The sequence below is a fragment of the Staurois parvus genome, unplaced genomic scaffold, assembly GCF_062004578.1.
Source record: "Staurois parvus isolate SC_StPar_1 unplaced genomic scaffold, SC_StPar_1.0 ptg000086l, whole genome shotgun sequence".
Taxonomy (NCBI): domain Eukaryota; kingdom Metazoa; phylum Chordata; class Amphibia; order Anura; family Ranidae; genus Staurois; species Staurois parvus.
In genome coordinates, this window is record NW_028317882.1 from 12,594,106 (window position 1) to 12,666,194 (window position 72,089).

At 42.8% G+C, this 72,089-nt stretch overlaps 1 protein-coding gene across 1 annotated transcript; it reads left to right on the top strand.

Moving 5' to 3' along the window:
- The first annotated feature begins 14,944 nt into the window (after window positions 1–14,944).
- ATP5F1D (ATP synthase F1 subunit delta) lies at window positions 14,945–45,239 on the top strand. The gene is made up of 5 exons (XM_089670081.1): window positions 14,945–15,136; window positions 26,940–27,093; window positions 33,351–33,439; window positions 38,935–39,063; window positions 45,095–45,239. Exons 1-4 carry the CDS (start codon window positions 15,014–15,016, stop codon window positions 39,055–39,057), a joined length of 489 nt encoding a protein of 162 aa, XP_089526207.1. The 5' UTR covers window positions 14,945–15,013; the 3' UTR covers window positions 39,058–39,063; window positions 45,095–45,239.
- Window positions 45,240–72,089: the final 26,850 nt, after the last annotated feature.

Below are 72,089 nucleotides of genomic sequence, written 5' to 3' on the forward strand. Positions count from 1 at the left end.
TGCAGATGCAAAGCCCTGAACGCACTTTCACAGATGTCATATTGCGTCACAGAGGCTGTGTCCATGCAACCGCTATTAACCATCCATATTCCCATCGCACACAATCCTGGAATGGGCTCTCATACATACTGGGTGCTGCAGCGACCACAAGCTGGATACTGGAGCATACATGACATAACAAGCTGGTCTTCCTGTATCTTACCCCCACACTAGGCACCCTCCTTCCTCCGGGAATAGTCACAATCCACTCAACTTAATCTCAATCCCTTTTTCATGTGCACTCTGGAATGCCCTCTCTGTCTGTAATAAGCTCACCTCTGTCTATGACCTTTTTGTCTCCCACTCCCTTAACCTACCAGCAATTACAGAAACCTGGCTGCAGGCATCAGATTCTGCTTCTCCTGTAGCACTTTCCTATGGAGGCCTGCTCTAGACCCACTCACCGAGACCCAGTGGTCGGAAAGGAGGTGGAGTTGGTTTGCTTCTCTCCCCACTGAGCGCCTTTCAAGTCTTCCCTAACCCTCCCTCTCTACCCTTCTCTTCTTTCGAGACTCACTGCATTCGGCTGTTTTCTCCCATTTCTCTGAGGATTGCAGTGATCTACCGGCCTTCTGGACCGGTGTAGCACTTTCTTGATGACTTCTCTGCTTGGCTACCCTACTTTCTCTCCTTTGAAATACCCACTATCATTCTTGGTGATTTTAACATCCCCATTAATGTGAACAACCGAGCTACATCCCAACTCTTCAACCTAGCCTTATCTTTTTCCTTAACACAATGGATACAGTCCTCCACTCACTCTGATGGGAATACATTAGACCTTGTTTTCTCCCATCTTTGCACTCCCTACAACCTCACAAACACCCCCTTTCCTCTCTGTGATCACAATCTCATCATCTTTACAGTGTCCTCGTCTTCAAACACTTATTCCTCCAAGCAGCAAACAATTACCTGCAGAAACCTTCACAACTCAAACTTTTCTCTTTTCCACAGCTGCAACTGACCGTCTCTATGATAGAATTTCTCCCCTATCCTGCCCTGACCTAGCCACTGCTGTCTACAACAGTTCACTTTCATCCACACTAGACTAACTTGCTCATCTAACTACACGAAGTATCAGGCCCCGACCATTACAACTGTGGCAGACTGACGACACCAGAGATCTTAAGCGGTATAGTCGTGCACTAGAGTGATTGTGGCGTAAAACCAAATCTCAGCAAGCTTTCACCCTATATAAATCTGCTTTCTTAACATACAATTCCTCCCCTCTTTGTTGCCAAACAAGCCTACTTTGTCACTCTTATTAATACCTTGTCATCCAGTCCTCGTCCTCTCTTCTCTACTTTTAACTCTCTACTTTCTCCACCTCCATCCAGTAACTCACTCACTGCTTATGAGATTGCAAATCATTTCAAAAACAAGATTGATGCAATTCGTAGGGGCATCTCCGCTACACAGACATCTATCCCACTTAGCATACCTTATTCTAAACGTCTCTCAACACTTTCCTCTTTTGACCTTGCTACTACTGAAGAGGTCACTAAAGTTTTTTCAGAAGCCCGTCTCACCACGTGCCCCCTGGATCATGTCACCCTCTTCTTCTGTCCTATGCTCCCTCACTCATATCTTCAATCACTCCCTCTCTAATGGTGCCTTCCCCACCCCTCTAAAGCATGCACAGATCACTCCCATACTTAAAAAGCCCTCCCTGGACCCCACCAACCTGAACAACTTAAGATCCATCTCCCTGCTCCTGTTTACCTCTAAACTCTTAGAATGCTTAGTCTACAATTGCCTGAGCCCCTACCTCACTGACAACAGCCTTCATGACCCTTTACAGTCTGGCTTTTGCTCACTCCACTGAAACTGCCCTACTAAAACTCACTAACGATTTACTAACTGCTAAAACCAATGGCCACTACTCCATACTCTTACTACTTGACCTCTCTGCAGCGTTTGATACTGTTGACCATCCCCTCCTCAAATAAAAACTCCACTCTCTTGGCCTCCGAGATTCTGGTCTCTCCTGGTTCTCCGCCTACCTATCGCAGCGCTCCTTCAGCGTTACCTATAACTCTGTCTCCTCCTCTCCACTTCCTCTTTCTGTAGGGGTCCCTCAAGGTTCTGTCCTTGGACCCCTTCTCTTCTCCATCTACACCTCCTCCCTTGGTCACTTGATAAACTCCCATGGCTTTAAGTACCATCTCTATGCTGATGACACATCTATCTATCTTTCTACTTCTCACCTCACCCCTTCAGTCTCCTCTCGCATTACTAACCTATGAAGTGACATATCAGCATGGATGTCACTCCACTTCCTCAAACTAAATCTATTCCCTCCAGCCCGTGCCCCCTCCCCTGACTTCCTAATGATCAGCCTTTGTTTCCTGTGTATTCATCATTATCCATTATCTAATTCCTAGGATTTCATCCATTTTCACTGTGATATCCATAAGGGGACAGCCAAAGGAGAAAACAAATATACAATATGGAACTCTACACCAGATGAATACAGAAGGAAAACCTTACTGCCTCACATTGATCATTTCTGCCTATACAGCCATTGTTTAAGACGCCAAACAATTTTTTTTATTTTAATTCTTTGATTTTAATATGATTGCAATATGTTCACCCTGTCAATGTCAACCTTTTTCATGATCTAAGCAATCAAATAAATACACAATCGCATTCACCATTGTAGTGATATATTACTCTGCATAGGATTTAATTAACCACTTTCCAGGCGGCTCTGCACTAGTCAACTGCCAATTTTTGTCTTCTAGTATTACTAGGTTTATAATCCACACTTATATAAGTGAGTCGGAGATATTACTGAGATACGGTTTTCGTATCAACTTGGATGGCTTTTTTCTTTTTTCATTGTAATCCTGGACTCCCATCTGTCCTTTCAGCCCCAAATCAAATCACTATCCAAATCTTGTAGACTTCACTTCTGCAACATCTCCAAAATATGCCGTTCTTAACCTCTGAAACCACCAAGCAACTTATTCACTCCCTTGTTATCTCTCACCTTGAGTATTGTAACTCCCTCCTCATTGGCCTACCTCATCGCAGGCTACCCCCTCTTCAGTCTATCATGAATGCTGCTGCCAGACTCATCCACCTTACTAACCGTTCCATATCTGCCATCCCTCTCTGCCAGTCCCTCCACTGGCTTCCCATTGCCCAATGAATAAAATTCAAAACATTAACAATAACATATAAAGCCATTTATAACTCTGCCCCAATTACATCACCAATCTTGTCTTCAAATATCACCCAGACTGTCCTCTCCACTCCTCCCACAACCTCCTGCTCTCTAGCCCCCTTGTCTCCTCCTCCCATGTTCATCTCCAGGACTTCTCCAGAGCCTTCCCCATCCTCTGGAACTCTTTACCCCAATCTATCCGTCTATTGCCTACTCTGCCCACTTTTAGGCGATCTCTGAAAACCTATCTCTTCAGGAAAGCCTATCCTGCCTCCAGCTGATAACCAAATCTTCTGTTCCTCCTATCAGTTCATCCCCCACAGTTATTACCTTTTGTACCACCAGCCCCTCCCTCTTAGATTGTAAGCTCCAAGGAGCAGGACCCTCCTAACCCTCTTGTATTGAACTGAATTGTTGCTGTATTGTCTCCCTTTATATTGTAAAGCACTGAACAAACTGTTGGCACTATATAAATCCTGTAAAATAATAATAATAACATAAATATTCGCCAGCACACCACGGATCTTCAGTTATGTCCAAACGGTTTTTATTGAAGAAATATCACAAACGGTGTAGTGCAATGTTTGAAGCCACGCAGCACACCTTCGTCAGGCCTGTGATCACATGCCTGACAAAGGGACCCTGCGTGGCTCCCAAATGTTGCACTACACTAATTGTGATGTGGTCTGTCTTCAATAAAAACTATTTGGACGTAATTGAAGATTTGAAATTATTGTGCGCTGCCAAAATTATATTCATAAAAAAGTACTAAATGAAATAAGGCTGCTGCAAACACTGAAATGTGTGCTCATCGCATGAAAAAAAAAATAAAAACGATGCATGTGTTGCGCTGCAATAAACCTTGTGTGACCAAAATCCAAATCTGTGATTTCTTTCCGTGTAATAAAACAAATAAATAGTCTATCATAAATACAAATAGTCTCTTCAACATAAACAATTCCAAGAAAAAAATCCCTCTTCTACTCAAAATTAAACATGAATTTTCCTCCTGTGGGTAAGTGATCCCACAATCCAGGTGCTGTCAGCCTTTGTATCAGTAGATATGCACCACCATACATGTGATAATAGGTGGATTCTCACCGTAAAGCATTGACCTACAAATTATAATAGGTCAATGAATACATCTCCCCTCTTCTGGGGGTGATTGTATATAGGTATGCCACTGATCTCTGGTTTCCTCTCTGTTTTATGGAGTATAGGTATCCTCTGACATCCACAGTGCCGCTATGTTAAAGCGTTACTAAATCTACAACAATAAAAACAGTCTGTATATGCAGTAAAGTATGCTTGTTATACTCTGGAACCTAAGGGGTTAATCCCCTGCATTGTGTAAAAAGGCTGTTTGATCCTGTCTTCTCTGATCTTCCCCTTCTTCCAGTGTCCTCCTCGTATCTCCTGATAAAACATATCGTGTGGAGAAACTCTGCACATGCTCAGTTTGATGTGTATTGCTAGAGAGGTTTTTGGTTTTTTTTCTTGGAAGAGTGCACATGATCAGCACAGGGCCATTCAGCACTATCCAGACAGAGGGTCAGGGGTTTTGAATCCTTCTTGAACAGAAAGAAAACTCCTCCTACAAGCTTTAACATGTGCTCTGCTGGACACTGCTAGAAGTCACAAGACTGCTCTAACTGCTGATGAGAAAAGGTATTTAGCAGTTTATATTTACTAAAATAATTGCACTTCCATGTTGCATGTACTGTGGGAGACCAGATATAGTGGATGCAGGGTCATGGGTTTAGTAACACTTTAAATTTGTTGGATCAACTCAGAACCACAGAGAGAGCCACCATAGTGTAGTATTTTAAAACCACAATAATTTTTATTAACACTGCACTCACAAAATGGTAACTTGCATGTAGGCAGACATAAACTCCAGATCGCATAACATCAGCGTCCTCCATCACCTTCGGTAACCCGGCTCTGACATCACCTGGCTCCTCTGGAGTTGATCCAACAGAATTACCAGATTAGCACAGCGGATGTCAGAGGATACCTATACCCCATATAAACAGTGGAAACGAGGGAAATGGAGAGCATTGAGATACCTGTATACAATCACCCCCGGAGGAGGGGAGACGTATTCATTCATAGGTCAATGCTTTAAGGTGAGAGTCTACCTATTATCACCTGTGTGGTAGTGAACATCTACTGATACAAAGGCTGACAGCCCCGGGATTGTTGGACCACTTACCTACAGGAGGATTCATATTTAATTTTGAGTAGAAAAAGGATTTTTTCTTGAAATTGCATATGTTGAAGAGACTATTTGTATTTATGATGGACTATTTACGATTTATTTGTTTTATTACATGGAAGAAATCACAGATTTGGATTTTTGTCACACAAGGTTTATTATCAGTGCCACGCATGCATCTTTTGTAACTGAAGACCTGCTGTGTGCTGGGGAATATTTATGTTATATCATGCAACTACATGGTCCTCATAGATATAAATGGGACTGCCAACACGGCATGCACGGAACACCTGTGCGTCCCCGTGTCGATAAAATGCAACCCTGTACAAGGCACAAATGTAAATGTCTGTGTGAGGCTAGGTTCACACCTATAGCAAAAAAAATGTGAATAGAGATTCACAAAGAAAAGTTGTTACATGAAGGACAAATGCGATACTCAATAATCAGAGATGCTTTATTGGCAAAGTTGCACATAGAAGACAACTGAGTCAAGACTGCAAATAGCTATCACCTCAATAATGGACAATACATAAGACAACCTTAAAATAAAAAATAAAAAAGAGAGATATCATGGCAGGCCATGAGTGGTGCTATGCTATAGGGGCAACGACTCACAGGTCTTTTGCATCGATAGCAAAGGCACATCGGGGTACACCACCACAGTGGGGAAATATATATGAGATGAAAACATGTGCAACAGCCTTTACATCAATCATATAGACATGTAAAACTCCAAGATTGCTGGAAATAGGAGCCAATTAGACAATGCTAAGGAGCTGGAATAGAACTATGATATACATCATACATGCAGAGTAATATCAAAAATGACCATAAGGACATGGATATACAGTTGCAAGAAAAAGTATGTGAACCCCTTGGGATTATGTGGAGTTTTGCATGAATTGGGCATAAAATGTGCTCTGAACGTCATCTAAGTCACAACAATAGAAGAACACAGTCTGCTGAACATAATACTACACAAACATTAGATGTTGCCATGGTTTAATTGCACATAACATGTAAACATTCACAGTGCAGGGAGGAAAAAGTATGTGAGGCCCTAGCTTAATGACTTCTCCCAGAGCTAATTGGAGCCAGGAGTGAGCCAACCTTGACTCCAATCAGTGTGATGATATTGGATGTGTTGCTGACAGCTGTCCTGCCCTTAAAAAACACACACCTGTTTTGGGTTTACTGGTTTCAAGAAGCACTGTCTGATGTGAAATATGCCTCGCAGAAAAGAGCTCTCAGAAGACCTATGATCAAGAATTGTTGACTTGCATGAAGCTGGAAAGGGTTACAAAAGTATCTCCAAAAGCCTTGATGTTCATGTGTCCACGGTAAGACAGACTGTCTACAAATGGAGAAAGTTTAGCACTGTTGCTACTCTCCCTAGGCGCGGTCGTCCTGTAAAAATGACTGCAAGAGCACAGCGCAGAATGCTGCATGAGGTAAAGAAGAATCCCAGAGTGTCAGCTAAAGACCTACAGAAATCTCTGGCACATGCTAACATTTTTGTTGACACATCTACAATAAGGAAAACATTAAACAAGAATGGAGTACATGGGAGGACACCACGGAGGAAGCCATTGCTGTCCAAAAAGAATATTGCAGCACGTTTGAAGTTTGCAAAAGAGCACCTGGATGTTCCACAGCACTACTGGCAAAATATACTGTGGACAGATGAAACCAAGATTAAGTTGTTTGGGAAGAACACACAACACTATGTGTGGAGAAAAAAAGGCACAGCACACCAACATCAAAACCTCATCCCCACTGTAAAACATGGCGGACAGAGCATCATGGTTTGGGGCTGCTTTGCTGCCTCAGGGCCTGGACGGATTGTTGTCATTGATGGGAAAATGAATTCCAGAGTTTATCAAGACATTTTGCAGGAAAACTTACGACCACCTGTCCGCCAACTGAAGCTCCGCAGAGGATGGGTGATGCAACAGGACAATGACCCAAAGCATACAAGTAACTCAACAAAACAATGGCTGCAACAGCACAGAATACGCCTTCTGGAGTGGCCCAGTCAGAGTCTTGACCTCAACCCGATTGAAATGCTGTGGCATGACCTTAAGAGAGAGATTCACACCAGACATCCCAAGAATATTGCTACACTGAAACAGTTTTGTGAAGAGGAGTGGTCCAAAATTACTCCAGATCATTGTGCAGGTTTGATCTGCAACTACAGGAAACATTTGGTTGAGGTTATTGCTGCCAAAGGAGGGTCAACCAGTTATTAAGTCCAAAGGTTCACATACTTTTTCCTCCCTGCACTGTGAATATTTACATGTTATGTGCAATTAAACCTTGGCAACATCTAATGTTTGTGTAGTATTATGTTCAGCAGACTGTGTTCTTCTATTGTGACTTAGATGACGTTCAGAGCACATTTTATGCCCAATTCATGCAAAACTCCACGTAATCCCAAGGGGTTCACATACTTTTTCTTGCAACTGTACATCTCTGTAAACCATAAATCAAATATCATTGCTGGAAGACGCAGTCCTCATAGAGAGCCAAGGTAGATGGTAGGCCATAAGTAATGATTTTAAGATGGAGGCATGTGATCTCTATAAGAGATTTAGGGAACGTGGATACTCACATTCTCAAATTAGAAAAGCAAGAAAAAGAGCATATGGCATTGATAGGAAAACTTTGTTGTCTCCAAAGGAGGACTGTAATGTTAATGATCAGGGTCATTATTCCCAACCTGTTAGGATGATAACTCAATATGGAGCACAATGGAAAGAAGTTAAACAGGTGTTGGAAAAACATTGGAAGATACTAATGCAGTGCCCCAAATTAGGTAGACTTGTGGGAAACCACCCGCAAATGGTAGCCAAACGAGCGCCAAGCCATGGAACGCATCAAGGAGGTGGATCCTATGGCATACCTGCGGTTCCTTGAAAGCCAGGCTGACAGAGAAGCTGCGGAACGCCAGGCTGACAGAGAGGAACGCCAAGCAGTGGCTGACCGAGAGGCTGCAGAACACCAAGCTTACAGAACGGCTGAACAGAGGGAAGCTGATTGTCGGCACGAGCTGGAGATAACGAGGCTCCAGCAGCAGCGACAGGTTCAGAACCTTGGTTCCCTAAAGCGTAGGGATGCCTCTCTGACTGTGGGCACAGCAGCCAAGTTTCCAGTGATTGAAAAAGATAGTGACATTGACATGTATTTACTGTCATTTGAAAAAACTTGCCGTCAGTGCCATCTGCCCCAAGCACAATGGGCTCGGTACCTGACACCAGGGCTATGAGGCAAGGCCCTGGATGCGTTTGTCGAATTGCCAGAGGGGCAGGACGACGATTATGAAGCTCTAAAAGATGCCATCGCTCAGAAGTACCAGATGACCCCGGAAGTGTACCGCAAGCGGTTTAGTTCCTTGCAAAAGGGACCTGGGTACTCTTACACGGATGTGGCGAGTCACGCACCACATTCCGGCAGTGGACTAAAGGACTGAAAGCTGACTCCTACGAGTCTTTGGAGGATCTCATGATACGAGATCAGCTCCTGCATATCTGCCCGGCAGACGTCAGACAGTTTGTCTTGGAGAGAGAGCCAGCATCTGCTAAAGCTGCAGCCAATCTGGCAGATACCTATGTCCACACGCGGGTGTCTGATCATCACAAGCTCCTCCAAATGTCTGGAAAGGAGGGAAATCACCCATAGCAACCCCTTCTATGTCAGTGAGTCAAGCTCCCCCTCACCCTACACCTGCAGCACTTGGGGCCAAGCCACCCCTGCCTGACAACCGCAGATGTTTCACCTGTGGGAAATCCGGACATCTCAGGACGCAGTGTCCTGAGCAGAAGTAGATGACATCACCTGGCCAGCCGGCCAGCAACTCTTCTTCAGTGCTGTTTGTCCGCAGGAAAATGCGGGTAACCCCTGCCAACTTGCAGCCAGTCACTGTAGGCAACTGGTCTGTAACTGGTTTCTGTGACAACGGGGCAGAAGTCACCTTGATCCGGCCAGAGGTGATTGAGCAAAGGAACCTCATCCCAGGAAATTTCCTTACCCTCACTGGAGTTGGGGGAACCCGTTCACGCATACCCTGTGCAAAGGTATTCATTGATTGGGGTGCAGGAAGGGGGATGAGGGAGGTGGGGTCTCAGATGAAATTCCCACACCTGTTTTGCTGGATGCCAGTTTGGGTACTTTTGTGTCCTATTATGCCCCTGCCGAGAATACCCGGAAGGCCCCCCTGGGACTCTCTGGACATGCCAAGGTACTGTGTGCAGATGTTGGGGTAATGTCTGGGCAACCTGTGGATGGACAGAGGGAGGGGGCTGGGAACAGAGTGGGGCTACAGAATTCTCCATTAGCTGGAGGAGGAGAAGAAATCCTCTTGCATGGGGAGGTAATGAACTCATGTGTCATTGATGTTACAAACGTAACTGTTGATAATGACGATGATAATGATGACGATGATGCTGATATTGATAATGTTGATGATAATGTTGATACTGTCAATGATAGTGATGATAATGATGATGATGGTCATGATGATAATAATGATGCATTTTCATTGTTGGGGGTCATCCACAGTGCTGTGAAGTGGGCAGAGGTACAATCTCTGGGAGCTGAGCAAAGGGATGGTCTGGATAGGCCTTTTCCTTGCTCAGGCACAGAGTATTCTACCTTGATAATTACCCAGCCGTTGTCTTTGCATTGTACTGGATAGCCGGTTGGTACTTGTAGTCCCACGGCCGAGGCAGCAAAGAGGAGTGACCAACATGTTGCATTCAGCAGAAAGCAAGCTGTGAGCTTCCCTGCTGAGAAAGGTACACAACAGTCTGCTGAGAAGGTAAACAATGGTTTGACAGGGACAGTGAAATGAATGGTCTACCAGCAGGGGGCTTGGGGACTGAAAGAGTGTCACCTGATCTTGCCAGTCAAAGTGTGTGGGGAAGATCTGAAGCCAGGGAGGACACCCCCTCCAACTATTTCTGGCTTAGATTCCCTCCCCAAACACCAGGCAGACAGACATATGTCATAGGCAGTAACAGCACACCTAGGTTGGAAGTGCAATGGGACTCATTGGAGTTGATAGCCGGCCCTCAGAGAGGGAGCTTTGGCCTTCAGCTCCAATCACCTTTCCTTTCTATTCAGGTGCAGAAGCTGCTGGCAAGGCCTATGGTAGATGGTGTCTGGGTTCAGGGAAACCCAGGGAGAGCTCACCGTGCTGTTCATGAGTTGGACGGCAGGGTGTATCCTTCCCTCATGCCTTCGGCCCACCTCATCTCACAGGAGGTGCAGACTGAATGGGCCAAAGAGACAGAGGGATTAGCGCAGTCAGGGATCCAGGGGTCCCGCAGAGTCTGTGCATGACCGGTAGTCTTGGTCCCCAAACAGGATCAGATGACCTGGCCTTGTGAGGACCTTGGAAAACTGAGCACCAGCCCTGTGGTTGTGGCCTGCCCCATGCCCAGGAGCCAGGAGGTAATAAAGCATCTGGCCGGTTCCCGCTGTCTAACCATCATGGACCTGAGCAGAGGGTATGGGCCCCCATCTCTAACCCAGGAGGCTCAGGACGAGTCAGCCATCACCACCCCATGTGGCTTGCCTGAATTCACGGGAAAGCTAGCTGGGGTTGAGAACGCACCAACCACCTCCCCAGGGGTCAGGAATGACCTACAATGTGGAATGGAACTGTGTGCAGTTGCCCACTTTAGGGGCCTTGCAGTGTTCGGCCCGGTCCGGGAAGAGCAACTTGGGCCCCTGTCACTAGTCAGGAACCAACTGCCCGGGCCTATTCTGACAGCTGAGAAGGGTAACTGTCAGAGGGGCATGTCAGTGGTTCAGCTTTGGGAACCACCGGTAGAAAGAGACCCCCAGAGGTCTGGGCATGGGGAGACTGAGGCAGTGGTGGCCTGGTCTGCTCCCCAGGCCAAAAAGCAGGTTACGTCAGTCTTGGGTGCAGCTAGCTACAGTAAGACGCCTGGGTGCAACTATCATGGCTCAGCTGAACCTGTGACTGACCTAGCAGACAGGAAACTGATGGAAATGGTGTCCTGGATGCTAGCAGGTAAAGAGGACTGTTCATCCTGGACGAAGGTACAGTACCTGTAGACCAGTGTTTCTCAACTCCAGTCCTCATGGACCCCCAACAGGTCATGTTTTCAGGATTTCCCTCAGATGAAACAGCTGTGATAATTAAGTAAGGCAGTGAAACTGATCAAATCACCTGTGCAAAATAATGGAAATCCTGAAAACATGACCTGTTGGGGGTCCATGAGGACTGGAGTTGAGAAACACTGCTGTAGACACATCTGGAAGGCGAGTTCCAGACTTCGCCTGTCCGGTTCTGGTGCACACAGGTGCCATTACCTTTACTACAGATGTAGTCCTGGGCCTGAGGAAGGAGATTGGGGAGGGAAATCTCATTCTCTACCTCGACAAGAAGCTACATCTCAATATGTTAGCATATGACACCCCTGAACAGAAGTGTTGTGTGAACAGGTGGGCACCATGGCAGTTGCCACGATATCCAGAGAGTCACAGCCGACTGGTGCTCACCCCTGACAGCTCACTTGGTGGGCACAACAGTGTTGCTGGGTGCAGTGGTACCAGATCACCCCAAGGTGGACCTCTGGGCAGAATGGGTCTGTGCCCTGGTCAGGCAAACCAGTGGCAGAAGTCGGTTGCGTCAGGAGGGAAATTGCAGTCCCCTCCCATGCAACCACCTGAGGGGGGAGGTTTAGCAATCATGCACACAGAGATGGACGCGGTCATCCATTGTGCTCCAAACCCCTCCATCTTGTATCTCTCTCTCCCAAATCAGATTCTTCCGATATCCCCCCTCCCTCTCTGTTGAGTGACATGTGGTCTGGATGATGACAGAGATCACAGGCAGCAAACTCATTGGGAGGGCGTCATGGCTATAAACCCCACTAGCTGGTGCCCCTATGTCTGCGAGACTCTTGCTGGAGAAGGGATCGTAAAACCATAAACCAAGCCCTCACTGAGCTTCAAAGACATTCCAGGTAGTCGTAAAAACAGACTCACATTTAAAAACTCACTTTTTCATATAATTTTATATCTTCAAATAGGACATAATTACATAAATATGGAGCACATATTCGGACGGCTCACTTTAATACAAGTCACCTGATATATTACATCCCCTAGCTGGCATATACAGGAGAGCATAAAATTATATCTCCTTAACCATCCAAGCAGGTATGTCATATTTCATATCTAACCGTTCAGCAGATGCGTCTGCATATTAATGTACTAGTGGCAATTCTGCTAAATGCACCGAGAATAAGTTATGAACCATGACATCAAATGGGAGAGTTTTTGGTCATAGCTTGGGTCTCCGCCTGCAACACCCGCCCAAATGAGGCGATTGGTTCTCTGCTTCAGGTAGACACCCTGCTGAGTTCATAGAAGAAGCTCCCTTTTAACATCGGAACTTTGGGAGATGCAAGCCCTTTTACTCAGGAAACTTGATCTGCTTATACCAAGGCTGACGGCAAGTAATTTATCTATCTAAATTCCTTTCTGTTATCTCTTTGCTGTGCTATTGCTCTCTGTATATTTATATATATTTTGGCTACATCTTTTTTCTGTAAATATTTTTTTATTGCACCCTTTTGACCTTTTAGTAATAAATCTTACTTTCTGAAAGTGTTGAACTGTTTCTAAAGCTCTTTAATGCAAACTAAGAATCCCTGCTTCTGAAGAGCGCTACTGTGTGTATGTTTTAAACCTCTGTATACCCTGCCTGCGGTGACAGTGGTATACCGACGCTTATGCAAACATCATAGTTTTATTGCTGATATTGCCGAGTTTCCTTTCTCTGTACAAAAAGGACGTGGTGGCAGTCTGAAAGGTTAATTGCGTAATTAACCTGACCCAGTAACAATCGCTCCCAGGTTGCAGATACACGGATTGTGGTCCACTAGCTGGAAAACCTTTGTGCAGAGTGCAGCTGGGCGTGGCATTGTTACGCACGTGACAGCGCGGTTTTAGATTGGCTAGTCCTTCGGTCACAAGTTTGGTGAGAAGGGCTGGGGTCTGACGCCGCAATCGTCACAATGGGCACTGATAGGGAGCACTGATGAGGTGACATGGATAGGCAGCACTGATGGGCACTGATAGGCGGCATTGATGATGCTGCATTGAAAGGCGGCACTGATGATGCTGCACTGATGGGCAACACTGCTGGGCACTGATGGGTGGCACTGCTGGGCAGTAATGATAGGCGGCACTGTAGGACATAGGTGGGTGGCACTGATGGACACAGATGGGTGTCGCTGCAGGGCACAGGTGGGTAGCACTAATGGCAACTGTATTTTCCCGGTGATTTGCTGTGTCATTGGACACAGCTGATCAAGTGTTAAAAGGCCGCCGTGATTGGCCATTTACCGTATCACGTGATCAGCTGTGTCAGTAGGACACAGCGATCACTGGTGGTGCTTGGTACGCCCTTCTGGGTGCACGCAGGGGGGGGGTTTGATCTGGAATGATGTCCATGGCTGTTGTCCCAGGATTACGCAACCCATGCTGTAGCTGTCCTTCGGCTATAGCGCGCTTGGGAACAGGTTAAAAAATTCCCTGACCTTTTTTCAAAAAACGCACCAGGAGAAAACACGGAGATGTGAACGTGTCCCATAGGAAATCATGTTAAATGGACTGTAGGGTGTTTCTGAAAAATGCTTAGGTGTGAACCTAGACTGAGCCCAGGTTCACACTGATGCGGTGCGGCACATTACGTGATTCGCACAGGAACTGCATTACATTCCTGTGCAAATCACATGCGATTTCTGTGCAGTGCAATTTGAGCCAAACATTTTGTATGGCTCAAATCGCTCCACATCCGCACCAAATGAGGGCAGGAGCCTATTTTTGTCCGCACCAGAATCAGAACACCCATGCGATCCCAATATTCACATCGCACCGCATTTCACGAACTTATTTCGGGATGTTAACTTAAAATACATACCTGCAGTGGTTCGTATGAACGGGGTGCGATTATGATGTGGTAGGGAAATCACACAGAAACCGGTGTGAATTTCGCACATCAATGTGAACCTGGGCTGAAAGAGGCCACAAATTGGGAGCAGCATCTCTTCCTGTGCAGTCACTGCATAGATCCCCTGTGCATCTGGTAAACGCGGCCCTCCACCGCTGTACGATTTAGTATGCCCCATATGAAGTGGGCCTAATTTCCAAGCAGTGTCTTAGTACTGTCAGCCCGGCACAGGAAATGCCATTACTGGCATTTTTTTCAGGGAAGAGACTTTGCAAAGGAAAGATTCTAGACTGCAAAAACATATATCGATTATGCCGGTATTTTCCCCTTACAAACAACAAGCCTGTATAAGCTGGACTTTCAATAAACCTTTATTTACACATTACACTCCTCGCAGCAATTGGCTGTCCTGACATGCAACCTGAGTTTCGCTTCGCCAGCGTTACCCCATTGCACGCCGGGACATGTAGTCTGCGTCAGGCAGTGGGCGGTGCGGTGAGGCACAGGGTCACACTGCAATTCCCGTGAGCTCCCGCGCGGCGGCCTGTCTTGGTATCCGGTGCCCTTGGCTTCGGTCAGAGTAGTTCCCGGCTTCACCATGATGTCCTCTCGGGCTGTTCGTTTGATCCGTTGTGCTGTACCCCGTCATGTACGAAGCTACGCTGAAGCTGCACCCAGTGGGGCGTCGGGCATGAGCTTCACATTCGCCTCCCCTAGCCAGGTTGTATCGTATGGAGTTTGGGTTGCCTGTGTTGGAGGTGTGGGTCATTGTAGAGACAAGTGTGGAGCTGGCATTCATCACTCACCATGGACAGTCCGCAGTGTACGCTTCACTTGTGGAAGAAGAGACCATCCTATTCTAGGCTCGTAGTGGGCAGATGGAAGTGTGTTGTGCTTATTACCTAGCCTCTGATGCCCTTCTAATCACTTTAACCCCTTGCCCTCCACAGGATTTACCCCCCCCCCTCCTGACCAGGCCATTTTTTGCAATACGGCGCTGCATTACTTTAACTGACAATTGCATGGTCATGCAACACTGCACCCAAATTAAATTTACAACCTTTTTTCTGCCCACAAATAAAGCTTTCTTTTGGTGGTATTTAATCACCTGTGCGGTTTTATTTTTTGCGCCATGACCAAAAAAGACTGACAATTTTGAAAAAAATTTTTACTTTTTTCTATCAAACATGTCCAGTAAAAAAAAAATTTAAAATTAAATTTTGTCATAAATTTAGACCAAAATGTATTCTGCTACATGTCTTTGCTAAAAAAAAAAAAAAAAACACAAATCTCAATACGTGTAAATTTAATTGGTTTGCGTGAAAGTTATAGCGTTTACAAATGGTGGTATAGATCCTGGGGAATTTTTTTTTTTTTTTTTTTTTTAATACTAGTAATGGCGGCGATCAGCAAATTATAGCAGGACTGCGGTGGTCTTTCTGACACGGGGGGGGGGGGGGGGACTGACTAACTAACTAACTGCCACTGACATCCTCAGTGACACCAATATAGTGATCAGTGCTAATAAAAAGCACTGTCACTGTACTAATGACACTGGGCAGGAAGGGGATAACATCTGGGGCGATCAAAGGGTTAACTGTGTGCTATTTTTACTGTATGTGCTGTGTGTGTTTTACTAGAGACACATGCTACTATACAGCAAGAGAAATATACAGCAGGATGTTACTGCTGGCAGTGCACAGACCTACGTTGTTTACACACAGGTCTGTCCCCTGTCACTGTTTCTCGGCAATCGCCGGGTGCCAGCGGGAAATCTCCGGCTGGGACCTGGCAATCGACATCTGTAGCCACCAATGGCCAGCCACCTACCTGGAAATGCAAAGTCACGTATAAATACATGATTTTGCGCAGCCCTGCCACCCTGTAGCAGTATTTCTGCTATAGGGCAGCAGGGAAATGGTTAAGCTGATAACACGGGTGACCCTTTTTTGCAGCACTGCTACCAGTCACTAATGCTAGCCATTAAGAGCTGGCAGTTTTATCGTTAGAGTTGCTGGTGATTGGCTATAGCAGTGGATTGTGCTTTGCTACAAATCGCTCTTCTTTATGATTTGTAGAGAAGCACAATGATTGCTGCAACATTTCCTAGAAAGGGCAGGTTCACACGACTCGTGGAGAAAAACGTTACATTTTGCTCGGCAGGTAGTGACCGCAGCTTCTGGCAGACGGGGGCTGTGCTTTGCGATTTTACATTACAAGGCACTGTTTCCTGTGTTGTTTTTTTTTGTTTTTCCTCTAAACGTTAATGGAACGTCACAAAGTTACATTCCATTAATTTATATGCACGTCTGCTCAGCTGAGCAACCACACATAAAAACTCAGGGTTACACAGAGACCTAAAATCTGCAGCATTGTTACAGATTTCCGCACCACTCTGCCTTACAGGTGACAGCTGCGGGAAATGTGAACAGGCCACATAGAAAAGGATTCTTTTTTTCTGTGTTCTCTTTGCAGAGAGGTGTTTTTCTTCTGCAGAAAAACGCAGCTCAGCACTAAAGTGTGAACGGGCCCTAAAGGAGATGTAGGGCCAAAGCTCTTTTGACTGTATTTCTTCTGTGGGACACAAGAGTCCGCTTCTTTCTGCACTCCTGTGTCCCATATTCAGCTGAAAGCGGGCTAAAGTCCGATCATTGCTGATGTCAAAGAGCCGGTCCAGGCTCTGGAGAGATCCTGACTTTAAAGTGTTACTAAATTCACAACAGTAAAATCAGTCTGTACTGCAGTAAAGCATGCTTGATAAAATCACTGTGGAACTTAAGGGGTCAATCCTCTGCATAGTGTAAAAAAGGTGTTTAGTCCTGTCTTCTCTGATCCTCCCCTTCTTCCAGGTTCCCCATTTCATTGCCTGATAGAACACAGCCTCAGGGACACTGCACATGCTTAGTTTGGTGTGTACTGCTAGAGTTTTTTCTTTTTCTTGGGAGAGTGCATGTGATCGGCACAGAGCCAATCAGCATTGTCCAGACAAAGGGTCAGGAGTTATGTAATCTCATAGGACAATCGGAGGAGAATGAAAACTCCTCCTACAGGCTTTACCACTGCTCTACTGAACACTGATAGAAGTCACAAGACTGCTCTAACTGCTGAGGAGAAAAGGTGTTTAGCAGTTTATATTTACTAAAAGAATTGCATTTCCATGTTGTTGTACTGTGAGAGACCAGATATAGTGAATGCAGGGTCCTGGATTTAGTAACACTTTAATGTCAGAATCCACCCAGATGCCTGACCGGCAGCTGGTTCCACCTCCCAGCCAAATGAGTAACAAAATGTGGGGTGGGGAGCTAGTATTCATTGCAAGAAAATTGCAAATGTAGAAACATAGAAGAGTGACAGCAGAAAAAAGACCAACCATCAAGTCTGCCCCATTTTTTTAAATTAATACATGTATGTGTTTGTTTTACTTTTTTGTATAGATCTTTGTCCCAGGTGTGTTTGAAACCACTTACTGTTTACTGACTCACTACCTGTGCTGAAAGTCTATTGCAGACATCAACTAGTATTTTGGTAAAATAATAATTTTCTAAGGTTAGTTTTGAACTTTTCTCCTCCTAATTTGAGGTCATGTCCCCATGTTCTTGATCTTGGTTTCAAATGTGTCACCAGCCTAAAGTGGAACTAAACCCTCCTGTTCTTTTCAGCCAAGGAAGCTGCCATCTTGGCCTCTGTTTGATCTGCAACTGCCAGGGTACTGCACATGTGATCAGTTATGACACTAGCCATTGGAGAGTTTGGCTGAAAGCACACGCAAATGTGACAGCATTCCTGACATGCCAGGAATGTAGCTGGTTTTTTAAAAACTGGTAAATTATGGGTTTATTTCTGCTTTAAGCTGGCCATAGATGGATCAAAATTCAGCCAGTTTTCCAGGAACAGGCTGAATTTTAATCCATCTATTGTAGGGATGCACCAAAACGTTTTGGCCGAAAACACCCCTTTTGGCCATTGGCCGCTATGAAAAGAAGCACCGATACAGATGCCGAAAAACCCCGCCCCTCGCTGCTGCCGCTTGGTAGTTCCCAGTCTTACCTGAGAAACCATCGAACGATCCCGGCGCTGGGCATAGAAATTAGTAAAGGAAAGATGGCCTCCACTCATCTCTTTGCCCTTGGAGGACCACAGCGATGTCACTTCCGGTTCCGGACAATTTTTTTTATTTAAAGCACTAGATCAGTGGTGGGCAACCTTTTTTTTTCAACTGAGCCAAATCTCGCCAAAACCACAATTGAAATTTATTTTGCGAGCCACATTTTTAAAACTGAAAATACATCCCCCATATAGTAATTCATCCCCCATATAGTAATTCATCCCCCCATATAGTAATTCATCCCCCCATATAGTAATTCATCCCCCCATATAGTAATTCATCCCCCCCATATAGTAATTCATCCCCCCCATATAGTAATTCATCCCCCCCATATAGTAATTCATCCCCCCCATATAGTAATTCATCCCCCCCATATAGTAATTCATCCCCCCTATAGTAATTCATTCCCCCTATTGTGTCAATTCACTTACCTTTGCTCCGCGCGTTCCTCTCGCCGTGTTCCCGCGCCGTTCCGGTCTTCAGGGCGGACTGTGAGAGGAGAGGAGTTCGTCACGCTGCCCCGCCTACATCCTGACAGCCAATGTTTGCCACGCTCCGCGGGCCGGATTAAAAGGTCCGCCGAGCCGTAGTTTGCCCATTGCTGGGCTAGCTGCAGAGTCCTGACTTTTGGGGCGGCCGCCCGAGAGGAGGGAGGGGAGCGGGCGCCCGGCACACAGAAGAGCCGCATTAAAGTTTGTAAAGAGCCGCATGTGGCTTGCGAGCCACGGCTTGCCGACCACTGCACTAGATCAATGCTTTTTTTTGATCTAATGCTTTACATTGCGGAGGAGAGATGTGGAGTCTTATTGAGTGCCCCCGTCCTCGCACATAGTGGTGAACGCATTTGTAGGGCATGCCCACATATGTAAATGGTGTTCAAACCACACGTGAGGTATCGCCACGAATGTCAGATAAGAGCAATGATTCTCGCACTAGACCTCCTCTGTAACTTTACACTACCAGCCTGTAGAAATTTTTAAAGCATCACCCATGGAGATTTTTAAGTACAGCAGTTTCATGCCATTCCACGAGTGTGCGCAATTGTAAAGTGTTACATGTTGGGTATCTATTTATTCGCCGTAACATCATCTTTCATGTTTTACATAAAAATTTATTTTTGTTTTTTTTTAATCAAAGGGTATTTTTTTTCCAAAAAATATATATTCATTTTGAAAAACTGCTGATTTCGGTTTTCGGCCAAGTGCATTTTGATTTTTCGGTTTCGGCTCCAGAATTTTCATTTCGGTGCACCACTAGTGCCGTTCCCGTTCAAGAGGAATAAAGTATAAAGCCTAACCACTTATTGCCTTAATGCATTCTTTGCAATAAGGTAAAAAATGTTAAGACATCAGTATCCTCGACACCCCCCCCCCTTACTTATTTGAACACGCATTCAATCCACCGCTGTACATGTCTGCTAATCTTCTCTCCCCCCACTTCCAGTCCTCACTGGCTTTGCTGGGGCACTGGGAGCCATTGCCTCCCGCTGCTATCAATGGAAGCCAGGAAAAAGGGGGTGGGTCTGAGTCCCGCTGTCTGTCAATGGACACTGCAGTGGAGCTTGGAAGCAAACAGGTGCCCCCATGGCAATCTGCTTCCTATGGGTGCACAGAGAAAAAGAAGCCAGAAGCGGCGGCAGGGGACCTGAAAAGAGGAGGTTTGAGGCCACTCTTTGCAATTCCATTGCACAGAGCAGGTAAGTATAGACATCTGTTATTGTTATTATTAATAATAATTTATTTATTTTTTTATTTTGCTTTACAACCACTTAAACCTATTGATTAACTTCTTTTGAACAAGACTGTTGGAAAATTTGTGTTTGAGCACATGCAGCCACTCAGTGATCAATGTATGAGAAATCCCACTGTGAATACAGTAGAGCAGCAGGGAGACCACAAATGTGTGGCTGGGGGAATCCATTACCTCATCATCTCTGGCCAGCATTAGGCTGATGACACATGGGTTATTCAATTATTCTACTGCTAGTGACAAATCGCCAAAGGCAGGATGGCTAAGAAGGCTGCCTCTGTGTCCCTGTGGAATAGCTCTCTCTGTAATCATTAGCAGCAAGATGTTGCTCTGTCGCTGACCCAAAAGCTGCTGAATCTCGATCAGTAGGAACGGGAGTGTTTACTGTGTCAACTACACAGTGAGCAACCAATCCTGCTGCTGGGGATTTTAACAAATTGTCAGTGGTAACATCGCTGGCAGCAAGGGTGCCTATATGTCATCTGCTTTACCTGTATCATAGAAGATCATTATGGTTTTCTTGGGGACATATCGCTGCAGGAAAATAACCTGTGTCATCAGCCTAAGGCTGAGCTTTCCATTGACTTCAAAGGTCAAAATGGTGTTAGGTTAGGGAATGTTATTGATGTGACCCCTAGAACTTATCCATTTTTCACACTGTTTTCAGAGTTTCTTGATCATTCGTTATCTCATCGAAAAATACAGAATCAGGGATTGCTGTTTAAAAGGTCAACTTGCTGCAGATTTGCCTTTCTTTACTGGGTTCAGAAATATAAAAATGTATGTGCCCTTTATAGGTGGTGGTTTGATTTTACTTTAAATAGTTTACAATAGCATGTCAATGTCCGAAAAAGTGTGGAGATATATGCCACAATTACAACAGCCTTAAAGGAGCTCTGTCATGAGAGAAACATGGAGGCTGCCATTGCTGACCTCTTTGTGCCATACTTTGCATCACTCTGCTGGAGAATACATACTGATTAGGACTTCTCTGATCTAATTAGATCCTGTATTGATATTGTTTTGTCCTGTCTGTCCCTATCAGCTACTTCTCTCCCTATACAAGTACAGAAGTACCTTGAAGCATGTCAAATGCTGATTTAATCACATCTACAATGAATTTTGTGATCCCACAGGTATCTCAACCTGATGTCATTGCACTTACCCATCCAAGCTCTTGAACACAGTGACCTGTTCTACTTGTTCTGGGTCAGTTTTTAGCTCCACGTAGCAGTCAGTCAACTATCATTTTAAAGAGTTTAGTAATGGCAGGTCCTGTATTTCTCTTATGACAGTTTTTTTTTTTTTTTTTTAAGCCACTTGAATACTATCCGGTATACACCCCATATCTTATCAGGCCATTTTTGAGTTTTTAAGGTTTTAGTGCTTTGAGAGTTTGACAATTATTGTCATGCAACACTGTACCCCTGTACCCAAATAAATTTTATACAAGTACTATAATTGCTGTCTTCCACGCATGGCTTCTGATATTCCGCACCGCCATCTTGCATTTAGAGCCGACTGTAATTTCCTGATTACTCACAGCCTGGCCCCTACTGCGCATGCGCAAGATCACTGGCTGCAGGGAAACTGGTCCTGTAGTCTCCTGGGAAGGGTGTCCCAAGGAATGAGGAAGTGGAAGTGAGTACTACCAAAAAAGGTACTCGCTCCACTTAAAACATGGTTCTTAAGGAGAGTGCTGGCTTCACGAGGGAGATCAGTGAACAGATGAATCTTCATCATGATGGTCCCGGGCACCCAGGAGGGCCAGGTAAGCCCAGGTCACATGGTGAGGGGTGGTTCAGGCAAGGGTGGCAACACCTTCTTTTAAAATCTCTTAAAAGCTGACAGCTAGTAGTAAAAATGTGAACAAACTCTGTGGCAGCTTCCAGTATTTATATACACTGGTGCTGCCATCCCCTGTAAGAGTTGGGGTGGCAGTGAAAAGGTTAAATGCTTCAACAAAGTTGCTGTTACAGGAACTGATAGGTGACTGCAAAACAATTAGGTCATCTTGGGTCACCATGGCCGGAACCAAAATCCCCAGGGTTGGCTTATTTTAGATACTAGGGGGAGTGGTGGTGTTCACTCTGTCATGCAACAGTGCTTGGACCTAGTAATTGGCTGCTAGACATGTGCACTGTCACATGGGAGGAGGTCACATGTTCTTCTGGAGAAAGCACCAACATTTGTCATTTGGTGGCATGTTGAATTCAGAGTGTCCATAAGGGTAATCTGTCCTTGGTGCAGGTTAGCTCCCTCCCTGTGGCTGCAGCTGTTGCACAGACATCGCAGTGGCTGAAGAGTTTGTATATGGGTGGATGAACCCTAACAAGGATTCAGAGACACTGTTTACCCATCAAGTCTGCTTTCTTTGTGATTGACAGCAGGCAGTGGGAGGTTCCATAGCAAATAGAGAGCCTGTTATTAGCTATAAAATCAACCCACTGTCTGCTGTCATCAACAAGGAAAGAGCTGCCATGATGTGTAACTAGTCTCTCAGGCTCCACTCACTGTCAGCCTCACTGGTTGCTAGTGGCTTGTCAGCTCTGATGGCATCCTTGACCACCAGTGAATGGTGGTGAGGGGGTACCAGGAGTAAACACAATGTACAGAGACCAGCACTCAGCAAGAAAAAAAAAACAGTGGCTGCAGCTGCTGATCGATGAAACATTTTCCAATTGTCCTATCAACAGGCGTCAATCAAGTGATCGGCTTCTGTCACGTAGGGATAGCCACACACTTGGTCCCTGCTGAACCATCAGGATTTTGATCGGTGGATGGCCAGATTTAGTTTGGTAGTCCAGGTATGCAGTTTGCTTTGTTTCTGCTATCCAGCCCAGACCTAAATACCAAGATATCAGTTTAGTTTGTGTAGCTTTTTTTACCTAAATCTTGCTCTTCTGTTTACCGAGAACTACAGAGTTTTCATGCTTTTTTTTTTGTGATAGCTTAGGGCAGCCAATTCACTTGAATGGGCTGCCCTGTGCACGGCTAACATGCCAAAGTAGTTCCTGCACCTTTTTTGGCACTGAGCCTCTCATATTTTGGTACTGTTTTTGCAAATTTTTCACGCGATATGACAACTCACGACTGGTAGCCATGCTTAGTGTGTCATTAAGGAATAATGGCACTGCAAGCAGGATGTGTGTTTTCAGGAAGTTAGGTCCTAAATGCGGAGCTAAAGTTCATAATACTTAGTCATTCTGAAGGCTTATTTTTTTGTTTTAATAACAAACATGTCTATACTTACCTGCTGTGTGTAGTAGTTTTGCACAGAGCAGCCCAGATCCTCCTCTTCTCGGGTCCCCCGCCAGCACTCCTGGCCCCTCCCTTCTGTCGGATGCCCCCACAGAAAGCAGCTTGCTATGGGGGCACCCACTGCTCTCTGTCCATTCACACACAGAGCCGCAGGTCGACCCTGCCCCCTCTCTCTTCTCATTTGCTCACTGGCTGTGACTGAGAGCAGTGGGAGCCATTGGCTCCTGCTTCTTTCTCAGCCAATGAGAAGAGGGAGTCCAGGGATAGCAGTGACTCCAGTGCACATCACTGGATCGAGAGGGGGATTCAGGATAGCAGAGACTCCAGTGCACATCACTGGATCGAGAGGGTAAGTATTAGGGGGTAGGCTGGGGAGGGGGGATGCTGCACAGAGGTTTTTTATCTTCATGTATAGAATGCATGAAGGTAAAAAACCTTGAGCCTTTAGCGCCACTTTAAATCTGCTCCAGTGGTCTGATGCATCTTCTTTTTACCACTTCTTGGGACAGGGTCTTCGACTGTCTTGAATGATTGGCATGAGATGGCAAAATCCCCACTATTTTATTGTACTGAAGACTGAGAGCACACAGAAGTTTATTTTATTGCAGAAGAGACATAGGGGGTCAGTTCACTAAAGGTTACCGCATGCGATAACACTATCACGTGACTCATTTGGATAAATTATCAAATGCGGTAACAAAATGTTCAATTCACAAATAAATAATGCTTCTGCTGTATTTAACGCAAAATTAAAAATGTGTCACTAAATGCCACAAAAAATCATGAGGTAAGCTGTTAAGTCCAGTTCACAAACACGACATAAAGTACAAAAGAAACTATATTTATCACCAGGGTTTTGCTGGCGGTATCGCATGTGGTATTTTTTTAAAAAAACAGTGTGGGTCCCTCCCAGATCCATACCAGACCCATAATCCCTTAGGATTGTGAGGGGACCCTCATGCCATTTTAAAAAAAATTATTTTGGTGTGGGGTTCCCCCAAAATCCATTCCAGACCCACAGGGCCTGGTACGGATGGGAGGGGGAGCCGCACACTGTTTTTTTTTCATCATTTGTAATTGCTTGCATGGTTTGTTTTCAGTCAGCTGATAACGTTTGAGTTCTCTGTTGTTAAGGCCACCACGGCTGGCTTCCTTCACAACTAACTGCAGTGTGATAAATTACCGCATGAAAATATGCGGTAATTACCACAATACAGATATTTTACCGCAGGAGTTATTTACCGCAAAATTCTTAGTGAATTGCACATTTGCAAAAAATTACCATATGCATTATTTTACCAAATTTTTTTCAGTTATTTAACTCTTAGTGAATTGACCCCTATGGGTTATGGTGACCCAGTGAAGTGACTGGCCTCAAATAATAAAGAGATTAAACAAATCCTCCTACATAAATTGTACCTGTCTTTCTGCAGTCTTCTCTTCTCTAGTGCTGGATTTATAAAGCTTGTCTGAGCGTTCAGAAGAAAGGGGTGCAGGGAGCTGAAATTGCACTGTGGGGAAAAAATGATAAAAATTTCCTATTGTTGCAGTGTTGCATGACCGCGCAATTGTCATTCAAAGTGTGAGAGCGCTGAAAGCTGAAAATGTACCTGGGCACGACGGGGGTAAAAGTGCCCAGTAGGCACATGGTAATTCATATCATGAATTTAAATGAATATGAATTAAAAAAAATACAATCCAGTAACATAACCTAACTTTTATTGAAAGTAATATACAAAAAAAATTGGACAAAAAAATGAAGTATATTTAAAATGAAAAAAGCTCTTTTGGCTGTACTTCTGTGGATTATAGGAGTGCAGTTCGTTCTGCACTCCTGTGACTCGTTTTCAGCTGACAGCGGACTAAAGTCGGCTGGTCCAGGCTGGGGAAAGAGCCCAACTTTAAAGTTAGGATCCACCCCAGAGTCTGGAGCGGCGCCTGGGCCAGCCACTCCCTCCCCCTCCACAGTCCAGCACTTCGGTGAGCTCTGGGGGGACAGAGCAGACAGACTGACAATCCCGCTCTCTGCTCAGAGCGGAGAGAACTCAGTGGTCATGTGCTTGCTGAATTCTCACCTTTAGAGCCGGCGGGGGACAGATGCAGTATGGGACAGGTGTTGCATCCACCTAGGTAAGTATAATTGGGGGGGGGGGGGGTAAGTTCTACTTCTCTTTTAAATAGAGGCATTTTTGCACTCAAGTCAGTGGGATGAAATTTTGCTTTGATGTCAATTATCATTATCGGCACTTTTTTTTTTTTTTTTTTTTTTCCTTTCAGCAGAACACCTATAACTTTATTTTTGGCCAATAATTTTTGGTGGCCCATATATTGGTGCATCATTAGTCTGAGGTTTACAACCATTTTAAGCATTTTGGTTTCTTTGTTGCTCTTGGAGAGTTCTTCTCTTGTCTGGGTAAACATTGTCAGCAGCACAGAAAATTGTGAATCTCTCTAATTGAATCTGGCATAACCGTAAAAGCTTGACAGGCTCTAACCCTTCTATTTTCTAGCCAAGAAAGGTTTTGGCAGGGTATACACTTGAAGCAATGCACTTTATTTAAACTGGACCTTTTAGTCATTTCACAAGTTTGCAAGTTTATGTTCTTAGTGTCACAATGTATAGCAACAAGATGATTAAAAAAAAAACAATTGAAAGAACATCCTTGAGCTCCAGCTGAGTGAATTGTTCTGGATTAAATTGATATTAGTTGGCAGCAGGCAGGAAGCATTTTCTCTCCTCCAATGATCAGACTGCAGCAACAACTTTGTAGCAAGTCACAAGTTGAGAGGCAGCACAACAGGGCAGCCAAGAAACTACACTAGCACCAGGATGTATGTGACCATCATTTTTGGTATCTCAGTCCAAGAAATAGATGCTGGCACCTGGTTAATGCCCTAACAAAGATAGCTCCATCCTAGAGAACAAAGCAGATAAAGGCATTGTCGGAGGAAGTATAGTCATCTTTGTGAGAGGTAAAATATAACCTGGAAGTGTTACACCCACACATTGGTTAGGGTGCACTAAACACAAAAATATATATCTGTTGCTAGGTCCCGTTCATGAGGAAAATATGACTTTCTTGTTACCCCTGAAAGGTCATACTACATTGTTTTGTATTTTTGATACACTGAATACATCCATAGCAAATATGCCATACATATCAGTAAATTGACCTTGTTAGCCCCCAATGGTAATCCATCTGTGAAGTGGGTGGGTGATTGGTGTTTTTCAGATCAGCTATGGCCATTTTGCTTGGTCTGTGTGCTGCTCGGTTTTAGATAGACATAGCCATTCTCTAATTTTAATCAATTTCTTGGAGAGTTTGTAAAAAGTACAAGTTAACTTTTTTTTCTGTAATGCATGAAAGTAAATAAAACACTTTGCTAAAACTAGTCTCTCCTGGCATAGATCTTTTACAGTAACGCTAACGTGAAACAAGTGGATGTTCCTACAACTACGGGAATGTTTGGTATCCTAGCAAGTCATGTCCCAACATTGCAAGTTCTCAGACCTGGACTTGTCACAGTGTTTGATGAGAATGGATCTGCAACCAAGTACTTCGGTGAGTGTCTCTGAGATACAAAGCACTACTTAATGAAGTATGTAGTAACCCTTGGTTCACATATATGCAGCTGTGCAGGCCACATTTTGCACGTGCACGAGAGCCCATTCATTTGAATGGACTCCCGTGACACGCAGAGAAGAAGTCCCTTGACTTCTGATGAAAACGCAGCCCGCAGGGGAACCACAGTTCCCAGTACGGTTGCATTTTCCAGTGCGGGAGGCATGCCATTAGAACTAATGGCATCCACCCGGGGGTCCGCATTCCTCTGTGCGGGTGGTGCGACTGCACGGATCCGCAGCCACACCACCCGCACATATGTGAACCTAGCCTTAAAGTAGAACTAATTCCTGTCCTTTTAAAGCTGAGGAAGCTGCCTCTGTTTGATCTGCGGTTGCCATGGTTCTGCACATGTGATCAGTTATGATACCAAGCATTTGATGGCTTGACAGTTCATTTAAGAGCACAAGAAACTGATCATTAGAATTCACGGCCTACTTTGAAGTTTACTGTTTTAGGAAACGGTTAAATCAAACCGCTTGGTTCTGCTTTTACAACTTTCCCACTGCCCTATAGTAGAAGTACTGCTACAGGGTGGCAAGGCTGCACAAAATCACGTATATATATTTGTGATTTGCAGTCTCGGGTAGGGGGCGCGCGTGCCTCCCTATCCGCACTACTATTGTAAGCTAGGGATGTCAACCACCGGGTCCCAGCTGACACTTGGTAATCGTAAAGCTAACGGGAGAGATCTGTGTGTAAACAACACAGGTCTCTCTCCTGTCAGCAAGGACATGCTGCTTTGTATTTCCCTGCACAGCAGAGATTTACAAAGCAGCATGTCTCAGTAGTAAAGCACACAGTACATTATGTAAAACACATACAGCACACAGTTAACCCTTTGATCACCCCATATATTAACCCCTTCCTGCCCAGTGTCATTAATACAGTCAGTGCTTTTTATTAGCACTGATCATTGTATTAGTGTCACTGGGGATGTCAGTGGCAGTTAGTCAGTTCCCACTCAGTGTCAGAATACCCACCACAGGTCTACTATAAGTTGCTAATTGCCACCATTACTAGTATTCAAACAATAGATAAAAATTCCAGTATACATGCCGCCATTTGTAATCACTATTACTTTCATGTAAACCAAGTAATTTACACGTATTGGGATTTTTTTTTTTTTTTTTAGCAAAGACGTAGCAGAATACATTTTGGCCTAAATTTATGAAGAAATTTAGATTTTTTTTTTATTGGATATGTTTTATAGCAAAAAAGTGTGTATATATTTTTTCTTTTCAAAATTGTCGGTCTTTTTTTGATTATAGAGCAAAAAATTAAGTGCAGAGGTGATCATATACCACTAAAAAAAGATTTGTTTGTGGGTAAAAAAGGACATTTATGCACAGCGTTCATGACCACGCAATTGTCAGTTAAAGTAACGCAGCGCCGTATCACAAAAAATGGCCTGACCAGGAAGGAGGGTGAATAGATAAATGCTCATGTTATGTACCAGAGTTTGGAACCTGTTGTGTCAAATAATCTTTATATTTCGGTAGCAAGATTTGCACAGGCCATTAAGAAGGTGTCACTCGCTTTACAGTTCAGTCTCCCACTTGTTCTTTGTTAAAATCTATTGAAGTATGTGGCGCCATCATTTACTGTTGTAATAGATACAGTGGAACTGTAACAATGGTAATGTCTTACCCCTGCAGTTTCTGAGTAGTCTGCTGTTTTTAGTAGTTGTGGATTCAGCGTAAAAAAAAACAAAAAAAACCTTCTCGCCGTGTTTTTTCAGCAACACTTTTTATGGGATTTATATGGGATGAATATTAAAGTGTTACTAAACCCAGGACCCTGCATTCACTATATCCGCTGTCCCACAGTACACAGAACATTGAAGTGCAATTATTTTAGTAAATAGAAACTGCTAAATACCTTTTCTCATCAGCAGTTAGAGCAGTCTCGTGACTTCAGCAGAGCACTGGTTAAAGCTTGTAGGCGTTTTCTCTAGGAGGATGGAAATCCCCTGACCTCTGTCTGGACAGTGCTGAATGGCTCTGTGCTGATCACATGCACTCTCCCAAGAAAAAAAAAACAAACTCTAGCAATACACACTAAGCTGAGCATGTGCAGAAGGGCAAGGGTTCATCAGCGTGGGCATTTGAACAAGAGGAGGTGCAGAGGAGAACAGATCAAACAGCCTTTTTACACAGTGCAGAGGATTAACCCCTTAGGTTCCACAGTGAGTATAACAAGCATGCTTTACTGCATATACAGACTGATTTTACTGTTGTGGGTTTAGTAACACTTTAAGGCATGTAAAGTGTGTCTAAAAGGAACAACACTCAAATTTCAACCCATGAAATACACAAGTATAGTCTGGGCTTTTTTTCTCAGAGAATAGGTGCAGGAACTCTCCCTTTCCAAATCACCCTGTCTCCGTCCCTGCTTTCCACCCCTTATCTACCTCCCAGTACCACCCTTTTAGAGAATACAAAACTAGGAATCCATTTGTATGGAATAATAACAATAAAAGTAGTAAAACGATCCCTTGTAGCCAGGACCACCTGCAACAAAATACCCTCCACCAGCAGCAATAATCCTCTGGCAGCATCAGTAGATCTCTCCACAGCCAGCATCAATAAACCCTCCAGCAGCTAGCAACGATAGACCCCTCCCTTAACAGTAGATCCCTCCCAGCAACAATTGACCACAGCAACATAAGACCCCCAGCAACAATAGATCTGCAACTATCAACAGCATACCTTCCCAGCATCAATAGACACCCTCCTCTCAAAAATAGATCCCCTCCAGCGACGATAAATCGCCCAGCAGCCTGCATCAGTGGGCCCTGCATTACACCCCACCACCCTTGCCGTTACATACATTCAGTGCTGGAAGTGCCGAAACTGCACCGCTGAAAAAAAAAAAAACAAAAAGCCTTGAGTATAGTATTCAACATGTCATGCAGCTTATCTGTCGTGATACAAAACTGAAATATCACTTTTAAAAAGACTAGGCCTCCTAGTGAGTTCTTCTTCCCTCCTTCTTTTTACTTTAAAGATACTTGATCAGGGAGACAAAAATGAAACCCTGCTACAGGATTTGGGTGCCTGCACATCACCTGTAGCAGCCTTTCAAACCTTCTTGTCATGGTGAAATCTAAGACTGTTCTGACAAGCAAGGCTTGGCACTTTCTAAATGGTGCCAAAGCATGGCCGCCCTGTCCTACAGTCCAGCACATTCTGTTGGCTGTTTAGGCATTCGGAATTTATGCCAATTACTGACACTACCTAAAAGTGTCACATCTGTGCTTGTTGGAAAGGTCCAAAATTCATCCATGGCAGGGCAGTTTGGCAAGGGCATCTGACTGCTAGGGTGCAGGGAAATAGAGGCTGTCAGAACTTATCTGACAGCCTCTATTTCCGTGGGAAGAACCCACGGTTGTAGATGATCAGGTGGGCAAAACTGCTTTTCCCTTGTCCCCCTAGATTTAAATGAGCATTTATCCCTTGAAGTGCAGGGGACTTTCTTGCAGCTTTATTGACGTTTCAGATATATTAACCACTTGTCCTCCAGATGATTTATCCCCACCCACTGCCCTTCCTGACCAGGCCATTTTTTTTTTCATTACGGCGCTGCATTGCTTTAACTGACAATTGCACGGTCATGCAAAGCTGTTCCCAAATAAAATGTATGTCCTTTTTTTTTTTTTTCCACTAATAGAGCTTTCTTTCGGTGGTATTTGATCGCCTGTGTGTTTTTTTTTGTTTTTTTTTTTTTTTTTTTTTTTTTGTTTTTGAGCTGTACAAAAAAAAAACTTGACAATTTGAGAAAAAAAAACTCTTTTTGACTTTTTGTTATTGAACATGCCCAGTAAAAAATTTCAAAAAGCAAATTTCATCATAAGTTTATGCCAAAATGTATTCTGCTACATGTCTTTGCTAAAAAAAAAAAACAGAAAAAACCCCAATACGTGTAAATTAATTGGTTTGAGTGAAAGTTATAGCGTTTACAAATGATGGTATATATACTGGGATTTTTTTTTTTTTTTTGCTTATTTTTACTAGTAATGGCGGTGATAAGTGACTTATAGTGGGACTGTGGCGGACATTCTGACACTGGCGGGAACTGACTTGGTGTCACTGACATCCCCAGTGACACCAATACAGTGATCAGTGCTAAAAAAAAAAAAGAGCACTGACACTGTACTAATGGAACTGGGCAGGAAGGGGTTAACATGAGGGGCGATCAAAGGGTTAACTGTGTGCTGGGAGTGTTTTACGTGTGTGCGCGCGCGTGTGTCACTGTAATCACACTGCTGTGTGTGACATGTCTCAGAAGGGGGCAGGGTAGGGTGGGGGAGTACTTCCATTCCGACTAATGGATGTGGGTACCTTCCAAAACTAGGGGTGCACTGATACAGATATCGGTGCCAATATTGAGTATTTTCACAAGTACGAGTACTCATGAAAATGCTTCCGATACCTGAAAACGATACTTTGCTTTGTGATTTGCATCAATAAAAAATGTATGGATGCAAATTGCACTGAAAGGAATAGCATGCAATTTGAATAGGAATGTGATTTTTAAAATCCCCAGACTTGTGAAGCGGAAATCTCTCCTCTGCTTGCAGGGATGACAGCACAGGCTAGACTGCTTCTGATTGGTGCAGTGCTGACCATTCCAAAGCAGTCTAGCCCATACTGTCATCCCTGCACTGAGAGGACAGAAAGCTACAGGGATTTCAAATCCCCAGCTTTTTCTTCTGTGACAGCATGGGATCAGTGCAGGGAGGTTTCCCGCACCACTCCTGTGTAAACTCAGGCTATGACAAGCCTGGGTTCACACAGGAGCAGTGGGGAAATGGCATGCCATTTTTGGCAGGAATTGCATTGCTGTTCAAATCACATACTATTCTTTGTGGTGCAATTTGCGTCCATACTTTGTATCAATTGCAAATTGTACGCATTGGTACTCGGTGTTGGCGAGTACTGCACCGAAAGTATTGGTACTAGTCGCCAATCAAAAAAGGGTATCTGTGCATCCCTAATGTAAACCCAACATTTCACATTCTTGATATGCGCCTGCTGTACCATGTACTTGTATAAAAAAGTATTCTGTTCTCTTTGTATTGCTTCCTTTGTGTGAATACCTGGTGTTCTTTCAAGTCCCTCTGTCTTCCTATTAAAAACTGACCACAATATGCATGAGAGCACAGCGTGGTCAGTTCTCTAGCTATGCTGAAATTCCACCTGCTTTCCTCCCAATGATCAGGCTTGTGCTGACATGCCTTAGTATATGGGATGCTCACTGCTCTTTTGCTCAGTGAAGACCAAGAATTGAGCGATCAGAGGCCATGTGATTGCTTAGTTCTCAGTCTTAAGATGGCAAGGGGCAGCTGCAGTACTGGACCGATGCTACAGCCATATAGGTGACTATGTATTTGTTTTTTTGACATCCCGGCCCTTCTACAGTGAAAACACTAACATTCTCTTTTATCCACCTTGTTTGTGTGGATGATGGAATCTGTTAGTGTGGTTTTTTTGTTTTGTTTTTTTTCCTTTTTGTTTAGCCTACACCTGCAGGATGAAAATCAAAACTAACCATGTAAGGCCAGCTTTAGCTCCTAGAAGAACGAACTTGCCTTATGTAGGTCCTAAAGTATCAGTACTGATCATGCCTTTCATCCTATCCAAAAGGCTTTAAAGCATTACAATTTCTGATTTAAGACAGAGAATCTATTCAAAACTTTGCCCATGGGTGTTATGGAACTATCCAAATATTTAACCAGATTTCTCCTTACATTAAAAGCACCCAGGGTGCGAGGGATATTTTTATTTTTTTAAGTGACCCTAAAATTATTTTCCCTATACGATTACATATAATATATGCTCCTGTTTGTGTTACATTAGTATCAACTGTACCATAAAAGCAAAATTAACCAAGTGCATCAATTAGATTGCTATAATCAGTCAAGTTGGGGTCTGTATACAGCTAATACAAGTAGAGAGGAAAACCGGCTTTGTAATGTAAGTTAAAGATACCATAATTCAAGTCTGGAAGGTTCTCGATCAAACTTTTGTCCATGAACGTGGTATCTAAAATACCCAAGACTACACCTATATAGACAGATTTAAAAAAGCACTGATCACTGAAAGTACCATAATGACAGTGAAATGAAAGATGAGTTGAAGCATAAGACATATAGGAGTGTAATAACTGCATCATTCTGTTCTTTTGTCTTTTAGTGAGCAGCGGGTCTGTGACAGTGAATGTAGATTCCTCTGTACAGTTGCTGGCTGAGGAAGCAGTAAAGCTGGACATGTTGGATCCAAGTGTAAGTACAAAGCTGTGCTATTACATGGATAAATGATCAAACACTTTTCTGGCAGACAGGGAGACAGGTTATGCAGCCTTAACCACTAGCCTACAGGGCACTTATACCCCCTTCCTGCCCAGGCCAATTTCAAGCTTTCAGCGCTGTCACACTTTGAATGACAATTGCGTGGTCATGTAACACTGTACCCATATGACATTTTTATCATTTTTATCATTTTTTTGTGACAGAGCTTTATTTTGGGGGTATTTAATCACCTCTGGGTTTTTGTTTTTTTTTTTCTTAAACCAAAAACCACTGAAAATTTTGAAAAAAAAAAAAAAAAGCTTTTCCTTAGTTTTTGTTATAAAATTTTGTACACAAGGGATTTTTCTCCTTCACTGATGTGCACTAATGAGGCTGCACGGATGGACACTGATGGGTGGCACGGATGGACACTGATGGGTGGCACGGATGGACACTGATGGGGTGGCACGGATGGACACTGATGGGGTGGCACGGATGGACACTGATGGGGTGGCACGGATGGACACTGATGGGGTGGCACGGATGGACACTGATGGGGTGGCACGGATGGACACTGATGGGGTGGCACGGATGGACACTGATGGGGTGGCACGGATGGACACTGATGGGGTGGCACGGATGGACACTGATGGGGTGGCACTGATGGGGTGGCACTGGTAGGTGGCACTGATGGGCATTGAAAGGCAGCACTCATATGGCACTGTTGGGCGGCACTGACTGGCACTGTTGGGCGGCACTGACTGGCACTGTTGGGCGGCACTGACTGGCACTGTTGGGCGGCACTGACTGGCACTGTTGGGCGGCACTGACTGGCACTGTTGGGCGGCACTGACTGGCACTGTTGGGCGACACTAAAAGGCAGCTGAGATGGGCACTGATATGTGGCATTGATGTGCACTGGTAGGCACTGAAATGTGGCATTGATGGGCACTGGCAGGTGGCATGGATGAGCACTGACAGCTGGCACTGATGGGCACTGGCAGGTGGCACTGCTGGGGCTACACAGATCATCAGGGCACGCTGATCATCAGTGCCCTGATGATCAGTGTAGATGTCCCCTTTGAGGGATGCTGATTACCAGCTCTCCTCTCCTCTTGAGCTGTCAGCATGACAGCTCGTGAGGAGGGAAATGGCGATAACCGGCATTTCCTTATTTACATGTGATCAGCTGTGATTGGACACAGCTGATCACATGACCAAGCCGACATCTTCGGCTCTTTCCGTTGACCGGTGAAACACTGTGTCCGAGAGACACAGAGCACCGGCAATCGCCGCGCTCCGGGAGCCACACAGCGCGTTTAGAATGGGAGGACATCATATGACGTTCTCCCAGAACGAGAGAACCACCTTGCGTCCGTCATTTTACTATATGGCGGGCGGGAGGCGGTTAATAAGATTTAGAGGAGAAGAACCAAACTGTATAATTTTAAAGGAGTTCTATGGTCACCACAAAAACTTTCATTTTGCAAAATCAGCATGACAACAGTACAAATAGTAGTTATATTTGACAATCAAATATATTCTTACTTGAAAAATCTTCATTAATGCGCATTCTGCCTGTCTGCTGGCCATTTTTCTACAACTTCCTAGATTCTTTGCAGCTTCTCCTCTGCTTTTTGCTTTTGTTTAAGGACTACATATCCCATGGTACCTTTCTGCCTTTAAGAAAGGGTTCCTGTAAGGACTGTACCTCCTGAAACTCCTTCTGTTATGTCCTCTGTAGTTCAGAAGACACAGCAGCATCTACTCACAGGACATAGTGAATATGTGTCATTTTCACATGGATTAAGAAAAAATTATGAATGCTGATTCAGGTTACACCAGTTTTCAGTTCAGTTTAGGGACCCATTCATACTGACACCAGATGAATGCCAGTCACTGCTAGGACACATAGAAAACAAAAGCCTGTAAGCTATCAAGTGATTTAGAGAGCTTTTGAGTTGGTGCATGATTTTGTTTCCATTTGAATGGCAATAGGTTATTCACATAGACCAATCAAGCATGATAAGTTAAATGATTGGCTGTCTTTAAGCCTTCTAGCTTCTTGCTGAGGTAGCCATACTAATATTAAAACACACATGGAATAGACCAGAGGACGAGGAAAATCATAAAGCATACCAAGGACAAGAATGCTGCATTACAGCTCTGGACACTTGCTGGGTCTGTACAACTCAGATTGCATACCTTGTTCTGGCTAAGTAGAGCTGGGAATATTAAAGTGTTACTAAACCCAGGACCCTGCATTCACTATACGCTCTCCCACAGTACACAGAACATGGGAGTTCAATTATTTTAGCAAATATAAACTGATAAATACCTTTTCTCATCAGCAGTTAGAGCAGTCTTGTGACTTCAGCTGAGCTCTGGACAGTGCTGATTTGCCCTCTGAGCTCTTGATCAGTGCTGATCACAGGCACTATTCCAATAAAAAAAAAACCTCTCTAGCAATACACACTAAACGGAGCATGTGCAGAAGGGCTACAGGTTCAGTCTGTCTTATCAGTGTGGACATTTGAAGAAGAGGAGGGAGGCAGAGAAGTCAGGATCAAACAGCCTGTTTACTGTTGTGGGTTTAGTAACACTTTAATTAAGCTTTGAGTACCCCAGGACAAGAACAAGTGGTCCACAGTGGAGGCAGCTTCTTATGAAACAGGACTTTGGAAAAATGTAATTGTTATATCTGCCAGCCACTCTTTTCCCTATGTTAGCAAGTTTGACACACAGTCAAAAGCAGTTATGGCTGCCTTAGTAAATGAGAATGGGATAGCGCCAGGGTTCACCACAGTTGTTTTAAAATATATCACTTATTATTTTACTCGTCACCAAAGATGTTCCCAAAAACTTGAACAGCCCTTTCATAGATTACAAATTGATATATCCAGATGCCCAAGTCAGGATCTTACGAGTATGCACTTGTCCGTAGAGAAATGTGTTCTGAAGGGCAGAGGTTTGGTTGGTGGCAAATGCAACAGCATGCATATCTTAAGAAGATTGTGCAATCAGATTTTAGTGTTTCCTGCTCATTTTATATACAGCTGCATACCTGAGTCTTGTTTAAAATACCTTTTTATGGGATAAGTCTGTTTCATAAAGCAGAATTTAACCCCAAACTTTTTTTTTTAAAGCAGAACTAAAGTTTGATATCATACACTGTAAGCAGGCAGGCACTTTATTGCATAAGAAACATTGCATAAATCACACCTACCTGTCTGCTCACAGTGATTCCCAGACTGTAAACTGAGCTGCACATGCAGCTTAGTTTACAGTGGCCAGGCCAATCTTGCTTGCTAGATGACGAGCTCCTGTGCAGGAGTGACCTCATCCCATGCTGGCCAATAAAGATGCTTGCACTGGCGAGCGAGTGTTGGGAAAGCAAGTATTTCTCCCCTTTAGTTCTGCTTTAAGGATTTTTTTCCCTTAATTTTTCACCTGGTGATCCCACCAGTAAGTCAGTTATTGTTCAGCATCCCTTAACCCTCCTAGCGGTAATCCCGAGTGTGATTTGGGGTTAATTTACAGTACCATAAGTGGTAACCCCGAGCCACACTCGGGATTACACTGCAGTCCTTACACTGCGATCCCCCGATCCTTACCTTCTCCTGCGATCCTCCGATGTCCTCCTGCTGTGTCCTCCGGCCCATGCCAGCATCCGTTTTCTGGGTTCCCTTCCCTGCGAGTGTTGCGAATCTCCCGGAACCGGTGGGAGATTAAAAAAAGTAAGAACATGACATACACACAATACATTGTAATCTGTTAGTATTACATTACTGTATCAAACCATTTCCCCTAAATTTTGTCCCTAGTGCTTTGTCCTGTGCCCTGTCTGCACTTTTACTGTTCTTTTTGCCTGGACACTTGAGAAACATCCATGGCATCCAAAAAGCTTCCCTTTAGGTCAAAAGCGGTTTTAGACCAGCTAGAGAACAGCGATAGTGAAGTAGAATCACTTGCAGAATTGAGCAATAGTGACTTGTGGGCAAATTCGTCATCAGATACTAAAAGTGACGACAGCGACGATTCTGTGACTGAGCTCAGTGATATGCGAACTCTGCGCTCTATTTCAAATTCCAGTGTTTTTGGTTTGATTACATTATTGAATTAAATTTATTATTATAATATTTTTTATAATTATTATAATTTATGATTTCGTGTTTCAAACTTTATCATATCCGGAATGTTTACTAGACTCTTGTTTGGACAGATTTAAGTGAGTTATTCCTAAGAATTACAGGCCTACAATATAAAACAACAAATTTCCATGCAAAACAATGTACTGCTTTGACATTCAAAAATATTGACATAATTAGACTGCCAGGGAGGTTAAAAGAACAGGCTGCCCAGCAAAAATAAGAGAGGGTTAAGACACACTGTTGTAACCAGCCCTGTCAGTGTTAAACTATTTATGTAAAAGCTTTATTCCAGAAGAAAAAAAAAAACTGGTGTAACGGATTTAAAAGTGTTAACTGGAGTTCAGCTTTAGTTTATTAGTCAAGTCCATCTAATTCTTTCTAGTATATCTAACATTACCCTCCTGACAATGCTGCTTTCCAAATGTGTCTCTGTTGCTCCTCCATTCAAAGTGGAGACACCCTAAAACAGGAAGTATATTGCTGGCTGGTTCACCAGATGAAAATAAAAGAAATAAACCTTAAAAAAGAAACAAATCAACCACCACATTTAAGGATTAGTAATACATAAAATTGTAGTTTTTGGGTTTTATACCACTTTATAGTGGCTCTGTGTCCAGCAAATCCACCACAAAGTAAATGTATCTTTAAACACAGTAAAGCAGGTACCTGATACCTACAGATTTTCAATTAATTCCAAAAATCGATTGTTTTGAGGTAGTTTTGTTTTTTTTATGCAGCAGCCAATTAAATATATTCATTCTAGTCAGTTGCTGTACAATCTGCTGTTCCTTCAGCCCCTTTTCCTCTTGCTGCTACATCAGCATTGTCATCACTCCTCTCATGAAATCACCAGGAGAGGACCAGTGTTTGAAAGCCCGAATGATCTTGTGAGAGGAGAGCTACCAGGCGTGGGCAGTGAACACATTGATGATGTAACGGCAAGGGGGGAAGGCTGAGGTTGACACTGACTGCCCTGAAACTGACCTTTATAGCTGAAGTTGGTTGCTGCATAAGAAAACAGGACTGAAATTTAATTATTGCGGTAATTAGTTGAAAATCTGATTACCTCAGTGGTGGTGGCCTGCTTTACCCTATGAAAAAAATCCCTTTACCTGGGAAAGGTCATTGCTATCAGCAGCACATATGCCTTGCCACTTGAGACTGAAGAGCATATTGTTTTCAAATAGACCCTGTCTACTAGAATCAACGAAGATAAAAGCTTCAGCAAGGCACCACCTTTGTGCAACACAAGAAAAAGAGACCCTGCATATGTTATTGGTAAATATAGCTACCCACAGATGTAAAGACTGTTGTTCCTCTATAACTTTTCTCTGACAGACTGCAAAGTCAAACTTGGAAACGGCACAGGCAGCGTTGCAGAGAGCTGGAGATGAAGTAGCAAAAGCAGAAGCTCTAGTTAATGTGGAGGCATGTGAAGCCATTGTTAAAGCCCTAGAATAAAAGCCGGTATGTATCCATATCATTGTGCCCCTACTTTCTGCATTCAGTCTGCTTGATTTCTTAAAACCTTCTTAACTGAAACCAATACATTGACATAGACCGACCTCTTCCTGAAAATTGGCATGGCGCTTATTGTAAATAAACCAATAAATTAATAATTTGTGTGTTGGGGTTTTTTAAACATAAATTTATAGTGCAATGTATGCATGTGTCATCCATCCAATTATGGTGTGCACTGTGTTATTACATAAATGAGACCAATATAAAGTCTCTAAGAAAAAAACAAAAACCCACTACTATTGGGGGGGGGGGGCGCGCATTACCTGACTTGAGTTTATATTATTTGGCTGCCCAACTGTCACATTTTTATTACATTGATAAATCTGATAACCAACGGTATTGGACTTTGGTGTTTATTGCTCCATCTTCTGTTTCCCACCATCCCTTCTGTATTTGACTCGGAGGGCTGGCTGGCATGGGGGGGGAGATAACCTTATGGGCATGCTGTATCATCATAAGTGGATTTGGGACTTGGCGGTACTCAAGTCTGCTTCTGTAATACATGCTCACACTCAGCTCCCCGAGTTACTGACAATCCCGGACCTTATCCTGTGGATCTCTAATGGGGTATATTATCTGCATCATGTGATGACTAGTCAAGATCAGGACCTTTCAGAAATTAGAAGATGAATTTGGCCTATCGAATTTGATGTTGTTTGGATGCTTTCAACTGAAAAATGCTCCATGTACTCGTTTATAGATGCCCCCACGATACGTACACTTCACCCCTGTTGGATGTGCTAGGCGCAGATGAGGGTTGCAAGCTGATTTCTATCTTTTATAACCTTTTGCTCACTCCCACAGCTGCTAGTGTTGCCTATTCTCCCAAAATCCACAGGGCGGCTGACGTTCAAGAGTTGAATGATGAGGAATAGTGAGAGAGCCTGGATAACTGTAGATTGGTATCAACATATTAGCAGATCACTTAACCCAAATTTACATTATCCATTGTGCCTATTTAACTCTGGTCCATATGGTCAAATTTCAGCCCGATAATAGTCCTATATGTCTGAAATGTTTGACTCCGGGCACTTTCTTTTATCTCTTATAGTCTTGCCTTAGAATTCAGGCAAAAGTTGGGCCAAAGTTATTTAGTTTCTCAATGATAATATGGGATCGCCTGTCCCTTGACCCTAAACACAGTTTGCTGGGGCTTTTTTCTGCCCCGGAATCTGAAAAATTTCAAAATATCTTTTTACATATAACGTTATTTGCTGCCTGGAAGCTTTTTGCAGGGACCTAGATGCTGGCTCTCTCTCACAAGTGTCAGATTGGGTTGCAGAGGTCAATTGTACGTTATCATATTAAAAATAAAAACCTGATATATATGCATAGAAGGTGCCCATCTAAGTATTACAAAATTTGGGATAAGTGGCTGCAGTTACCTGATACTTGCACATGATATTTTAACAAATTATTTTAGCCTTTCTCTTTCTGTTGTTGGGTGGGCTGGGACTATATCGGTCAGTTATTAGGCATGAGCTCATGTTAACACCTGCAATATCCTTGGCAGAACAATGCTAAATGGTTAGCACTTCCACCTGGCAGTACTAGAGTCGTTGTTTTGAATCCCAACCACAACACCACCTGCCTGGAGTTTGCATGTTCTCCCTTTGCTGCGTGGGTTTCCTCTGGGAACTTTTGTTTCTTCCCACACTCCAAAGACACGCTGGTAGGTTAATTGGTCCCTGTCTAAATTGGCCCTAGTATGTATGCATGTGAGTTAGGGACCTTAGATTGTACGCTCCTTGAGGGTTAGGGACTGATGTGAATGTGCAATATATGTGTGTGTGTATAGATGGCACTATACAAGTACCTATAATAAATAATATCCACACAAGTTACATAAGCATGAATACACGATTATGTTTGTGTTCTGCATTTCTAATTCTGTAGTTCCATATTTTTAAATAAACCCTGTTTTCTTGATGAAAAGTAAAAAAAAAAAAATAGAAAGTCTCTGAACAGGGTGCAGCTAAAGTCCAATTGGCATAAAGTGCTTTATAAAGTGATTGGTGCTCAAAAACTTCTCAAGTGTTCAGTGCATGCAAATCGCTCTGGTGAGTAAGGTGGACAAGGAGGGGGGCACAGAGTTCCATGACTCCCTATGCAACATAAGTGGGTCTTTAGCACTTTTAGGAATGAATAGCCTTCTACTGGGACATCAGAGCTACAAGAGGAGACAGTACACATCCTAAAAAGCGCTTGAGATCCACTTATGCTGCATAGGGGGCTACGGAACTCTGGTGAGTGATGTGGACAAGGAGGGGAGCACAGAGTGATTTGCACTCATTGAAGACTTGATAATTCTTGAGCACCATTTTGTAAAGCACTTTATGAAAGCTGGACTTTAGTTGCACCTTATACAGAGATTTTTTGAGCCTATATATTGTTTTCATATATGTATTACTGCACAACATGATGGGATGGATGGCACATACTTACATGGCACTATAGATTTATGCTTAAAAAAAAAAAACCACACAAGTTAATATATTTATTTACAGTCAGTGGTACAGTAAGCGCCACACCAATTTTATTTTAATCCGTTGGATTATATCTTTGAGGCTATAAATATGGTGGAGGCAGCTACACAGATTTGACACCATAATGCTGAATTTTGTGTTTATTTACTCTTTCTAAAAATATTTGCTTTTCATCGTTAAGAAATATGGACGCTATGTTTGACCTGATTCTGAAAATACGAGTTGTTTGGCTGTTTCTGGATTTACTACCTGAAGCCACAACCCAGAACAAGCTTATTAGAGTGACATTCTGATTCTAGATCTTCATACTTGTTCTGGGTCTATGACTTAAAGGGCAACTCCACTTTTGTGGGGAAAAAATTGCAAATAAAAAAAATATAACGTATACAATTGCTACACAAATCATATTGTGATTGAATGTTATTAAAAATTATTTTCTTTTTCAATCCATACATTTTTTTTGTAAAATGCATTGCAGAATGGCAACCTGGAAGCATTCTGTACACATATGGTATAAAGAACACTCCCCCCAGAAATGTAATTTCCTGCTTGTTTGATTGGCTCACTGATTTTCTCAGAAGTCTGCACTAAACTACAAGTCAGGTTTTGAGCATTCCCTGCAAGAAAAATTTCATTTTTGGTATAGATACTCCCAAAGGGAGATCATGCCTAAAGGGATTATTATTATATAGTGTTTATATAGCGCCAATAGGTTTGCTTAGCGCTGTACAATAAAGTGGGGGGACAGTACATGAGACAATACAGTAACAATACAATACACGAGGGGTTCGAGGGCCCTGCTCTTTCAAGCTTACAATCTAGGAGATTGCCACTTCCCTCATTAGAACCTTGCAAGTGCAGCAGCTGATTCATAATTATACCATAACTCCCGTTCACATTCATTTTGCACATGGATAGAGACAAACCGGCTATTTCTTCAGAATAACAAAAGGTAGGAATCTGCAACAAAGTTAGTTAGACTCACTAATGTATATCACCCAGAGTGAAAATTTTTTTTTTTTTGTCAAAAGTAGAGTTACTCTTTAAGCTGCCTTACACTCAGTGAATTTTAACTGGTTCCTAATGAAATGGACAAAATGTAATCAGTGGGTGGCCCTGTCAGCACAATTCACCCGACATTCTTGAAAAATATGGAAGAAGCTGGGACAAAAATTGTCAGCTGAACAGCGCTCATTTCCAATCAGATGCAGGCACTGTTTGGGTATTCTGAAAGCCAGTGGTGTCAACTGTGAGAATAAAATAGCCGCAGCAGGAGAATTGTCTGTCCCATGCTTCCATGTTTAGCATGTATGGAGGAATGTGTAAATTTCTTTTTCTCAGCCTGAAGGCGTAACAAAAGAAATCTATGGGTGTGTAAATCAGCATTTCATAAGAAAAGTTCAGAAATGGTGGCCTCCATATTTCTCAAATTCCTTCAAAGTGACCTTGTAGCTATAGGTAAATTTTGAAATCAAGGCATACCTTTTAAAAGAACTGTGCCCACACCACTGAAATCAACTGCAGACGTGTGCAGGGAAACACCCTTCTGAGACCCTTGCAGCTCATTGGTTCCCCCTGTTGATCTCCACATCAATACTGTGTCCTCTAGTCACATGTAGGAACCATTTAGCTGCAGAGGTGCCCAGAAGATGGATAATCTCAGAGGTGGCTGCTTCCCTGTGGATGTCTGCTTAAGATTTTTCTGGATTGAAGTGGCGCTCAGCAGTGGTAACAGCAGGAAAGGTAACTATTTATATTGTTTTAAAAACATGCCTTGAGTTTACAAGTTTACTATAGTGACACAGTCTCTTTTTACGCTGGTTCTGCTGTTTTCTGTGGCTTACTATGATATGCATGCAACTTGATCTTAAAGTGTTTCTAAAGTCTAAATATTTTTTTACCTTCATGCATTCTTTGCGTTAAGGTAAAAGTATTGCCCCCTCCCCCCAATACTTGAGTCCGCACTTGATCCAGCGCTGTGCCCGTCTGCATGCGGGTCTCTACTCTCACTTCCTGGTCTCTCAGGCGTTGTTGAGGTAGCAGGAGCCATTGGCATCTGCTGCTGTCAGTCGAAGCCAGTGACGTGAGATGGGCCCGAGCCACGCTGTCTGTGTCTATGGACACAGGCAGCGTGGCTCATTACCAAACCCGTAGGAGTTCCATGATAGGAAGCAGATTCCTGTGGTGGCACACCAAGAAAAGGAGGATCCAGGAGCTCCAGCAAGGGACCTGAGAAAAGGTTTGGGGGCTGTTCTCTGCACAGAGCAGGTAAGTATAAATCTGTCTGATATTTAGAAAAGTGAATTTACAATTACTTTAACCTGTTTTGTTAGAGTAGTACAGTTGCATATATTCTGGACTCCTACAATGTTGTTTGGTTTTGTGGTACATTTTACATGTCTTCCACTCTTTTATTTTTTTCATAAATAATCAGCCTCCCTACGGTTCCTTCTGACTATACTTCCTCTACAACATGCTTTAACCCCTGGCAGTCTTTTTTCTGTGCATTTCCACCCACTTCTGACACATCACTCACCCACCTTACATCTGGCATCCCTGCTCTTTGCTCATACCACATCCCCTCACAGGCATCCTTTATACACAGACAAATGCTCTTACATTCTGTGCATGTGCCCCCTTCTGTCTTTTATGTGCCAGATTGAATACATATTCTAGCGCTAGTTGCCCTTTGTATATATTTGCATATTGTATATGAGCAATTTTGAGAGTGTAGAGCACACTGTTCTAGCACATGTGTAGAAGTCTTGATACAGTTACAAATCCTTAAGTTTTGTATGTTAAGTTCCAATGATTGTTTTCTCAAAAGGGTTAAGTTCACTTTTTAGAAAAAAATAATAAATGCACATTTTTTTGCCTTTTTTTTTTTTTTTTTTTTGTAAAAAAAAATGCATTTATTATTTTTGTCTACAGGAGCCTGGAAAGCATTGCACCAGCGATCAGTCGATTGCTAATACCATGCAGGTCTACTGCAGACCTGTCAGGATATCTGCTTGCCGTACGGGATGTACAAGCAAGCAGATATTCTGACACTAAGCTTCAATGAACTACCACGGCGCTCTAGGAACATGTAACATGTAACATGTTCCCAAAGGTGAACTTCTGCTTTAAAGGTTGGTCAGATACAACAGTAGATTTATTTTTCATGTGTTTTATTGTAGTAAGGGGAAAAACCTCCATACCTTTTATTGAAAATAGCTTTTAAGTGTTTGTTTTTATGTTGTTGCAACAGAATTCTGGGGGAGAGGGGACACTGAGAATTCTAGACAGGATAACCCCTTTTTGTATTCACAGCTGAAAGCATCTCAATGCATCCTTTAACTAGATTTCTGATATAGAGCTATACCACTAGGTGGCAGTAATGCCCCAAGCTTTTTTAGGATACCAACCTTTTCATTTCTGTCAATAGCTGCAACTGTACTGAAGGAGGGATTCTTAAATGATTTGTGATTCATTTTAATTTTCTCTTTCAGGAATTGTATATCTCCTACAGCACTGCTTCCATCTGCCGTCCCCCAAACAATAAAAGAAAAGAAAAAAAAATTGTTGTTCTTGAGTCGTGATTATGAGCGTCATTATGTAATCACATGTATTCAGCTAAATATTTTTCATACTGTGTGATGGTTTTTCAGTATTTTTTTCATGAGTGGTAGAAATACCTGGTTGGTATATTTTGTAAGAGGCATATGGGGCATACACTTTAATGAGTTAAGTGGTTTTGTGTTCACTCTTCAAGGGGTGTTATAGGGAATTTTACCAAATCAACCCCTTGCGGATTCTTTCTTTAATCGAGTGATAAAAGGATCACCATGTTATCAAGGAAATGGTGTATCCCCAAGAAATCGTGGCAGCCTGTGAACTTACCTTTTCCATCAAGTTACTTGTGACTGGCCCTTGTATTCTTTATATACACCAATCAGCCATAATGTTGTGACCACACACCTAATCTTTAGTAAGTCCCCCCTTTTCTGCCAAAACAGCCTTGACCCTTTTGAGCCATGGAAACCATTAGGCATCTGAAGGTATGATGTGGTATCTGGCACCAAGCTGTTAGAAGATCCTTTTAAGTCCTGTAAGTTGCAAGGTGGGGGCTTCCATTGATCAGACTTGTTTTTCCAACATATACCACAGATGCCCGAATGGAATGAGATCTGGAAAATTTGGAGGCCAAGTCAACACCTTGTGTTTCTCAAACCATTCTTGCGACATTTTGGCAGCATGGCAGGTGCGTTATCCTGATGAAATAGGCCACTGCCATCTGGGATTATGGTTTCCATGAAGGGGTCACCAACAATGTTTAGGTAGGAGGTACATGTCAAAGTGACAGCCACATGAATGGCAGGACCCAAGGTTCCCAGCAGAACATTGCCTGAAGCATCACACTGCCTCTCTTGGCTTGCCTCTTTCATTGCTCCCTGGTCCAGTTCTAATGCTCATGTGCCCATTGTAGGTGCTTTTGGCTGTGGAAACGGGTCAGCATGGGTACCCTGACTGGTCTGTGGCTCCATACAGAAACTGCGATGCCCATTTGTTTCTGCTTTCGACACATCCCACTTCAGGGACAACATGTTTACTTGCTGCCTTGTACATCCCACCAACTTTCAGATGCCATTGGAAGGAGATAATCAATCTCATTCTCTTAACCTGCCAGCGGTCATAAAGTTTTGGCTGATTGGTATATATCTATAGGGAATACACTAGGGGGTGAACCAAAAGGGTTCATGCACAACTGAACACTTTTTATAAGGTATATTAAGTAAAAAAAGAGAAAACAAAAACACAGTGCCAAAAACTCTTGTTCATGTTTTTTTTTTTTCATGTCTGCATAGAGTTTAATCTAATGAAAAATTGCGAGAGTTGAGTATTTTTCTTTGGTCCAGTTCTTCAGGGAAATCGGTCTATACTCTTGCTGAGCTTTGTTTCTCCACTCATTGATTCCAGTCTCTGTGTTCTTGTTTGATATGCATCTTACTGGCAAATAACTGTGGTGATGCTCAGCTAGACAAGCTATCCGTGTTGGAAAGCTCAATATGTTTGTCAGTGTGTTTCATGCCTTTCTCCAGTTTCTCAACAGGTGAGACTCGCCCTAATGCCATGTGTCACTCTGAGGTCATATCAGGTTCTGTCACCAACTCCTCCTGTACACATCACATGTATGACTCAGCCAGGCCATGACCGTGACAAACCCAACTTGAGTTAACTCATTCAATGTTGCTTCAGAGCGTCTGAAATTTCATGACTTTTTGGCACACCCTTTAACTCTTCTGTTGTCCAACTAGCACTGTTTGCCTTTTTTCTATCTGTTAAAGAAAATGACAAGACTTGTATCTATATCTGAGTAGCCTGTTTGGACAAGTGCTTACTTTTTTTTTTTTTTTTTCCTCGTCTCATATGTCAGCAATGTTCTATTACTACCGAGAGCCTCTTCTGTTAGATGAGAGACTTTAATTTATTTCACTTGGTAATAAAAAGGTTGTTGGTCTTTTCAACCAAAGGCTCACAAGGTATATGCGAACAGAGAAATCTGCAGCGAACAGGTTAACTCCTACTACCCCCTCCTCTCCTCCTTTGTCCTAGCTCCCTTACAGGCTGTTCTGCTTTTTCTTGGAAGGCCTCTCCCCCCAGCTATCTCCCCCTCCCCAACAGCCTCCCCTTCATTCCCCCTCCCTTCGTTTTCCCTTTTTATTATTATCCTCCCTCCCTTCCAGCTCATACCTCTGGAGTCCCCACCCCTCCACGTCACAGATAGCTTTCTTACAAGGCTGTGCAGCGTAAAGGGGAGTCTGACGCACAGTGTTAACCGTTTACATTAATGGTCTCTGCATTCAGACGTCTATGTGGATTGTATTAAGTGCCCTGTGTAAATACTCAACACCCAACGTTTATATAGCAAAGCCATTCCACAGCAATGATTCCTCAGACCAGGCGAGCACACATTGCTGTGATGGATTAGCCAGGCACATGTACAGGAAAATGACCAAGATGATACTGTATAATTACACACATGTGACAAATGGTAATGTAGATTCACCCTTTATCTGTGGGAGTTCCAGGTTTTAGGAATTTGTTCCCGCCTTCTGTGTCATTATATGGAATGTGCACATCCTGTGTGTCATTACAACCTACCCCTCCAGCGCACACCTGGACAGGTGACAGGATCTGCTGCTGACTCATTAATAGGACTGTGCCTCCTGCCAAGGAGAACATTTGTTTTAAATATATGGTTTAACTTGAGATGCAGAAGAAATTTAAAGTGTCCATACACACGGGATGGTTGTGTCATCCAGGTTATTATTCAAAGAAAACTATTATATTTTTATTTGCAGCCTGTCATCAGTAAATATAGGAGAGTAAGAATATGTTTTCCTGGCCTGTCACTATTCCGCCAAGATGAGGTCAGTACAAGTATTTCATGTTTGGACACAAACGTTCTAAAGAATGATCATTTGGAGTTAGATCCTATGAGGGCCACCTCATATATTATACTGGATTTATATAGCGCGAACAGTTTGCACAGCGCTTTATAAAATCAAGGTAGTCATTACAATTACAATATAATTTGGTTCAGGAGGAAATGGAGGGCCCTGCTCATTAGAGCTTACAATCTAGGAGATATATGTGGGCAGCTGAAGATAAACACAACACCATTCTTTATTTTGGTTAATTTAGCCACTGTTTTGTAGGCGGTACAGCCACTCATTCTAAAGTCACTTATGGCCATAGTAGAGCAGTTCGTCCTGCAGGCACGATCCATCTGCTTTAACACCAAAAGAGTGGAAGAACAGGACACAGCCACGCTTGCAGTGTTAACTATGGAGACAAAAAGAAAACATGACCTTGGTTTGTAAGCTGGGGAATAACAGCAATTGACACAGGCTTTCTAATATGCCCAGTGGACTTTCATCACAACATTTAACTGGCTCAGGGACACATCCACAGAAATGAGATTAAAAACTACTAGATTGGACAACTGCCATGTTAGTCTGTAGAAACCCTTAGCTGAGAGTGTGGAACTGTTTGAGTATTATGTTTACTAGTATTTCAGGTTATCAGTGGGAGTTTATTGTTGCCATGTGTAACTACCCATTCAAACAAAAAAAAATGGCATAATGCATTTTACAGATTTTGTTGTTAAATGCAATACAGACAACCTAGCAGTAATAGAATTGTCTATCCATATTGGTGGGGAGATCTCACTGGTCTAGATGTGGAACTTTTGCTGAACCTCTGGACACTGGCAGAACAATAGCTGTGGCTGTAGAATTATCTACACATACTAATTTAGCTTTTGTCCAACCAAAGCAGACATGTCTATACAATTTTTAAAGTGGTTCCAAAACCAAGACTTTTTTACCATAATGCATTCTCTGTGTTAAGGTAAAGAATGTCTCAGTAACAATATTGACCCCCCTCACCACCCTACATCCTTACATCCTCAATCAAATCCTGTTAGCAGGGGCGGAGTTGTGCTGTGTCTGTGGATGCACACAGCCTGTCTTGGGAGCAAGCCCACATGTCTTCCCCAATAGCAAGCACTTGTTATGGGGAGCAGAAAAAGGAGCAGAGAGCACCAGCAGGGGACCCCAGAAGAGGAGGTTTGGGGCAGCTCTGCAATATTGTGATAAGCAAGTATCATAAGTTTGTTGTTAAAAAAAATCCTTCCCAACTGCTTTAAGCTGGATATACACTGCGGTTTTTTTTTTTGTTCAACTAGTGGGTTGGTTGGGTGAATGAATGAAAGAATTCCTGCATCCACAAAAACGATGTAGATACAGGGATCTCCCCTGTTGCACTATTGTATTCTGACAGTGGGGACTACCCCCCCCCCCCCCCCCATGTGCATCAGGTGAGTTTAAATACATATGTACCCAGCATCAATAATATTGTCCATAAATATCTGGCATTACACATAGGCTAATATTTGAAGGATTTGGTCTAAAATATCCTTTCCTGGCAGTAAGAGTTTCCTGTGTCCGGAATCATAGCTCTGTTTAGTTGCTTTCAGTAAAGCGAAATGTTCCAAGTGTATTCATGTTAGTAGCGATAATGATTTCCATAGTCTGTACACCTTTTACATACCATGAAGGTACTCACAATTTCATGGTCCTATAGTGATACAGGTGCACCCATATTAAAGGTGTTTTGGACAAAGTGATACATTTCCTAGTATATTTTTAGAATTATGGGTAGACACTTATACAAAATTATTTGAGCTGAAATGGACTTTTCTGCCTGTTGATAACGACATGAGACCAGCCTTAAGTATTTTGTACATTCTACCAATATCTCATTTGATTTTTCTGTACCAAATAAGTCAATATGAATGCAAAGGGCAACTGCCAGCCAATCACAGCAAGCCATCAGGCCATTTTCCCCAGAAAGCAAATACTGGGGAAATTTGGCTTGTTATAGGGACTGGTACATGAATATGCTAACAAAATTGTCACTGTGCAAATATACTATTTGAAATTATTTTGCGCATACCATTTGCAAGGGTATGTGGTGCTCTCTCTATCATTTTTCAGATGAGGGGAAAAGATTTTTTTATATAAATACACAGTTGAATCCTTTAATGCACCCCCCAAAAAAAAGCTTAATGTCAAATGTTCATCTTTTATAATGAGCTATAAGCCAGGAGCAGAGCCTATACCCAGCCTTCTGGACAGAATATTTCCAATTATGGTCGATAAAGGAATTAAAGAGCTTGGCTAGGCATAGGTCAGTCATGTCAAAAAGTAAGTACACCCTAAGGAAATTGTTGAATTCAACATCTTTGAATGGGAAAAAACAGATATTCACTCAGAGTGCCTATGGCTAAAGGTGATGTCTGTGAAGAAATGACACATAAAATTGACACAGAGTATTCACTTGTAATCTAAATAAACATGCAGATTTGTCATGGGGTAAAAAAAATATGTACACCTCATGTTCCAGGTTAGGTGCCAATAATTGGAACCCATTTTATTTAAAAGATTATTCCAGGTTTTCTGGCATTTTAATTTGTCCAACATGGAACAAACAAATTATTTTCTTGTCAAAATAGACTGGCTTCTGCTTTAACTGTAGTAATACACAGTAGTAGCTTGTGCTTTTTTTTCTTTTCTTTCAATAAGCACAAGGTTTTGTTTGATTTTTTTCAAGGTGGAACTTGTGATGTCATTTGCCTGCCTTTGCACCTTGGCCATTCAGAGGAAGCCTTGTACTCACTAATAAAAATACAAGACTTCTAAGTGGTGGAGATGCAATTCAACTGACTCTTTATCCAGGAGTAGAGGGAAAGCCTATTGTACTGCTTCTGGAACACAGCACCACATACTATACGTGTAATATATCATTGCCTAAGCAGCAGCCAATCGTTTTGGCATGCCAATAATTTGTTTGAAGGTCCAAATTATTTATTTAAAGTGCCAGGAAAGCTGGTATTCCTTTTTTAAACATTTAGATATCTAGGGTCTGGTGTTCCCTTTGCTATTGACGTGTTGTCATCATGACAAGATCAAAATAGATCTCTAAGGCCCTTTGAAAGAAGGCTTTGGATGCCTTTTAAATACCGCAGAGGATCTGCAATGAGCAGTTCATGCAAGGAAACCCGTGAACATATTGCAACTGAAGGAATTTTGCATAGAGATATTATCACAAATTTCACAGATTTAGGGCAGTGCCCTCTGAGGAGCGATCCACTTTGGATTGCTCTTCAGAGAGCATTTGACAGGTGAGAAGGTGTTTTGTCATTGCCTTACCGCCTTATTTAACTCCGTAAATGTTGCACTACTGTGACGCAATCAAATGCAGTTGCTGGACGGTTGCAATACTGTCCCATAGACTTGCATGGTTTGCACTCTGTCGGTGTAACAGCTGCCACATGTGTCATGCTGGTAATTTCTGCTGTGGCTGCAAAGCACTGTGCAGTGTGTATAACCCTGAGAGGCTGAATGTATGTGTTTGGGTGTATGGTCAGGGGGGTAAAACCACAGCTCAGCCCCCTGGTTTTACCACCCTGTGGTGGCTTATATGAATGAATACTTGGTATCAGAGGCTGTTAGGCAGTTATGCACAATACCTACAATAAATAACTTCTGATACAGGGCGCAGTCTTGCATGACCACCTCTGACTGTCCATTTAGTAACTGCATCTTTTTTTTTTCTTGTTTATTTTTTTTTTATAAAGGGAAGCTGCCTCAGACAATTATGTAGGCTGCTATTACCAATTCCCACCTGAAAAGGCCATCTTCTTGCCTGTTTTACTGATCCTTTGTCTAAAGTTATTTCTGATCCACATTGCTAAAATTATGCAGGTCAGGAATTTAGTTCCCTTACAGCATACTTGTTCCAGGGTTATGAGTTGGTATTAAAGCCAAGAATATCAGAATGAAAGACAATCTCCATGTTTATCTCACACGCACAAAAACCAAATGTTATAACCATGTCCAGATCTGCTGTCTGCTCAGCCTGGCTGTCTGGTATTGAGTAGTACGTGTAAGCTGCAGAATTGTATTACCTCTAAATACCATTGTATGGAGCAGTGGTCAATATAAGGACATTAAATTCTTAGTTTCTAGGAAATGGATAGTGCCTATACAAAATCTTAGCTTCAGTATATCTCCAGCTATGAAGTATCTTGTTACCAGAGGTGGAGGGACCAGTGCTGACTGACACAAATTGGATACACGCTCTCCGATACCAGCAACCTTTGTTTCTGGACATTTTTCATTCAAACTTTGTTTCTAAAAGGACAATATAGTGTAATCCAGCAAAACCTGCAGTCTATATACAAACCTCTTCATACTTTTTAGGCTCCATGCACACTGGGCAGTTTAATAACGCTGGTAATGTTAGCTGTGTAAAGTCACGGTAAAAACTTGAGTTTTTGTTAGCGTTTAGTAGCATTTTTCTGCGTTTGCTAGGTTTTTTTTTTTTTTTTGGTCAAAACGTCCAAAAACACTGGTTTGCTACTTTTTGCCACGTTTTTCATTAGAGCGGTTTTACAGCTAATAAGCTCCTCTAGAAACCCACTGTTCTGGGGGGTTTTTTCCAGCCAAAAAATGCCCCTGCAAAAAAACACTGATTACAGTCTAAGTGTGCATGGACCCATAAGATAACATGCTGGGGAGTTTATTGGCTGTAGGGAAAAAAAATGCCAAAAACAGCAGATGTAAAAATGTCCAGTGTGCATGAGGACTTAAAGTGTCCCTTCAGAATGGTATACACTTTTTACTGGATGGGTAATGGGGGGAAAAAGAGCCAGATCTGTGATGGGATAGACTGCCCAAGCTGGGAAAGTAGGACAGAATGGGGTTGATTTAATAAAACTGGAGAGTGCAAAATTTGGTGTAGCTCTGCATAGAAACCAATCAGCTTCCAGGTTTTATTGCAAAAGCTTAATTAAACATGCTGAAGTTAGAAGTTGATTGGCTACCATGCTCAGAGTGCACCAGCTTTAGTAAATCTACCCCAGTGTCTCTTAGGGCATGTGTGTGTATATATTATATATATAAATATATATATATATATATATATATATATATATATTATATTGCCAAAAGTATTAGGACACCATCATTGGATTCTGGTGTTCCAATCACCTCCATGGCCACAGGTGTATAATAGCAAGCACCTAGGCATGCAGACTGCTTCTACAAACATTTGTGAATGAATGGGTCACCCTCAGGAGTTCAGTGAAATCAAGCGTGGTACCATGATAGGTTGCCACCTGTGCAAGAAGTCCATCTGTTATATATTTCCTTGCTACTAAATATTCTACGGTCAACTCTTAGCAGTGTTATAAAAAAAAGAAGCAACTGGGAACAACAGCTATTCAGTCACATAAAATGACAGAGCGGGGTCAGCGCATGCTGAAGTGCACAGTGTGCAGAAGTCGCCAGCTACTGGCAGAGTCAATAGCTAAAGACCTCCAAACTTCGTGTGGCCTTCAGATTAGCACAACTACAGTGCATAAAGAGCTTCATGGAATGGGTTTCCATGGCCGAGCAGCTGCATTCAAGCTTTAAAGCGTCGGATGCAGTGGTGTAAAACATGCCACCACTGGACTCTATAGAGTAGTGGGGACGTGTTCTCTTGTGTGACAAATCATCCTTCTCTGTCTGGAAATCCAATGGACATGTATGGGTTTGGTGGTTGCCAGGAGAACGGTACTTGCCCTGACTGCATTGTGGCAAGTGTGAAGTTTGGTGGAGGATTATGGCGTGGGGTTGTTTTTCAGGGGTTGGGGTTGGCCCCTTAGTTCCAGTGAAGGGAACTCTTAAGGCGTGCGTGTAAAGGCAGGCGTCTCAATACTTTTGGCAATATAGTGTATATTCAATGTGTTTAAGAACAATGGGTACAATAGGCTTGTTAAAAGCATTGTTGCATTTGAACAACTAACCATAAAAATGTATCTGGCGGTGGAGGTTCCTCTGCAATGCAAGGATTAGAAACTAATTTTGACAAGGGGTGATGAGCAAACTGAAATACCTTATTCCTCAATTTCCTGGCAGAGAGTGAAGAATAAGGTATTTCACTTTACTTTTCATCCCCTAGAGAAAATGAATATTTAAAACTTGCATGTCAAGAGGAGCCCCACTACAAGGTAAACTCTTCTGTGCTTTGCTACGATCCAAGACTGTGGGCCTTCTACATCATCACATACTATCCAAAACCAACGGTAGAAGACCTGCAACCAATCAGGTGCTAAAGAGAGAAGCCTTAGGGGACTGGTCATTCTTCAGGGAGGAATCCTGCAGAAAGCACTGGGGATGTAGCCTCGGCCTCACAGATGAATCATGGGAAATTCCTGTCATAAGTTCCAGGAGGCAGACCCAATGTTCCAGGAAGTAAAGGGAGATGCCCTTAATGAAAATGACCACCATAAGAATGTGGATTAAAGGAAAAATAAGGCATGCAAAGAATAGAAGTTGAGCAATGATCTGTAAGTATCAATTTGTAGCTTACCAATACTAAGTACTGTATACCTAAAGCTGCCTTTATTGTAATTTTTATGATAAGGCTGAAATTCCTCTAACTTTATTATTTGCACATTAGTTACCTCTAAATACTTCCCTTGTGAAGACATCTGAAAGGACTGGGCGTGCTTCTGAGTGCCACCATCTTGGATGTGATGTCAGCCGGCCGAACAGGGGTCAGAGCTGTCACCGCAGTTACAATAAAGTTTATATAAGTCGGGGAGGCTTAGCAGACTCAACACGGAGAATAATTAGACCTTTCCAGAAGAGGGGTGGGGGCTGTGGTAGAGAATTGACTCTTCCTGCAGATGCCAAAATCTCTAGCAAGTTTAAAAGCACATTACAATCAAATATTTTTTAAAGAAAGGAAAACACTGCAATCGCTGAAAATGCTTGATTTTTCTGCTTTCTGTTTCCCTTTTTATATATTTTGTTTAAGTTCATGACAGGGTCTCTTTAAAGCGCTCCCATTAAGATGTGTTTCACCCTACTATATTTGGAGGTGAAGACTTTTAGAAAGCTTTGCAGGTGCTTTGTAAAAGCTTGCTGAACATAGTGCTGTTATACCAGCTGAAGCACTTCTGTATCTGTATGAGGCTTTACAAGTTCATTTTGTGCCATCCAAAAATATAGAAAGTAAACAGTTTATGTATATTTTGTATTATGGTTGGATTTTACCTAAGCCCTTGCCACCGTTCCTGAAAGCAACTAAACACAAAATTCAAAATGTGGCGATAAACTGAACTAGTTAGCTGCAGTCTTTGTAAATTCCCCTCAATGTGTAGCTAATCTTTCTCTATGTTGTAATATAATACTGTATACATAAACAGCTATGTGCTTGGTAAACCACAGCTGCATTCTGATGGGAATTCATCTGCCTAAAATTTAGAGGGGTGAACGGGTACATGTCACGTTTTTGTTGGTAAATGTCACCCTGACCTAGGTGATGGATTGGCAGGTCTATAAATGAATTTTTAGTGTAAATGTCAGCTCTCTGTAGTACAGGATGTTGAAATTCCGACCTTCCTGAAAATATCCAGTCTGACGTTCAGAGAAAACCCTTGACGTTGGGAAAAGGTAGGGGGAAGGGTTGTCTTACACATTTCACAAACACACTGCCAGTACACTGTAAAGGATAAAGGAAATGAGAAAAAAGGATGGAAAATGGAAAAGCTAGTTAATAAAAATGTAAATATCCTTATTGTATACAAAATACATAGCTAGCTATAATTATTTTATCCTTTTTTGTAAATATGGTTTCCAAAAGCGAAGCCCTTGTTTCCCTCCTGCTGATTGAAAACTTGGGAAGGCCAGTTACTAACAAATAATAACAGTCGGTAGGCTACAAGAACAGTTTAAAAGGGATAGACATTTATTAGAATTAACATGTCACCTACAGTACAGCATAAGAATGGTGGCATTCTAGACCAGCCTTTCTCAACCAAGGTGCCTTGAGGTTCCTTCAGGATGCCTTGGCAAAATGTTTAAAAATTGCCCAAAACTTGTTTACAAGTCATTGTGTGGAACACAAAGCCACAGGTTTTCATTGTGCATCATTACAACCTTCTAGCTGCCAGCGTCCTGACAACTAACAACCGTCATCAGTTGATAAGGAGGATATCAGCTGCCTGTACATTATCCTAGTTTGACCCTCCCCTGCCCCTCTCCATCAGTGCTGGGGTCACATTAGCTCAGTGATGGATAAAAACTGAGGGAGAAGAGAAACACTGGAATACTACTCAGTACCACTGTGCAAAAGTGGATTTTCTTTGGAAGAATAAATCAGTGTTGGGTGTCCCACATGTGTGGCTGTTGCTGCATTATATAAAACTATTAGAATAATTTTTCACATTTTAGAATGGGGTGCCTCAAAACTTTAAAGGGTGCCTTGACTGAAAAAAGGTTGAGAAATACTGTTCTAGACCATGTAATATACAGAGCGTTGCAAGGAGTGTCGTGGTACAGAGTATGGAGTGTGCAATGTTTGAAATGTGTGTTAATCTCAAGTATGTAACTCATACAGTGCAGTATGTGGATTGTGAAAGTCCAGGGCATGTAATCTACAAGGCAGTCAACATAAGAGGTGTGGTAGTGGTAGAGTGAATGGGGTGTAGCTGTCTACAGAATGTAATCTAGAATGAAACGTATGGCGTGTGATGGTCCAGAGATTCTAATACACTACTAAGCACAGTGGTGTATTTAGGTTTTGTGCTGCCCTAGGCAACACAAAAATGGTCTGCCTTCTATTCCCCACACGCCGAGAGAGCCTGACACCGACCAACACCACAATATCCCCACATCACACCCCCGAGAGAAAGTGACACCAATGAAAATTACAGAACCCACCCCCTGGCCGAGAGAGCCTTCCATTAACACCTGCCAAAAGACGCCACCCCCCCCCCCCCCGGGGGGCCAAGAGAGCATTCCACTACTGCCCCTTGCCAAGAGCCTCCCACTACCAACCCCCTGGCGAGAGAGACACTCACTTTTACAGCTCAGGGAATGAGAGTCGGGCTCTGCATACACCATCAAGCAGCCCGCAGCCTCTCTTGTATCCCACCTGGTCCCCATGCTGAGTGTGTCCCTTCTTCCTGGGGGTGATGCTGCCCCTCTGAAGAATGCCACTCTAGGCCAAAGCCTTGTTTGCCTTGCGGTAAATACACCCCTGGCTGAGCGTATGGAGTGTAACAGTACAGAGCATATAACATACTATGCAGTTTTTTTAAATGTGGCCGAGTATGCACAGTGTATGGAGAGTAGCTTTCAGGAGTATGCAAAGTTGGTTATAAAATGTGGGATGTGGGGGGCCTGCATGTGCAACACATATATGAAGTAACATTGGCTAACCAGAGCATGCAAAATGGAAAATTGTAGTTGATTTGGTCTTCCACATATATACTGCCATGTTGTTGCCATGAAAGCAAAAAAGTGTATCAAATACTTGCCGTAATTTTCCTTTCCTGGCGCCAATTCATGGCAACATACTTGGTGGATTAAATTATCATTAGGTGCATATATACACTTTCTGCTTCACACATTTGCATTTTCAATACCATTTTTTACACAAGCACATCACTGCATTTTTGGCACAAAAACCTGGTTCAGCCTCTAGGGCCCATAAACATGCCTCTAATAATCCTGCTCAGTTTCACTTGGTGCCCATAAGGAAGTTGGATGTATTTCTCAGCCTTGCTGTTTGTTCAAGACGTACATTTGAGGATTTTTCTTCCTTCAGTCAACAGCTGCTGGTACATTCATGCTGGATTCTAAAATCCTGGAAGTCTTTCCAGTCAACAACCAGCCACAGGTTTTCTGAATTTTTTTTAATATTTGCGACAACCCCTGATAGTGATAAGAATTCTGCAGAGGCATGTCTGGCTGAGAACTGGCTGAGTTATACCTCCTCCACACCTCTCCTTGACCAATAGCATTTGGATTTCATGTTACTGGGGACACCACACTTCTGCAGCATTAATGGTTCTACATCCTGACCCTCCTGCCATCTCCTTAAGTTGTGGGTCTGGAATGCCTCCAGGTGTTTTGAGTATGCCAAAGGGAGGTTGAATGTGACACATGCTGAGGGCTTATAGCATTATCCTTCGGGTGCCTCAGGTAGCACTGCACAGTTTTTTGCAGCTGTAAGTGTACATCTCGTGACTCCTATTATATGCTATCCATGGTGCTCACCTTGGTTAAGGCTAGTCCTGGACTGTCTGCAAATCCTATCACTAACTTTCAGAGGCCTTTTCCTCTGTCACCTATAGCTTTATGTTGCAGCTTACACAACTATTGACACAATCTGTTTGTGGAGGTTGTGCTTATCCTCAGCAATTCCCAGGTGGAGTCAGACAGCTGGCTGGCTACTTTATATTAGCAACAGGCACATCCATGGCAGAGCTCTCTGTCACACCCCTGTCCTCTCTCAATGAGGATGACCTACAGCCCTGCTATTAGTCACCTGCCTTACCAGACCAAAAACAGATGCCAGCCCCTCTTTTGAAAGGGTCTATAATACCTTGAGTCTGAAGGATTCTCCAATCCCCCCCCCCCAAGGTGAGGTAAGTGGTTCCGGCTTCCACATGCCAAAGCCTAAGGTGTTCCCTCTTCACACAGTTTGGATGTGTTTGCTTTGTTTTGAGCAGGAAAGTATTGGGTCCTGGTCTTTCCTCGCCATTCAGGGTGTTTGCCAGTGTGTTAGGTCCAATACTGGATCTCCTGTGATTCCAGGTTATCCCAATGTGGCTTCCCTGGTCAGTCTAGGGTAGAAACCTCCTCCATCTTTGTTGGGTCCCCTCCTTCAGGGAGGGTCTCTAATTCCAGTGCCTCAGTGGTAGAGTGTATTCTTATCAAACCCAATTTTTGAGTGTCATCATCTCCCTGCAAGGCTAGACAGCTTGTGTTGTTTTCTATACTGCATCTCCTGTGATTTGAGATCATATCAATGGTAGCCTCCCTGGTCGATTGCCTTCTTAGGCTTCAAGCATCAATGGATATTGTCCATGTGGTCAATCTTGCTCTCCAGATGCTAGGGGAATCCAACTGGATGCCCTGCCCTCAGAGTTCCATATTTTGCCACCATTGGTACAATTAGGTGGCAGTTTAAGTCTCTACCTAATCTTCTCAGTGACTGGTATTGTTTTTTATTCCAGGAGCTCCTAGCAAACCTTTGCTCTTGGGTTTGAAGACTTTGTTGCCTACATTCATTTGATGTTGTTGCAGGAGTATCCTGTTAATATTGATCTCTTATATAAATCGCTTTATATGGTATTTTTAATGTTTTGAATTGTATTCATCGGGCAATGGGAAGCCAGTGGAGGGATGGCAGACATGGAGCAGTTGGTAAGGTGGATGAGTCTGGCAGTAGCATTCATGATAGAAGAAGGGATATCCTGTGATGAGGTACGCCAATGAGGAGGGAGCTACAATAGTCAAGGCGAGAGCTAACAAGGGAGTGAATAATTGCTTAGCGGTTTCAGTGGTTAAAAACGGGCGTATCTTGGAGATGTTACGGAGGTGAAGTCTACAAGATTCCGACAGTGATTGGAATTGGGGCTGAAAGGACAGATGGGAGTCCAGGATTACACCTAGTACCCTAGTATGAGGGGAGGGACAGATGGTTGTATTATTGATCTTGATGGAGAAGTCAGGGGAGGGGGCATGGGGTGGAAGGTATATTATGAACTCAGTTTTAGAAAGATTGAGTTGGAGGAAGTGGAGTGACATCCATGCTGATATGTCACTTAGTAGGTTAGTAATGCAAGAGGAGACTGAAAGGGTGAGTTGAGGAGTGGAGAGATAGATTTGTGTCATCAGCATAGAGATTTTACTCGAAGCCATGAGAGTTAATCTAGTGACCAAGGGAGGAGGTGTAGATGGAGTAGAGAAGGGGTCCAAGGATAGAAACTTGAGGAACCCCTACAGAAAGAGGAAGTAGAGAGGAGGAGACACAGCTGTAGGTAATACTGAAGGAGCGCTGCGATAGGTAGAAGGAGAACCAGGAGAGAGCAGAGGCCTAGAGAGTGGAGCTTTTTGAGGAGGAGGGGATGATCAACAGTATCAAAAGCCGCAGAGAGGTCAAGTAGTAATAGTATGGAGTAGTGGATATTGGTTTTAGCAGTTAGTAAATCATTAGTGAGTTTTAGTAGGGCAGTTTCAGTGGAGTGGAGTGTAATGAGCAAAAGCTGGACATCACCGAGGCATCACCAGCAAGGCTTGCACTTTTCATCCATTATACATCTGCATCAGAGGCTGGCCATTAGCTCTGAGGAAAGGGATTCGTCCCCGAAACGCGTCAGCCATTTGACCGCACTGACAATGAGGACTCCTTGCCTGCCGTTGTGGCCATCGTCATTTTTCTATGCTTTTTAGATACATGCTTCGTTTGTGAGTATGTTTTTATTATTTTTTACTCTTTACAATAAACTTTGGATAATGCACTAGGTGTGTGCGCCACCTGTTTTCTCTTTATGCCTCTTCAGGTAGGTTTATGGGCTTTAGGGGCTTGCCTTGGTTTTTCGTACCTAGCTTCAATCTCCTGCAGTATACCCTTAACTAATATAATTTTAGCATTTTAGGCAATTGGCATCTTATGGGTATTATATTGCATGGCAATAGAGGTATTCAATAAGGTGTTTGCCATACAGTGCTGTATAATACATAGGAATGCAAGTTCTTTTTATATTGTTTTTTAATAAAGGTTTAAATGGTTTTATGCTATGCCTCTTCTTATGTATTTATGCTGAGTTGCTAGAGAGACAAGGAGAGCCTACATACTGGAGGAGAGAGGAATAAAGAGAGAGTGGATGCAGCTAAAGTGTGAATTTTGACCAACTTAAATGCGCGCAAATTCTTTAGGGTGCACACTAATGAAAATTTCACAACGTTACTAGAAAATAAGAATTGTAATTTAAAACTGTTTAGTTACAGCACATCTATCACTTTATTTCCAACGATACTGTTTTAGAAGATGACAAATTGTTTCATAGTGAACCTTTTTTTTTTTTATAACGTGCATAGTTTTATTTGTATTTGTATATTTGGTTACAGCAAACTATGATTGTTTCAGTTGTTTGATGGCTTAAATACGTTTTTAAAAACTATCTTGTTTCAATTTTTATTAATAAAAAGAGCAAGTTACAAACTTCCCCCAAAAAAGAGTAGTGCAATACATTGTCAGTAGAAAATGAACAACGACAAAGTGCATCAAGCCTAGTGAGTTAGCTGGGTATACACGTATTAAAATTCTACCAGTTCAGCAGGAACCAGCTGAATTTTGGTACATGTGTAGCCCCGTCTGTTCAACAGAAAGCCGGTCATTAGACCAGCTTTTGTCGAATAGACTTGCTGGAAAACCAGCATTCAGTTAGCACATGGAGCCAATGGCTTCAGCATTAATCAGTGTATTCTGAGGGACGGAAGTCCCTGCTGTCAGAATACAATAAAGAAGAATAGGAGTTCCCTGCATCCACATTGCTTATGTGGATGCAGGAATCTGTGAGTTTTTTATTTAGTTCAACCCGCTGATTAAACAAAAAAAATGTATGCGTGTATATCCTGCTTAAGTGATAAAGTAACAGTTGCACAATTGTTTACTTATATCTCTAACAAATAAGATTTGCGTGGTTTACAGAGAGGGGGAGAAGTTGGGAAAGGTGGGGTCAGGGGAATTGATAGAGGGGGAAGAGATTTGGAATGGAAAAGGGGAAGTGGAAGGAAGACCAATGGTCAGCTTGGAAGGAAGGAGGAGGACAGAAAAAATGCAAGGTGCGTAGTGTACCCCTCGGGTGGGAGTCTAGGTATAGTATGGCTGAAGTGTCTCTAAAGTGTCCTCCGAAAATGTAAAATCAATCCAGTAGAACAAAGTCATTCTGTGAAAGTCATGGTTATTTTGTGAGGAGAAAATAAGATCTTCCATTTCCCTTCATAGCCATAAAGATATTGAGGGATGGGTGAGGTTGTTCCAGTTTATGGGGATTTGTATTGTATTCAAGGTGCTAAAGGATGGACTTTTATGTTTTGGTGGGGATGGAAGAATGGTGAAGCAGGAAAAAGGCTGGGTCATCCAGTATGGTGAATTTCTGAGAGATTTCTCTCACCTTAGTCCACTAGGGTTTCAGTCTTTCGTAGAACCAAAATATATAGATAGAGCCTTTGTCAGCAATGCATTACAATGCCAGCAAGCACCAGGGACATCCAGATAGAATTTATGGAGAACTGTTGGAGGTTTAGATACATTTTACACTTAAAAGAACAATAGGAGTGCTGGGCTATACACTTACAGCTTTTATTCTTCATCACTGCTAATAAGCACAGGACCTTAGTTTAATACGTTAAAGTTCTCAAGAGAAAGAAATGCAAAGGTAAATTAATTTAAAAATACCCCATGGTTCATAGATATGAATCGCTGTGTCACTCATTGGATTTCAAAAAATGAATTTTTACAGTAAGTGCAAAAATCCCATAATTCTCATTTTGGTGATAATGGAGTAGAACAAGAAAAAGTGACTTGATTCCACTGTTATTACTGATAATTTATATATCCATGTTGTAATTCTTATAAGTCAGGAAGCAATTGTGTGAATATAGAAGGAAGGTCCCCCCACTTAGCAATCTCACATCCTTAAAGTGGAGCTCCAGTCTCTGGTGAAAAAATTAAAAGACAGCAGTTACAAAAAAACTGTAGCTGTTGACTTTTTAAAAAAACAACCACTCACCTGTCTTAGGATTCAGCGGTGCCCTCACCGCAGCCGGCCGTCCTGTGTCCCCGGTGCCGGCAGCTTCACAGTCGGGTGCCCACTGCGTATGTGTGAGTGGCGCTGTGCATTGCAAATGGTCCTGCAGTCTTCTGGCACCTGTCATTTGTCCCAGAAGACTCTGGGGGGAGGAGAACTTCCGTTTCCAATTGCCTAGGTCAGGGGTGGGCAACTGTGGCCCTCCAGCTGTTGGTGAACTACAAGTCCCATCATGCCTCTGCCTTTGGGTGTCATGCTTGTAACTCAGTTTTGCAATGCCTCATGGGACTTGTAGTTCTTGTAGCCACAGCTGCCCACCCTTGCCTAGGTGATCACAGCAGAAGTGGGAGTGGGTACCTGTTAAAATCTGGTACCCACTCCCCAAAGGTGCCAGTCCTTAACAGAGAGCGGGTGACAAGGCCTTAAACCTCTTCAGAGCTGTAATTCCTAAACCCTTCCTGCAATTTGGATGTACATACCCTCAAATTAAACCTGAGTGTCCGCACTTTCAGCACATATCCATTTTATAACTATAGCCTGAATATGTTTTGGTAAATACCTGAAAAAGCTAAAATTGTGCCTGTGTCCAAATATATATGGACCTAACTGTATATATTGTAATTTTTATTAATTTTTGTACTAGTAAATGCGGTGATCAGCGACTTATTGTGGGACTCTGGCAGGTATTCTGACACTGGGGGGGCAACTGACTGACACTGACATCCCCAGTGACACTAATACAGTGATGAGTGCTAATAAAAAGCACTGACACTGTATTAATGACACTGGGCAGGAACGGATTAACATCTGGGGAGATCAAAGGGTTAACAGTGTGTTGTGTTTTACATAATGTGCTGTGTGTGATTTACTGGGAGACAAGCTGCTTTGTATTGCTCTGCTGTGCTGAGGAGTCCATAGCGGCACGGGTAGGGAGGGTGCACGCACACCCCTCCCAGACAAAACAAAATCACGTATATATAGGTGATTTTGTGCATCCCTCCTGCCCTGTAGCAGTACTTCTGCTATAGGGCGGTCAGGAAGAGGTTAAAATAACAAACATGTTATTGTGTTGATGTTTAAAGTGGTATTGCACAGAGTGGCCCAAATGCTCCTCTTCTCGGGTCCCCTGCCGGCTATCCTGGCTCCTCTTCTTTGTGTTTCCCCATAGCAAGCTGTTTGCTATGGAGACAGACACTGCATACTCACTCCTAACCTGTGTGTCTATGGAGTCCTGTTTCACAGACACACACAGCGGGACCCCCCTTCACCACACTTGATTGACAGCAGCAACAGCCAATAGCTCCTGCTGCTGTTTGAGTCCCTGTGTGAAGAGAAAGCGAGGGCAGAAGGGATGCAGCCGTGCACAGCACTGATCTCTTCTCCCCTCTCTTCCCCTTCACACAGGGAACACTATTGTTACCGTAATGCATGCAATGCATTCAGCTAAAAAACCTCTTTGGGCTTAGTATCACTTTCAATGTTTGCCTATTCTAGAGGGTACAGTTTAAGTTAGGCTGACAGTGGCTGCATCTGTCCATTTGTAATCGCACATGGAGCAGTTACGTGTGGTTAGGGACAAATGATTGGTCCTGAATGTAGAAAGATTACATCCAGAATTGATCATCATTTCATTCATTTGTACAGGCTTTTTGGCTGCAGCTGCTTGAATACACTTATGATTCTTGCCGCAGGAATCTGGTGATTCTTGCAGCAGGAATCTGCTGTTTGTTTCTAATTGACCGTGTGAGTGTAGTATTAGTGTTGGCTGGAGATCAGCTTTAACACATCACTGTTCAACAAATGTGATCCAGTTGTCTGTGGAATAACAGACAGCAACAAGACTACCTTTACTTGTTATTTAGACCAAAAAAAGAATAGTGTATAAACGAAGATTTTCTTCCAGTGATGTTTTGGTAAGATCTGACTCATATAGCTGAAGAATGAACGAGTGATGTTGAATTTAGGAATGAGGCTGACTCAAAACTATATGTATTATGTATGTCCATGTCAGTATTCATATTCCATTATAGCCAGTCTGGGTGTGGCTTGTGCACACATCAATCTGTCATCACCTGTGACTGGGGTAAAAGGCATGCAGGCAGCAGTTGCCATTATCAGTAAACAAGGGCATGTGATGTCAGAGGTCATTTTATATATCAAGCAGAAAATATTTGCTGTTATTTCCTTTTAGCATTGTTTTGTGTAGTCCTGTGTTTATTCTTCATAATGTTTGTCATTTCTTGCAGTGTTTCCATACTTTAATACCGTACTCTGTAATGAAGAGCAGGACTTAAACTAGAGATTTGATTGTATTTTTAAAAATCTTTTCTTCACCCATCAAGCACATACATTATATCCAAATATCATTCGATTACCACTATGTGACTGTAGAGCTGAGGATTTCCTCTATCACAGCATTTAAAATTGGATTACAGTTGAGATCGAAAGCAATGTTTTGTTCAGTTTTTCTTTTCTTTAAGTTAATTTATGATTGTGATCATATGTTGTACAGAAGTATTGTGTGGAAATAACTGTTTTGTTATGTTACACAAACAAACAAGAAAAGTGCAGCGCAATAATAAATATTAAAAAATTACAAATAAAAATATATTAATAAAAGTCCAAGCAATTCTTAGAGGAAGACCACCAGTACTGATAATCCGTTAAAAATGGACCACCCATTCACAGTAGAAAGTGTGAAGAATCATGCATCGTACAGTAGACTTCTTCTCGTAGGAAGAATGTTAGGTCCCATCACCCAAAGAGCACACTAGGCCTCTCACCTTATAAATATGACCCCTGAACTAACAGGTAGGTCATACAGCACTTTCCCAGACTTCTAAAGGCGCCAATACCGGTCCAGGCAGGCAAATCAACCAATATGCAGTATAACCAAATGGAAGCAAAAAACAGAACAATGCTCTCTGAGATATATATATATATATATATATATATATATATATAAGTTTTTATTAATAAAAACTCACAATCAGCACTTGCGTCCAAGTGCAATGAACAGCGCCAGTGTACAATGAATATCCACGATGAAGTAAGATGGCTACGGGTGACATCAGCAGGCGTGGCTCCTCTTCCCGTACATGTTATGTCCTGGGCAGGATTTCGTCAGCGGGGATAGAGCCACGTTCACACACGCATTCACATATACCCAGTGCTGCCGCCATGGAAACCAAGACACCAGAAATGAAGAAATAATCCAATTTTGTTAATCCAAACCATATAATGTGGCAGGAGCAACTGCTCAACAGAGATGATAACTTTAATAAAAAATTATATTATAAAATCTTGCCTAAAACCCAGAAACAGGAAGTGGCATTAAGTGACCTCCAGGAAGCCAAAATTAAGTACTTTATCCATGGGGAAACAAACTAAAAAATATATTAAAAAATTGAAAAAATATTCCGCAGCCATCTCTTATAATAACTGGTAATTAAGAAAACGTGTGTTACAGCAATACTAGACATTAACGATCCGAAAACAATTTAAATCAAATTCAACATTTAAGCCGGTAGGAGCGAGAACCTTCATTTCGTATATCCAGAATGATTCTCTACAGCCTAATTGTCTAATAAAGTTTCCCCCACGCCAATGCTTATTAACCTTCTCAATAACCCAAAATTTCAAGTTCCTAGGATGTCTGTTATGACATAGCCTGAAATGTTTAGAAACGCTATGTGTTTTAAGACTTTTCTTAATATATACTGGAGCCCACAATCACACTCCATCATGTAAACTACTCCCTGCGTGCTACAAGTAATCAATTCATGTATTTTATCATTCTTTCCTGTGACTGTAGATACAAATTCTTTTCGTTTCTTATTATTATTCTTGGAATGTTTTCAAGCCGTGCAACGTCCACACGCATGAAACCCAGACAAAAAGGAGAATAACTTATTCTCTTTATGTGAAGGGGGGTCCACCACGCCTGGTGCTATTATATTTCTTAATGAAGGGGCCTACCTATAAACAAACTGAGGACGTGCAGGAAGGACAGGGCCCAACACGTTATCTTTTTTTAATATACCCCAATGCTTAGTAAAGATCATCTCAAGTTTTCTACATTGTACGTTATAACTTAGAGTCATTTTGAACACATTAGAGACTGCACTTCTAGATATTTGGAAATTGGAGACTATAAGACCCCTATCTATAGCCCTGACCTTATCAATCTCATCAATCTCATTATCAATAGCTAATTTGGAATAACCCTTTTGCTGAAATTTAGCGGCCAAAACCTGGGACTATGATATAAAATCATCTACTGATGAACAATTACATCCAAGGCATATAAATTAACCCCTTGGAATATTACATAGCCATGTCCTATGGTGGCAACTATCAAGGGGTATGTGACCATTACGATCAGTAGGTTTAAAGCAATTATGGGTCTTAAACTGACCGTTTTCTTTATAGATTTCAAGATGCAAAAAAAACATACGATTAGAATCAATATTCCAAGTCAAAGAAATAGTTTTATTATTACTATTCAATGCACAAAGGTTTCCAGAATGGCCATATCACCTTCCCAAATCATAAAGAGGTCATCAATGTACCTCTTATAAAATACTAACTGGATAGGGCGCTCTCCAAAAACAACTTCCTCCTCCCAGTGTACCATAAAAAGATTAGCAACACTAGGAGCAAAACGAGCACCCATAGCTACTCCCTGTACTTGCAAGAAATATTGATCATACCAGGAATAGTTTTTACAAAGACAAAACTCCAAACAATCCAATATATACCTCCTATGTTTCCTGGTCCTATCAGAACTCGACAGAGCCCAATTCACAGAGATGAAAGCATACTCGTGGCTAAGAATAGTATATAACAAGCTCACATCTGCTGTAACTAATATACAGTCAGGTCCATAAATATTGGGACATCGACACAATTGTAACATATTTGGCTCTATACACCACCAAAATGGATTTGAAATGAAACGAACAAGATGTGCTTTAACTGCAGACTGTCAGCTTTAATTTGAGGGTATTTACATCCAAATCAGGTGAACGGTGTAGGAATTACAACAGTTTGCATATGTGCCTCCCAATTGTTAAGGGACCAAAAATAATGGGACAGAATAATAATCATAAATCAAACTTTCACTTTTTAATACTTGGTTGCAAATCCTTTGCAGTCAATTACAGCCTGAAGTCTGGAACGCATAGACATCACCAGACGCAGGGTTTCATCCCTGGTGATGCTCTGCCAGGCCTCTACTGCAACTTTCTTCAGTTCCTGCTTGTTCTTGGGGCACTTTCCCTTCAGTTTTGTCTTCAGCAAGTGAAATGCATGCTCAATCGGATTCAGGTCAGGTGATTGACTCGGCCGTTGCATAACATTCCACTTCCTTCCCTTAAAAAACTCTTTGGTTGCTTTTGCAGTTTGCTTTGGGTCATTGTCCATCTGCACTGTGAAGCGGCGTCCAATGAGTTCTGAAGCATTTGGCTAAATATGAGCAGATAATATTGCCAGAAACACTTCAGAATTCATCCTGCTGCTTTTGTCAGCAGTCACATCATCAATAAATACAAGAGAACCAGTTCCATTGGCAGCCATACATGCCCACGCCATGACACTACCACCACCATGCTTCACTAATGAGGTGGTACGCTTAGGATCATGAGCAGTTCCTTTCCTTCTCCATACTCTTCTCTTCCCATCACTCTGGTACAAGTTGATCTTGGTCCCATCTGTCCATAGGATGTTGTTCCAGAACTGTGAAGGCTTTTTTAGATGTCATTTGGCAAAGTCTAATCGGGCCTTCCTGTTTTTGAGGCTCACCAGTGGTTTACATCTTGTGGTGAACCCTCTGTATTCACTCTGGTGAAGTCTTCTCTTGATTGTTGACTTTGACACACATACTCCTACCTCCTGGAGAGTGTTCTTGATCTGTCCAACTGTTGTAAAGGGTGTTTTCTTCACCAGGGAAATAATTCTTTGGTAATCCACCACAGTTGTTTCCCGTGGTCTTCCGGGTCTTTTGGTGTTGCTGAGCTCACTGGTGCGTTCCTTCTTTTTAAGAATGTTCCAAACAGTTGTTTTGGCCACGCCTAATGTTTTTGCTATCTCTCTGATGGGTTTGTTTTGTTTTTTTCAGCCTAATGATGGCTTGCTTCACTGATAGTGACAGCTCTTTGGATCTCATCTTGAGAGTTGACAGCAACAGATTCCAAATGCAAATAGCACACTTGAAATGAACTCTGGACCTTTTATCTGCTCATTGTAATTGGAATAATGAGGGAATAACACACACCTGGCCATGGAACAGCTGAGAAGCCAATTGTCCCATTACTTTTGGTCCCTTAACAAGTGGGAGGCACATATGCAAACTGTTGTAATTCCTACACCGTTCACATGATTTGGATGTAAATACCCTCAGATTAAAGCTGACAGTCTGCAGTTAAAGCACATCTTGTTCTTTTTTATTTCAGATTTATTGTGGTGGTGTATAGAGCCAAAAATGTTAGAATTGTGTCGATGTCCCAATATTTATGGACCTGACTGTACTTGATGGAGTGTTCACTAAAGACTTGAGGATCTGTATGATATGCATGGTATCCTTCAAAAAAGCAGACATGTCTGACACTAAAGGCTGCAGAAAAAAAGTAAATGTACTGGCCCAAATGGGCCGAAACAGAATCCATGCCATTGACTATAGACCTACCAGGGGGGCATTGAATATTTTTGTGAACCCTAAGTAAAAAATATATAATCGGAGTCCTGCAGGATAAAGGGTCTAAGAAAAGGGCTTCTTTATTATTTAAGATCTTATTACTTGCCATGATCAACTTATGTAATTCATCTTTCCATTGGACTACAGAGTTACTTCTCAATACCTGGTACGTCATATCTCTATCCTCTAATAAGCGATTCATCTCTTCCTGGCGGGGTTCCCATAAGCCTTTTCTTAGTGTGTGTTGGAGCAGATAGGGAAAGCTGAAATTATTTAAAGAATTGTGCATTACAGTGCTCTACATAGTGCTGTATTGTGCTACATTACTGTAAATTGCAGTGTGGTGGGCTACATAACAGTGTGTTATTATTACAACCTAACGAGAGAGGCAGAGGTGCTGCCTGCGGATGTAATAGGGGGCAAGCAGGTTCTGCATCTGAAGGACAAACTGGTGGTCATACTGCACCATTTGAGAGGCTAGACATGTCTGCCTTTTCTTTTTAGCAGTGGGTGATGCTATACAGCCAGAGCATGAGAAAGAAGTAGTTAAGTGGCTCAAAAAGCCTTCCTCATCTTCCTTCTCCCAGTTGAGGAGGGTACTTTAGGCAGGGAGCAGGAGTTGTCAGTGATGTTTCTGCAGCTAACTTCCAGGTAGGCTCAAGCAAGGGTGGGGATGACATGGTGGCAGATCAGCTTTGTGCCAGAGATTATAAGGGAGAAAAGTGAGAGGAAGGCAGAACCGCAGCTAGAGAGGATTTCATTCAGGGGCAGTGGTTCCTTGTTAGGTACCCTGGCTTCCAGGATGTTTTGTAGTAGACAAGAAGAGAGTGTGTCTACTTTAGGTGGTTATATACAGCAAGCGTTCACCTGGCTTAAATGCAGCGGTGGCACAAGCTGCCTGCAGGCTCTCAGGTATGCAATACATCCACTTGCTGGAACTTGACATTGGTAATGCTGCAGTGGTTTCATCAGTAGCAGCAGGCTACAAATGAGAATTTGTGCAAGTGTGAGATAAGGACAGGGTCTGGGGAGCTTGGGTTCATTTCACCAGGTCAGTGGCTCCTCATTCAGGACTTGTGCAACATCTTGTCACCATTTGAAGAGGCCAATAGAATGGTGAGCCGCAACAAGGCTGGGATTAGCAGCATGATCCTTTTTGGAGTTCCTGCTGGAGAATACATTATGTGGTTTAATAGATCGGGCACTGGAGGCACAAAACCAGGAAGAAGAGAAGGACTACATGCTGTCTTAGGGCCAGCAGCACGCTTTGCCTACTATCCTCATCCCTTTTGTGGATAAGGAGGAGGAGGGTTGGGGTGCTGCAAATGAGGAGGAATTGGGGCAGGCTTAAACGGAGACATGTCACCTCTCCCAAACCCCAAGAGTTGTAAATCGATGGGGTGAGAATGTTGAGAACACTGTTGTCCTCAGCAACACAGAGGACCTGGTGTCCCATGCTGCAGGCAATTTGTGGCAAATAGACTTATCCATATGTAAATGCTTGCCACTTAGGAGAGGTACAGGAACAACCTATCATCTGTATTTCCAGATAGTGGCTGGATCCCCTCTCATGCCCCATGTGCCTACGATCTTCAGATCACTAAAAAGAGGAGTGGTGTTGGATGCCTCAGCAACACTCTTGTTATTTTTCTACTTACAGGGTACAGACCAGGCTGCAAGCAACAGTCACAGCAGCATCTAATCCATATAATTGTAGACTCCTTGGGGTCAAGAGCTGTTGTGAACACTTTTTTGAAGTAAGGACCGCATGGACTATTGGGATTCCAGGCTGGAACACTGGCCAGATCTTACTCAGTACATTCTCAAGCTTCTGGCTTGCCGTGTGGTCAGTGTGATGTCTGAGAGGGTATTCAGTGCAGCAGGTAGTTTTGTGGTAGAGTGACAATCCTCCTGTCTCTTGATACTGTGTACTGGTTCACTCAGACGTTAACCATTCCTGGATCAGCAATGATTACAAAAGGCCACTGATGCTACCCAGTACATTAATCCTAGTAGTCTGTCTCCTAAAGAAAAAAGCTACGTACCTTACACTTTTAACAGCTCCTGCAACCATTACTAGCTCCTTCCAGCTCTGCTGGATTGCAATCATTAGCAGCTCCTGCCATGTCTGCTGGACTACTATCATTACAGCTCCTGCAGCCTCTGCCTGACTGCTACCATTATGAACTTCTGCAGCCTCTGCTAGACCTTCCTTGACCTTCTGCCACCATTACCAGCTCCTGCCACTAATGCTAGACTTCTACCATTACCAGCTCCTTTAACCTCTGCTGGCCCTATTTCATTACCAAGGCTGTCACCTCCAGTAACCTGCTGCTACCACTAACTCCTGCCACCTCCACTAGCCTGCTGCTATCACCATTACAAGTGCTTCACACCTCTGCTGGCCTGCCAACATTACCTGCTCCTGCCACCCCTCCTGGCCAGTTTCTGCCACCTCTGATGGCTTGTCTCTTCCACCATCATTACCAGCTCCTGCCACCTCTCCTGGCTTGCTGCTGTCAACATTACCAACTCTTGCAACCTTTCCTGGCCTGCCACCATCACCAGTTCCTTACCTTTACTG

Bases quoted from the DNA above. Each gene is read 5' to 3' on its own strand.
- ATP5F1D (XM_089670081.1), top strand. From the start codon at position 15,014: ATGATGTCCTCTCGGGCTGTTCGTTTGATCCGTTGTGCTGTACCCCGT. The intron at 15,137-26,939 runs GTTGTATCGTAT...CTCCTGGCATAG, and splicing joins CATTCGCCTCCCCTAGCCAG to ATCTTTTACAGTAACGCTAA. The intron at 33,440-38,934 runs GTAAGTACAAAG...TTTCTCTGACAG, and splicing joins TGGACATGTTGGATCCAAGT to ACTGCAAAGTCAAACTTGGA.